The sequence below is a fragment of the Macaca nemestrina genome, chromosome 9, assembly GCF_043159975.1.
Source record: "Macaca nemestrina isolate mMacNem1 chromosome 9, mMacNem.hap1, whole genome shotgun sequence".
NCBI lineage: Eukaryota > Metazoa > Chordata > Mammalia > Primates > Cercopithecidae > Macaca > Macaca nemestrina.
In genome coordinates this window covers 21,805,438-21,877,526 of record NC_092133.1, presented here as the reverse complement: position 1 = coordinate 21,877,526, position 72,089 = coordinate 21,805,438, and the positions used below count along the sequence as shown (strand labels likewise).

Below are 72,089 nucleotides of genomic sequence, written 5' to 3'. Positions count from 1 at the left end.
CTCAGCTAGAAACAAGGAGTATTTAAAAAAAAAAAAAAAAATCTAACCCCAAAACATTTCTACAGAAAGGTTAAGCTACAATCAGATGGCCCAAGTCTGATTTTAGACCCTTTTCTTGGTGTATTTATCAACCCTTTTTACATAGTAAGTCACTGGCATGTCATAAGCCAGCCCCATCTCATAAATCACTAGTCCCGAAAGTAGAGAGGTTGGCTACAGTGAACTACCTAGTTCTCTGGAAAATGGCAACCTCTGGGTCCTACGTCCTTCAAAAGAGACTTCAAAGATGTATTTCCCCTAGGTATTTGCTGAACATACTCTAGGTTTCCTGGGCTTAGAGAACCAAGGACATTTGGCATTAAAATCTGTCTTCTGACTCTCTGCATGGGACTTCCTGGCTGCTCAGCTACTTGTACTGCTCAGCTCCATCCACCTCAGCCATCTGTCTTTCAAGCTGTGGGTAGATTTGGCCCAGTAGACAGGCCTGCCCTATTCTTTAGCCATAAATTCCCTGTCGAGGGAAATCCTGAGTGAAACAAAGACCTGAGTCAGTAGGGAGTGGTTGTCTGAACACTTTACAAAGATAAATACAGCTATCTCATTGTTCTTCACCCTTCAGTCAGGGACTTGGTCACCATAAAAGTCATTAAAGCTGGACACAAGGTCAGGATGGGCTGGCAGCCAGGCAGGTAGGTGCTGAGCTGCTGAGTGCCTCCCAAATATCCCTCCTCAAGAACAGAACTGATCCCTAGTTAGTGGGAAGGCCTGATTTGCAGGGAAGAAAAATCAGAAACAGGAAATCAGGGAGGCAAAGGTGGTCATTACACAGAAAAAAATTCAAAGGAGGGTGTTGGTCAAAAGTACCAAATGATGTAGAAATGGAGGAAGATTCCCAAGTGAGCAAAGGAGGCTCTCTACAAGGGGACAGCTTCTGGGGTGTGCTTCATTCTTCTGGCATTGGCCTCAGAAGTTTGGGATGCATCCAACTTCAACAGAAGTTAGGGAGGTTTCACATCACTGTTTTGGCTGAGCTGTCATTGGTAATTTCCCAGATAAAGGAACTCATGTTAATTGCTTAAGTGGAATGACAAAGCATTCAAGTTTGCTGTCTCCCAAGGAGCCCTTGCTTTTTAACAGGACCTTTGTGGAGACCATGACCCTAACCCTAAAGAACTCATGTAAAGGATGAGTCACATGCCATAGCAGGCTGGCGTATCGATTCATGCTTTGCCCCCACTTACATTAGTTGTGTGACCCTAGGAAAGGCAGAATTCTTCTCTTGGGCCAACTTTCTTCATGGGCAACTTGGTTCTTATCCTTTCCTAATTCAAATCTAATTATTGTTGTATAGGGGATTTTGCAAAAACCAGAAGCTAGCTAGCTTCTCTCTATCAGACAGAGTTCTCTCTGGACTCCAAGTAATCCTACAAAGTCTTCTTGCTCCTGAGTTTAAAGGGCTCTCACTTCAGAGTGGTTCCAGCACCAGCAAGCAGAAAAGAGGACTGGAGTCGGAGGAGCGTACATAATAAATAAACTCAGCTGCTTGCCAAGCAAATAAAGAGACTGTATTTTCTTTTATTTGGCAAGCATCAATAACACAAAATGCTAAGTGGGGGCTCCAAGTGAAATCTGCCTCCTTCATTTATGTGCATTTATAACTGTCTATATCAGCAAAAACAATTTTACTGAATAGAACTATTTATCTGCTAACTTGTTAATGACATGATATACACGGGTCTTTAACCTTTTACCCTTAAAGGCAAGCTTTAGTCAAAAAGCAGCTATTTATCCAGGAGAAATATTGGCAACGATTCTTACTATGGTGATTTGGTGTGATAAAACTCTATTGTCTGGGGACAGCTAGCAGGCAAGAAGTCATTCTGTAGAGCTACAAAACTAATCTTTACTAGATTTGTCACTAACAAAGGATGGAACATTTATGCAAGGAGTCAAGATCCATCCTGGGCTATACGCCACTGTTCCCCCTCCCAACCTGCTGAGAAAATTCAATACAATCAAACTAGTCAGCAAACAAACCAGTACTGAAATTGATTACATCTAAGATGTTTTTATTATGCTTCTTGTGACTTAGCGGCCAGGGCCTCCTAGGGAAAGGGAAGGGGGAAAAATGCTAAACAAATAAAAACCTATTTGGTATTCCAAGTGGATATGCTGATTTCTGCTCCTTGGCTTCTGTGGAGTGCAACAAATTACGACGGACCAACTATTTTATACCCAGGGTCTGGACTGAGCAGTAAAGGAGGTTGTGGGCTCTCTCGGGACTCAGAGATAAACCCAAATAGATATGTCTGAGACTTGGCTGGGTGTGAAGGATCTCTGAGTCGTACATCTTAGGGTGAAGCTGACAAACTGTGAACTCTTTTTATTTCTCTAATTAAGACCCAAGCAACAGATCTGTATCTCTGTTGATGGGTTCAGCCATAGAAAATACACATGCACAAGCACAAACTCACACACACACCCCCACATACACATGCAGATATATAGACACACTCACTTGGAAATTTTCCATTGAACTTAACTAGTGGTTTCAATAAATACACTTTCAAAATTAATTAGGAAGTCCAATCCAAAAATGTTCAACTAGTTGTTGAGTACACACGAACTATCCTCATGAAGGTATTTGGCTGCATCGAGCCTAGGAAACCTCCCCAAAGAGAAAAGCTCTCTCTTTACAAGCTGGTGCTTCTTGGGTACCAACCGTATTTGCTGTCTGGATTTGCCCACCTTTGTTCATTTCCAGTACCTTCTCACCTTCTCATGTTGCCTTGTTTCTATACACGCACACACCTCATCCTCTCAACTTTTTTAATTTTTAATTTTTGTGGGTAATATAGTAGGTGTATATATATATGTATATATGTGTGTATATGTGTGTATATATGTGTGTGTGTGTATATATATATATATGGGGTATATGAGATTTGATACAGGTATGCAAAGTGAAATAAGCACATCATGGACAATGAGGTATCCATCCATCCCCTCAAGCATTTATTCTTTGAGTTACAAACAATCCAATTTTACTCTTTAAGTTATTTTAAAAAGTACAATTAAGTTATTATTGACTATAGCCACTCTGCTGTGCTACCAAATAGTTTCTCCTCTTTTCTGAACATGCGGTTTACTTGCTGCTTCCTAACTGGAGAAAATATTAATAGTTCTTGCCCTTTCTTACCACATTTCAAAACCCTCACATCCCATAATCCAACCACATCTAGTCTAAGATGGCTTTTTAAATGTTCATGAAAACATTGAAAATACTTTTCTCTAAGTGGTGCAATCTTAGGTGATTAATTTTACTTTTTTCTTTGTACTTTATTGTGTACACTTTAACATTACAGTAGCATGCAACATTTTCACAATAAGAATGAATTTTCATTTTAAAAGAGAATAAAACAAAGGCAGTATGCACACAATAGTGTATAATGATTGTAATTTTTGTTTAAAAAAACTATCTGTTCAACAATGAAAGTCTGGATGAGGAATACACTTGAAAAAAATCTGTGTTCACTGGGGCTCTGTTTGTTGTTCCTTTCCGATTATAAAATAACTAGTCAATAGAAAATAAAACCTTCAAAAAAGGTTTTTAGAATCCAACTGAGCCTGTGAGCCTCAAGCAAGAATTGAGAGAAAGGGGGCTGTCTGTTATGGGCACGGACTCAGCATCGCAACTGCAGAGGAAACGCACTTTCCTCTCTTCCAGGGCACTGCTGTCAAAGTCTTCTCTGAGCATGGAACACAATTCATGTCAAGATAATGGCAATGGCTATTAAATTGAGTAAACAGACTTTCTGTACTTCCGTAAGTGTGAACACGATGTTGCTCTGCCCAGTCATCAGGGCATCATTCAAGCCTCGATTATCTTTCATCTTTGGCGTCCTACAAATTGATGTTAATCCTCAATTTGGGATAAAGATACCACAGATGGAATCTGCATTGAAGACTTCAGAAGTGCCAAGCTTTTGAAAGGCAGAGTCTTTCTTGGACCCTATTTTTCTAATCTTTCTCTAAAGCACCAAAGAGCAAGCACATACCCAAGGATTAGCTGTACCTAAATCTCCATCATAGTGAGAAGAGGAATCCTGAAATGGCCAGCTGTTAAAAAGATATTAAAAATTGCATCTCAAAAATGCTTTTATTCAGGGTAGCATTCCTTTTTAACGCATCCAAAAGGGAAGGAGAGACAAAGAAAGAAAAGGAAAGCAAGAAAGAGAAAGGGAAGGAAGGGAAGGGCTTAGAAAGAAAAGGTACTCAGGATTCTGTTAAATTACAATTGTCACTCCTTCAATGAGTTTGCTAAAGCTACCTCATCCTTTATAGACACTCCCTTTTTCATAAATAGTTGCAATGTATAAATTAACGCAAGAGAGAGTCATAAAATTAAATATGTAATCTCGGGTGAGAATTGGGTACTGGGATTCTGTTATTAGTTATAAAAGAGACCCCTAAATATACTGGAAGACACTAGAAGACTGAGGGCAGCAGAGAACAGACCTAATCCCCATGGACTGTTTTCTCAGAACAAGAACGCCTGCAGGCTCACACTTGTAGCCTCAATATGCTGAACATAATATCGAGGAACAAAAATGGTACAAGTATGTTATAGACTGGGGAAGGAATGTTAAATATTGGCACGTTGGGGCTGCTACTGTAATTGCATGATTCTGCACCTTTCAGGAGACTATGTTTCAGATTAAAATTGGGAAGTTACTCTTTCAGGACAAAGACGGTGGAATTCTGGATGCATTTATTCCAACTCTGCAGCAAGCACTGAAGTAAGAAGGTCACCTCTCCTCAAAGCATTCAGTGTGCTCACCAGCAGAGCAGAGAGGCAGAGTTCTCAGTTCCCGTCAACAGAGCAAGAAAGGCCATTCCCACGGTGACAAGTGGGGCGCTTTTGTCAAACATACTATAGGGAACAAAAACCTCTTTGACAATACTACTAAAAAATGTCATGTTCAAACTTTGGGCACATGTCTAAATTAATGGCAAAGAACAATAATAACAACAGTTTCCTTCCCCCAAATTGAGTGTGCTTATTCCTGTGTCACTAAGGTTGATGAATGACACCATAATCCAGTAGACTGGGAGTAACCTTGATACTCACTACAATCAGAATACAAAACATTTCCATCACATCCACAGAACACATTCCCTTTGTAGCCACACACTGCCTACCAACTCCACTCCTAGTATTTAGCCTAGAAATATGAATAGTTATGTTCCCATAAAAACCTACACACAAACCAAGAAACAACCTAGATGACTTTCAGTGGGTAAATGGATAAACATTTTGTGTACAACATACAAGGAATTACTACTCAGCAGTAAAATGGATACAACAACATGAATGAATCTCAAAGTCATTAGTGAGTGAAAGAAGCCAGTGTCAATGATTACATGTTCAATAATTCCATCTGTACAGTATTCTCCAAAAGAGAAAATTATAGGAATGGAGAATCCATCAACTGTCTATGTCTACAGGAAATCCTACTGATATTTTTGTATGTAGAGTCTCCTGATCCACGAACACAACATCTCTCCATGTATTTAGGGCTTGTGTATTTTCTTTGTCAGCATTTTGTAATTTTTCAAGTTACAAATTTAATACATGTTTTTCTGAAGCTATTGTAAATATTTTTTGTTTCCAATGAGTCATTATCAGTATATAGAAATATGATTGACTTTTGTATATTGACACTGTATCCTGTGACATCGTTAAACTGACGTCTTAGTTTTAGGAGGTTTTCTTGTTTGTTTGGTTTTGAGGGTCTCTTTTTTTACATTGACAATCTTGTCCTCCATAGTAACAATTTTATTTCTTCCTGTCCAATCTGTTTGACTTTTATTTCTTATTATTACATTGGCTAGTACTTCTAGCATGCTGCCAGAGGAATGACGAAAATGGACATACTTGCCTTCTTTCTGAATTTAGAGGGAAACTATTTGTTTTTGCCAGTAAGTATGATATTAGCTGTAGGTTTTGTAGCTACCCTTCATCAGATTGAGGACATTCCCTTCTATTCCTAGAGTGCTGGCAGGTTTTGTTTTTAATCATGAATGAATATTGAAATTTGTCAAATTATTTTCTACATTAGTTGATAGGATCATATGGCTCTTTGGCTCTTCTTGTTCGGTCTGTTGATTTAGTGAATTACATCAATTTATCTTCAAATATTGAACCAGGTTTATCTTCCCATGGTGATGATATTGTTTTTGTATATCACAGGATTCAGACTGCTAAAATTTCTTGTGGATTTTTGCATTTATGTTTATGAGGGATGTTGGAATATACTTTTCTTTTTCTTATTCTGTTTTTGTCTTGTCTTAGTATCAGGTGATAGTGGCTTCATGAAATAAGTTGAGAAATGTTTTCTCTTCATTTTCTGGAAAAGACTGTATAATTTATATCATTTTATCTTTACATATTGAGTAGAATTTACAAGTAAAACCATATGAACCTAGGTGTTTCTTTTTTGGGAAGTTTTAAGCTTTTAATTCAAATTTATTAATGCTTATAGGACTATGCAGGCTTTATAGCTCATCTTAAGTTTTTGTAGCTTGTGGTTTTCAAGAAATCAGCCCACTTGATTTAACTTCTCGAATTTATGTGTGTAGAGTTACTTGTGGTGCTCACTTAATATCCTTTCAATGTCTGCAAGATCTCTAATGATCCCTCCTTTTCAATTCCCAACATTGACCATTTGTGTCTTCTTTCTTTTAAGTCTTGCAACAGGCTTGTCAATCTTATTAATCTTTCAAAGATATAGGTTTTAGTTGCAGTGGTTTTTATTGTTTTTCTGTTTTCAGCTGCACTGATATCAGCTCTGTATCAGTTCCTTTTTTTTTTTTTTTTTTTTCCCTGCTTGCTTTGGGTTTATTTTGCTGTATTCATTTATCTTATTTTTTTTTCGGAGACAGGGTCTCACTCTGTCACTCTGGCTGTAGAGCAGTGGCACAATCTCAGCTCACTGCAGCCTCTGTCTCCTGGGTTCAAGTGATTCTCCTGCCTCACCCTCCCGAGTAGCTGGGATTAGAGGTGGCTGCACCATGCCCGATAATTCTTTTTTTTTTTTTTTTTTTCAGTAGAGATGGGATTTTACCATGTTTGCCAGACTGGTCTTGAATTCCTGGCCTCAAGTGATCCACCTGCCTTGGTCTCCCAAAGTGCTCGGATTACAGCATGAGCCACTGCACCCAGCCTCTTATTTCTTAAAATGCAACTTTACAGTATTTCTTGGAGATTCTTTTTCTTTTATAATATAAGGATTTTCATAGTATAAGTTTCCCTCTAGGTATAGTTCTAGCTGCATCCTGTAGCTTTTGATATGTTGTGTTGCCATTTTGGTATTGTATCTCAGACATTTTTAATATTATCTTATGAGTGACTGGGTCTTTTTAAAATTCTATCAAGAATGTTGATATTTTTGTTTTGACCAGGCAATTCACCCGGTTAGCTCCAAGCTGCAAGTTGTAATTATCCTCCTATGAATTCTGCTTTCAATGTAGTCTTTTCAGTGCTATTAACATCTATTCTGCATGTATACCATTGAGCAGACAGTCCAGGACATAGGTGGTAGTCTATCCATTAATATAATTATCAATGTCTTTGATATGCTGTTTAAGATCAGATCCATCCAACTCTGGGTGAGTTCATAATGTCCATAAACAACTTTTATGGCACTGCATTTTCTAAGCTTCTCCCTCCCTGAAACCTCCTGGTACTTTTTAGTTCTCTGGCGCTCTTTTATTCAGTTTGCTAGCCAGAATTATGGGGTTTGTTTACCCCAATCCGCTAGGTACCTTCTGAGATTGTAAGACCAAGTGGCAAAATATACAAAGAGAAAAAAAAGTGTTTTAAAGGTGGTTTGCTCCACCTGTTTTAGACAATAGCTCCTCTGATTAGAAACGAAGGTTCCTCTCCTTAAGGGTTTTATGCATTTATGGGACTCTGCTGACAATAATGTGGTTCCTTCACTGTGACTCTATTGTCTGTAGGTTGAAGAACAAGAGAATAGAGAAAAAAACAAAAGGGAAAAAATGAGGCATTTCCCTGACTTCTGAGTGTGACACACCCCGTTCTTCTTCCTCCAGCTAGATAGAGAACTCTTTCTGTTTCACCATGTCCACTTCCAGGTCTTGGGGTACTTTGTGTCCAGGCTGAGATTACTGGAGGGAAAATGATGATGCACTCATTGCCAGCTCAGTGATACCTCAAATTCTTGACTTCTTCCCCAACTGACCTTTCACTGTTTATTTTTCAGGAGTCCCCAAATACCTCTTCCATGAATTTAGTCTAGATCTTATAGTTGTATTCAAAGGTAGTGACAAGGAGAAGGGTATTTTACCTTACCTGGAACTGGACTCTGATTTTGATCTTTTAAAAACTTATGTCAGAATCTCAAATGGCTATGGATACAGAATACAGGTCTGTGATACAAGCTATTCTGTATCTTGTTTGCCTCTGTATTCAGAGTTTCTAGTACATGTCTGACATCCAGTAGTCACTCAGTACAAGTTTGATAAATAAAATGAATGGATGAATGAAATAATGAGTGGATCAATATCATACTGTAACCTAGATGAGATTAAAAAGTACTGTGGGTCACACAGACAGGAACTCCTGATTGCAGATAATGAACCATTTTGATATGCCAAAAAGCAATGCCTGTTCTATGTTCTAAAACCCCAAGTGAAAAGAAACTAAAACTTTTATCAGAACTCTTTTTCATGATGGTTTTAGTTGTTGCATCTGTAATTCTTGAAAATGGAATGAAAATAATAGTTACAAATATCTGACTTCTTTACCATTCAGTTATGTTAATTCCCAGACCCCATAAAATTCCTTCCAGTTACTCCTGGGTATTTCCACAGTGGTGAATTGCTACCTTGTAATGTCTACTATTTTCTCTTCTCTCCTAAGGTCATGTCTTCTGTGTCTTCCAATATCTTGGTGCTAAAATATGAGCACAAGTTGGACCAGCTTACTCTCTAATAACATTGTCCATTCCTCACTTTTATGTGCCCAGAAGTCCTCTACAGGGTGTGAGTTTCCAAAGGAAAATAAGTAGTTGGTGCATTTTTTGAGCTAGACAGGAGATCCGTTTACCAACACCTCTATCTGCCTCAGAGGAAATAGCACTTGTGACTGAGGAGGCTCCAGCAAACTCTTGGAAATCTCTTTTATTGCAGTCAATTGTGTCGGCTTCTTTGTCATTCTTTGACAGAAAAATAATTAGAAATGGTGTTATCCCCAAAGGACTTGCTCAAATATTTCCAGCTAATTAGGTAATACATTCTCTGCACCATGATTTAAAGACAAAGGAAAGAAAGTTCCTTGCAGGAAGATGTAAAGGGAAATGGTGAACACACGACTACATTCTGAAATGGCATAAGCTAAACGTAAGTGCTAAAGGACTTTATAGAATTGATGAAAACGAAAAGCATCTGAAATTATTGCACTTCTTTGATTGTACTTCTACAAACCATTTGTAAGAGAATGACCTGCATCTAACTGGAAAAGTATGCATGTCATGCTTTTTGTGTATTTTTATTTATGCTTTCAGTATTATACAACTGAATTACACAGAATTCTGCATTTCTTTCTGGGATGTGGGCTAGTGGTCTTAAGAAGAAAAAGTTTTAAACTTGAGCTGGGATACATAGTAAACAAGTCTGAAGGTGTCTGACTGGCTCATAACAACCTCTTCTTTTCTGAAAACTGCTTCAATAAACAGGGAGAAACCCGATTGCCATGTCAGCATTGGGGTGGCCTCCCAATTAACATAGTGATTAAAAGTATGGTCTGTGATCAGACTTTCTGAGTTCAAAAGCTGGCTCTTCTCCATATTGACTGTGACCTTGGCCAGTGGTTTACCTGCTTTATGTCTCACTATTTACCACATAAAATGGGGATTATAATAGTACCTACTCTGGAGTTACTCTCTGGATCAAAAGAGATACATACAAAGCACTCTAAGCAGTCCCTGGCCCATGGTGGACATTCCCTATAGGTGTTAATACATCCTGCCATGGGAGACTGATCCAAGGGAAGACAGCTCACCAAAAGCAGCCCACTCTAAGTCTTTCTACTCAAAATTGCAACCAGAAACAGAGACCAATATCTTGGAGCTATATCACTTTCATGGAAACTTGAGAGATAAGGTCCCTGAATTCTGCTCCTGAGGGACTGTAGTTCCTATTCTTCCCAGTCTCACCTCTTTACCCCTTCTTTTCTGAGAAATGACTCAGTCTGCATCCAATAAAAAGATGAGTAGCTGAAGCCATGTATGATGTCTCGAAAATGGCAGTCACTGCTGTCCTAGCTGGTAACCTGAGAAAAGATGACAGAACAGGGGCAGAAAGTAAAACGAACCCTGAGACAAAGACTGGAAAACCTTTGGGAGACTTCAAGTCCAGTGTATCATGGTATCTTTCTGCCATTCCTCAAGGCTTTTGCATATGTTCTTCTTTGTTCTGCTCACCTAACTACCTCACGCCTACACATCCTTCACATCAACCTGGGTATTATTTTCCAGAAGACGCCTTCTCTATACCAATGCGCTATATCAGTTCCTTTCCCTCAACCACCATGCTAAGTCAGCTGGACTCTCCTTCCATGCACTTATCACAGTTTATAATTATATATTTGCAAGATACTCAATATGTATCTGTTCCACTAGCCTGCCCTTGAGAACAGAAACCATCTGACTTATTCATTGCTGTATTCCCAGCACTGAGTAAAGTGCCTGATATAGTTTGGCTGTGTCCCCATCCAAATCTCATCTTGAATTGCCCTGTGTTGTGGGAGGGACCCGGTGGGAGGTAACTGAATCATGAGGGCAAGTCTTTCCCATGCTGTTCTCATGAGAGTGAATAAGTCTCATGAGATCTGATGGTTTTAAAGAGGAGAATTCCCCGACACAAGTTCTCTCTCTCTCTTTGCCTGCTGCCATCCATGTAAGATGTGACTTGCTCCTCCTTGCCTTCTACCATGATTGTGAGGCCTCCCCAGCCACATGGTACTGTGAGTTTTCCATTAAACCTCTTTTTCTGTATAAATTACCCAGTCTCGGGTATGTCTTTATCAGCAGCATGAAAACGGACTAATATGGTGCCTGAAACAAACTGAGGCTCAAAAGAGATTTGTTGAATGAATAAATGAGTGAACAAATAAATGTCTAGCATAAAATCTTTCCACAACTATTCTGGTTCCCCAGAAGAATGTGCTGTTCCCTCATCCATCCTTCAAGTGCGCTTGGCAGTTACACTGATTGTCCCCTAGTTCAGAGCTTCCAAACTGGACTGTGAGCCCCTCTCATGGCAGAATTTATAAACATCTCATTTTACCTCTGCTGCCACTATGCCCGGCACCTGGCAGTTACTTGATTCAGATTTATTTATTTATTTTTAAATTATTTTTTATTATTATACTTTAAGTTCTAGGGTACATGTGCATAACGTGCAGGTTTGTTACATATGTATACTTGTGCCATGTTGCTGTGCTGCACCCATCAACTCGTCAGCACCCAGATTCAGATTTATTAAAATGAAAGAAATTGAATCATCCGCGCCTCCCCGCCCAAGGCTAGAATAATCAATGGGGTCAATCTATGATGTGTTCCATAGAAAAAAATAAACAAGTTGGTTATTTTTCTGATTTGTCTATTCAATTTGGTCAATGTGATCCATTTGGTGTGCTCTTATAGTGGACTTATATCAGTTTTTGGACGCTATTTAAAGAACCTGCAAGTCTACTAGTTCCTTGAGTACCAATCAAAGCCCTGTGAGAAAGTCGGCAGGTATGTGTCTATCCACACAGCAGAACAGAGGATCAAGGAGTTAAATTTGCCTGAAATCAATACATAGGAAAGAGTAAACTATGGAGTCTTCCAGATCTCTAGACACCTTCTGAGTCAGGGATTCTTACTCCAAAGTCAGGGATATCCAGTACCCTGCTTGTTGATTTTTGTTAGGAAGGAGTATGTCCTAATATTTTTGAAGACTCAAGATTACTGAGTGTGTGTATGTGAAGGAGGAGGGGTGTAGGAAAAGATGACAAAGATATTCCTCAAAGGAGACAAAAGGGTGAGGGGAGTTCAGAATGAGGAATTTAAAGAGGAGGCCTCTGAGGATGGGGTATATGCAACTGAGAAGGGCAGAAAAGGGGGTATCTCCATTCCTTGATACAAATCCTGCCAGCCTCAGGAAGGTGAACCTGGAGGCCTAGGATAGGGGTGAAGAACTTTGACCACAGTCTGTGACCCAAAGATCATCTAGGTAGTTAAAACATTGAGATTGCACTCAATCAGTATTTTTCCAATCTATTTCACCATGGACATGTTTTATATTATACTGCATTGTTGATGGGATACCAATAGGCCTCATGAGATATAATGCATGCTTAGATTAAAGCAGACATCTAAAAATGATCTTGCAAATGAATCGCTGCAAGGCATTATGGAAATTACCTTTGATTTATGTGCAAATTTAAAATTTTATGATTAAACAAAAAATGACAAATTGGAGAAATCAACTGCTTTATATTTTATTACAGACACAAAGAACAGCATCTCACAAATACATGCTGAAATTATAAATCATAAATGAAATATACAAGTATAAACGCATAAAAATTCACATAAATATATAATATATAAGCATACATAAATGCTTGCTGAAATTATAAATTAAGATATGACAAAGACCACTGGTCACCAAATAAATGACACATATCACCTCAGTGGTTCTCGAATTCGGCCTGAGCCTGATGAGCTGATGGTACCATGGCCTCTCCTGTTTCAAGGGATCACACTCAACTTCCTTGGTTTGCTTTACCATTTCTTCATAGCAGATATGGGACATTATCATAGAAGAAGGGTAACAGGTTTATACTTTTTTAAAAGAATCTTTTTCTCAGAAATTCACTTTAAAATTTTTTCTAAGAGGTGACCTTTCAAAATATAATTAAAATGCATATTATATATGTGTATATATGTATGCATGTATACATGTGTATACATTATGTATGTATGTACACACACACACACATTCAAATAGCTCTTATGTTTCTGGAACCCATTCTGGAATGCAGCCTAGATTAGACCCTCTGGAGATCATTGCCACCTATAACATATTCTAATTCCCATCTTTGCAGTGGCTACTGATGCACTGGTTACTGACTGCTCAACTCACTCACTTGGCCTGTCATCATGGAGAATGGGCACAGCATGAAGCTCCAAACTGGAGGTGTCCTGAAGTACAAGGGCAGATGAAGAACTACACAGGGGTAGCCCTTATATCAGACAAGAAGCAGATGGCCTATGCCAAAGGGTTCTGTTGAACTGAATTTTATGAAGAGAGTATTTCCTGAGGTAAGAGCAGGGTTAGGAGAACAAGCAAGAGAAGGTGAGGCTCTCAGAGACTAAGAACCATGGGATCTTTGAAGGGGAGGGAACCAAGCTTCTGGAGCCCCGTGAAAGTTAAGAGTCATGGGAGAGAGGCCTAAAAATAGCTGTTGTCAAAGGAACAGTCATTATCAAAACCCAAAACCACAGCAAAGTACAGCAGAAATAGGAATAAATACGCCAGCCTTTCTAGGATTGCTAGAAAAATACAAAACATACAATTACATTTAAATTTTAGACAAACAACAATTCTATAGTATAAGTATATCCCAAATACTTCATGGGGTATAAAGTGTTTCATAGTTCTTCTAAAATTTAAATTTTCCTGGAATTCTGTATTTTTATTTGCTAAATCTGGCAGCCCTAGACCTCTCTCCTCTCACCCTCCAATCTCTGCCAGTGCCTTTCATTGTCCAAACCCAGCTGAAAGTCAGAAGTAAGGCAATCTGTGTGGTGCAGGCACTGGAGGTCAGCCTTGCCTGGGACATAAGGCAAGGCAGAGAATTCCAGAAGATAAGATGTGGGGGTGGGGGTAGTCAACAGAGAATAGCCAAAAATAATCAGTGACTAGCCTCTGCCATTCTAATCTCAGCCTCTGTGGTAGAGTGGTATTTTCTAAGGAAAGAACAGGCAATGTTTTGTCCTGGCTTTGTGCACTTGTGGGCTATTCTTTAGTCTAGATCAGTGGTTTTCAATCTCCTATTCCAAACAAAATATTCCACAGAATCCCTACACATGAAACAGGTAAAAAGGTAGCTGCTGCAGTAGAAGAGGTGCTAGACCTGAAGCCCTATCTGGCTCCCCTCCTATCCACCCCACATGCCCACATACAAACACAGTTGCAGTGGGACCCGCAGAGCCCTGGGGAGCCTTGGGCCTGACCAAAGCTGGTCTGAGAGCCCCCACTGTAAGCTCCAATAACTATACAATATATAGTGTGCTATCTTTTGTGAATGAAAGAAATAAGAAAAAGACGTATCTCGTGTTTGCAAAAGGAACTATAGAAGAAATATATCAGAAATGATTAAAAGCTGTTACCTCTAGCATATAAGTGGGTATGGATTGGGGAAGATGGAAACAGGAGCAGGAATTCTGCAAGCAGACCTTCCTAGACTTTGGCTTTTGAAACAAGTGAGATAAAAAGTGATGGGGAAAAAAGCAAACTCTGAAATTGAAGACAAACAGAAAAAAATGAAACTGCATTAAATCAATGGCATAAGCACACAAAAACTTAAGTAACTTCTGGATACAACTGTCTGATTACAGTTGGAGGGAGAAATTCAAGACAAAAAGAATGGCAAAGGTGGGAGCCTTTGGTGATGGAATACTTTTTAGAATCTTGATTGTGGTGTTATAGAAATCTAACCTGTGATAAAATTACATAAAACTTCTCACATCCACATCCCACCCCCCCCACACACACACATATCCATACATCCCCCCATCCCACATGAGTGTAGGTAAAACTAGGAAAATCTGAATAAATTCCATGGATTGTATGAACGTTAATTTTCTGGTCTTGATATACTGCACTGTAAGTTAAGCAAGATATAATCAGTGGGATAAATATGGTGAAGGGTACACAGGATCTCCTGGTATATTTCTTCAACTTCCTGTGAATCTATAATTATTTTAAAATAAAACCTTATTTTAAAAAACTGCAGGCAGGGTGCAGTGGCTCACATCTGTAATCCCAGGACTTTGGGAGCTTGAGGCGGGAGGATCAAGAGGTCAAGAAATCAAGACCATCCTGGCCAACACAGTGAAACCCCGTCTCTACTAAAACTAAAAAAATTAGCTGGACTTGATGGCACGTGCCTGTAATCCCAGCTACTTGGGAGGCTAAGGCAGGAGAACTGCTTGAACCTGGGAATAGAAAAATCACTAGTTTTCAACCCCCATTATAATAGTTGGCTCAGGTAAGGGTTATCAGTTTCTGTCAAATTCCTGGGTGAAATATTGGTGAGGATGAGTACATTCACCCAGTTACAAAGTGCCACCCTATAGATTTCTTACTCATTACAAAGGGGAAATGAACAGCAGTAAGATCTGGCAGCCAACATTTTAATTAAAGCATCAAACTGAGCATCACCAATAGAAAGGGGCTTGGCTGAGGGCAGTAGCGTGCTACCATTAAAGCCTGAACATGTTAGTGCCTCAAAGGAACGAGAGGTTAAGTTCATCAAGAGTGAGGACAGGAAAGGCTTCTTGGGGGAGCTGAGTTTGAAATGTTGATCGGAAAGGAGTCTGATGGCTGGGGGAGGTGGTTCAAGCAAAGAGCACAGCAGAAGCAAAGGCCCAGCGGCTTGAAACAGCCTTCTAGACTGAGAGAACCTCAATCAGTTGAGAATGGCTGGGACAAGCAGTATAGAGAGCGGGTTAAAGATGAGCTTGGAGAGTTAGGCAAGGCCCGATCATTACCGATTTCCATTACCAGGCTAAACAGCTTAGACCATATCAGGTAATGGAGAGACCTTGAAGGGTCTCTAAGGTGGGTGGCCATAATTATATAGGAAGAAAGTGACAAGACAGCTGTATTGGAGGTAGAATCTACCAGACTCACAACCAATCAGTGATGTGGATAACGAAACAAGCTAATAGGATGAACCCAAGAATACTTTCACGTTCTCTGCAGGAGGGCTAGTCCTGCAGATGGGCAGGGTTGAGCTGGATGAAAAACACCTAAGGTCACGGTCAGCAGGACACGGTGTGTGAATGATTAGTGATGCCTCCACTAACAGGGAGAAGAAAAGAATATCAGGGTGGATGGTGGTTCTGATAACTGAGATTAAAAGCACAAGAACAGGTATTGGGAAGGAAGGACAAGTGTGTATTTTCAACTGTGCTGAATTAGAAAGATTGCCATTTATTTCAGAATTCCTAGTATCTCATATGGATTCAGTACATATTGTGGATAAGTCTTCTGGAATTCTAATGATAATTTAAGGGCTAATATATAGATTATTTACTCAGTAGACTTTGGGAGCTTCTTCAATACATGCACTGAGGAGCATCTCCTGGATTTAGAGCATGGAGCTTTAATCAGAGCAATCCCATTAGGTTTAACAGGATTTATTTAAACCTGGGAATCCTGGGGATGCTGGAATGAAGAAAACTCTCAGCCTGATGTTGCACTTAATAATAATTAATAATGAGAATACTCTTCCCCATGGTGGCTGAGCATAGGCACAAATGTCTGCTGCAAAGTCAAATTCCTTGCCTTGGATCTCAGTCCCATGACAAGGACAGCACCCCAATTCATCAGTGCTTGAGAGGCTGTCTAGCTTGAGACCCACACTGGGTGACTTATAATTAAAACAATTGCAATTCTTTCTGAAAATTTAATTCCAAATCTAATTTCTCATTTGCCTCACGAGGATACGGTATGCACGGCAGCCTTATCTGTGGGGAAATTAAGGAAAAGCAGGAGGACATGCACCACACAGTGCTTATATTAAAGTAATCATTCATATTTTTCTGGCAACACTTTTTAATAAGTGTCAAATCTTTATTACTTTCTTTGGCGTTTGCATCCACATTAATCACGTTGAATTCAGAAGGTATTTATTTCTGGAGGTTGTAAAAATCAACTCAGAGGCTTCCCCAAGCTCATCAATTAGTCCAAGTCCACTCCTAGGGTTCTCATTTGTGGAAGCTTTGCTGGTTCAGGAAGCAACAAGAAAGCAAACTCAACACTGTGATGGCCACAGGGGACAAGGGAGGAGATACAGTTCCACCCTGAGACACACATCACAGAGTTTTGTCTTGGCCACTGGAATCAGAGTTCTCCAGGGGCAAACTTTCTGAGGCAAGAAACACACACCGCCACTCCTCCATGGCCACAGAATGGCATTAGATAGGTGGGCTGGTAGCTCTCTGAGCTTTTTATTACAGAGTAGAGGAAGTCTAATAACGAGAGCTTGCTGGTTCTTCCAGGGTGGACTTTATAAATTATGGAAAGAATGCACCTAGTAAAAAAGCAAAAGCTGGAAGCACAAAAACGGCCTGGAGCGACAGATAGCATAGGCCTGGGAATGAGGAAACATGAGTTCTAGTCTCAGCTCTTTCAGAAATGACTGTGAAATTTCAGTTTCTTGGCCTCAGTTTCCAGACCTTTAAGATGGGCTTGCCTAGATGGTGTTTCAGGCTTTGCCAGTTCTCAAGCCGATGAGTGACATCTTCAAATATCTTCGACCCCTGGATGAGACTCATAGTAGGGAATTTGGAGGATATGGTGGCTTTGACGTTAAGCTTGACCCGAAGAGGAAGTGACACTTGGGCTGAACTTCATCAATGTCATCCCCATCTTTAGCACTGAACCTGCAATTCTGACACTGTGGAAGCAGCAGGGGCTGAGACATCTGTGATTTCTTTGAGGTTTCACTTATTAAGGAAGAAAGACAAACAACAGGGAAACTAACTATGGTAGGGCTGGGTCACTCTGCATCTTAACTCACCAGTCTGGAGCATCCAGCATTTGGTGAAGAAATGTTATTCACTCCTAGTGCAAAAGATACAGACCAAATTAACTGGTATCTTCCTATTGTACCTACATTTATCCTCAAAATCTCATAGCAAAAAGAACTTGAGGGATAGGTCTGATCTTTGCAAAACGGTCAGGTTGGCAGATTTTGTCTTTCCTTCCTCTGGCTTCCCCTTTCCACATCATTTTCTCCATGGGAGTTCCCCCAGGTCTCTCTCCCAGGTGCCTCAGTGTTCTCTCCTTCTTGTTCTCCTGCATCCTCTGTCCATAGGACATCCTGTCAAGCAACATTCCTTGCCAGTCATTTTTATCTTAGTGTGAATTTGCACAACCACTTCTTTCCTTGAGTAGGGACAGGAGACAGTCTAGGCTTTGGGGAAATAAGTTCATAGGTAGAGACTTCTAGTTGTCACCCCAAATTCATTATTTACTGAGAAATAATGAACCCGTATCAACAGAACCCCAATTACCAGCCAAGGATACGGCTTCCCAGAATTCAGATTCTGCTGAAATCTGAATATCAAATTGATTATCACAGGTAGTTTGGAGTTATAAGACTGATATTTTTTTATTTTTGCTTACAAAGAACACATAAATTGTGTGAGAAACAAAAAGGAAATATTTATATTTAACATATATTTTACCTTTTTCTATAAAAGGACATGTAATTTCTTAAAATGTCCTGCACAGTTATAATTGCTAGCATCTAATCCATCCACTTGATCATTTTTTGAGCCTGGGTATTTGGGTGGGCATGGCTGGGGATAAAAGTGTGTCTGTAGGAAGTTTTCATTAGAAAAATCCACTCACGAATTAGCTTTATTTTGGCCTTTGTCTGCAATTCCCCTCTTCAGGGGACTATACCAAATTTTCCTCTGAGTCCCCTTGCCTAAATACTTTCAGTGACTGTGTTTTGGGTAGAATTGACTCTACTTCTAGTTCTAGAGGTAAGATGTGTGTTTTTGTTTTGTTTTGTTTTTTTGAGACAGGGTTTTGCTCTGTTGCCCATGCTGGGATACAGTAGAACTGTCTCAACTCACTACAGCCTCGATCTCGTGGGCTCAAGCCATCCTTCCACCTCAGTCTCCTGAGTAGCTGGACCTACAGGTTTGTGCCACTACATCCAGTTAATTTTTTATATATACATATTGTTTGTTTTTTGTTGTTGTTGTCGTTTTGTTTTGTTTTTTGTAGAGACAGGGTCTCACTGTGTTGCCCAGGCTGATCTCGAACTCTTGGGCTCAAGCAATCCTCCACCTCAGCCTACCATACTACTGGGATTACGGGCATGAGCCACTGCCAGGCCAGAAAATAAGCCATCAAAATCAGACAGTGTTTTCCCTGGCCTAATGATTGACTTAAGAAATGCTGTGAGGCCAGGCATGGTGGCTCATGTATGTAATCCCAGTACTTTAAGAGGCCAAGAAGGGTGGATCACTTGATGTCAGGAGTTAGAGACTGGCCTGACCAATATGGTGAAACTCCGTTTCTATGAAAAATACAAAAATTAGCTGGGCATGGTGGGGTGCGCCTGTAATCTTGGCTACTCAGAAGCCTGAGGCAGGAGAATCGCTTGAACCCAGGAGGTAGAGGTTGGAGTAAGCCGAAATCGTGCCACTGCACTCCAGCCTGGGCAACAGAGTGAGACTCTGTCTTAAAAGAAAAAGAGAAATGGCATGCAACCCAACAGAGCTGATGAGATTCAAACCACTTTGCTGGGGATGCATGGAAAGATTCTAGCACTTTCTGCTGGGCTTAAGCCTAAAGATATATGAGGCTGGAGCCGCTGCCTCTATCTTTGGCACCATGAAGAGAAAATCTGTCTGGGAATATATCTAACAGAGAAGAAGTAAGACCAAGAGTTGTAGAAAGACATAAGCTCCTGGAGATGCAGTGTGAACCCTTGCGTTGCCTGCCTGAAGCTCCTATCTAAGGTCTACAGGATCCAATAAGATCCTTCTTTTTTTTTTTTTTTTTCATTTAAGCCAGTTTTGGTTCAATTTTCTCTCACTTAGAAAATCTTAACTAAGAAAACAACTAATTTATCTTGTTAAGTTTTCCTTCTCTTTTAAAACAATTTTATCTAGGGATAATTACAAACATAAGCTGCACATACATAAAGTATAAAATTTGATAAGGTTTGACATATATATATACTCACACACACACATATATCTAGGAATCCATCCTCACAATTAATATAATGAACATATCCATCACCATCAAAAGTTTACTCCCACCTATTCATAATCCTTTCCTTCCTTCCCTTCATACCTACCACATCCCCTAGCAACTGCTGATCTGCTGTCATAGTTTGCATTTTCTGGAATTTTCTATGAATATAATCATACAGTATAAACTCCTTTTTGTCTGGCTTCTCTTACTTAGCACAGATTAATCTTTTAAAAAAATTGCTAAAGTATTTGCCAAAATAGTTGTACCATCTTAATTCCCATCAGTCGTCTGTGAGAGTTTCAGTTCCTCCACATACAAACACTTGATATGGTCAATCTTTTTAATTTTGGACAATCTAATACATACGTAGCCATATCACAATATAGTTTTAGTTTGCATTTTTCTTAATGACTAACTCCATTTTCTTTTTATATGCCTATTTTCCATCTTTTCCATCTCCTAAGGCAAAGTGTCTACTCAAATCTTTTGCCTTTTTAAAAAAAATTATTTTCTTATTAAGATTTAAGAATTCTTTATACATTCTGGATATCAGTTCTTTATAACTTTGGGATTTACAAATATTTTCTCTATGTCAAAACAACTTTCAAAGAATATAATTTCCTAATTTTGATAAAGTCCAAATTATGTTTTTCTTTTAAAGATCACTCTTTTGGTGGTTTATCTAGGACACCTTGTCTAACCCAAGATCACCAAAAATTCCTCCTACATTTTCTTCTAGAATGGTTACAGTTTACTTTAGATCTTACATTAAGATCTGTGATCAATTTTGAGTTTACTATTAAAGGCCTTTATGCTTTGTCCTGGGAAGCAGTTACGTTTCTTGGAAGCAGTTTAATCCTCTTGAGTACTGGCTTTAAGCTTTGTTAGTTGGAATCAGAGCAACATGTAATCTAATTTTGCCCACTACTGAGGCAAAACCCTTCTGAATATTCTTCCAGGACTTCGTAAGTTCCAAGGTTTCCTCTCCAGATGATGATGGGAATAGAAACTTTCTGGCTCTGTATGAGCTCTGAGCCTTGTTTTTTCCCTCTAATGTCTTTAAATCATTCCTTTCCTGACCTCAAGTAGTTTCCTCACAATCATATATTGATCAATAATCAGCTGAAGACTCAAGGGTGATTGTTTGCAAATTCTCTAGAGTTCTCTACGTGGGGCTCTCTTCTCTCTCCTTGACTCTGCCTTAAAAACTCTGTCTTATTTGGCCTTCCCGGGTTCCCAGCTCTGTTTCCTCTTCTCATGGAGACGGCTGGACTCCACCTGGATCTCCACCTTGTGCTGTGACCTAGGAACTCTCCAATCAATCAGGTGGGCAGTCACAGAACCCACCTTGTTTGTTTCTATGTTTCTGAGATGGGTGGCTCATTGCCTGGCATCCAGAGTCTTCAAAACCAGTGTTTCATGTATTTCATTTGCGTGTGTGTGTGTGTGTGTGTGTGTTTAGCTGTTTTTTAAGGGAAGTCAAATGCAGCCTCTGCTATTACACATTAGTTGGAAGTAGAAATCTCCCACAGTATAATGTGGGAGACATTCTAAAAGACAGCAGCATTTCCTATTTAAAGTAGACCAACCATTTGAAAACTTACCCTATGTATGGGCAATAACTCAAAAATAATTTGTTTGTTTACGTTTCTATTTTCTTCACATAAGTTGATCTCTAGAAATCACTGCTGTAATCACAGGATGGAAAACACAATCGACCACAGGGTGTTGGTCATAGATTCATTTAACAAATATTTGTTAAACAGCTACAGGCATTGAGGGAAATTACTACTCCAGGTATTGAAGGCAAGGGGTCAGTGGAATATACCACTGAACAAAGAGACAAGATTCTTGACCTTAGAAAAGTGCCTTTTACGCATAACTGCTAGAGATAAGTGTTTTACGTATATTAACTCTAACCCTCATAACAACCCTGCTGCATAAGCAGTAACAATTAGCAAACTCTATTTAAAGATGGGATAACTAAGGTAAAGAGAGTTTGAGTAACTTACCCAGGGTAGCACGAGTAATAAGAGTCAGGGATGGGAGTCAGTCTAGGCAGTTGAGCTCCAGGATCTCATCCCTGGGCCATTACGTGACATTTTATTTATACATGTCAACAAAACAACGCGTTGTAACGTGGCAGGGATTCAAATGCTTTCCGAGGGCAGATAAAGCAGAGTAAGGAGATAATGACAGAATGTGCTGCCTTACAGATTGACCCATGCAAAGCATTTCCTAAGAGGTGGCATTTGAGGCAGAGAGCTGAATAAAGCAAGGGAGAGAGATGTGCAGCCACCCGGGGAACAGCATTTCAAGCAGAGGGCACAGCAAGTGCAAAGGCCCTAAGACAGAAATGCTGGATATGCTCAAGGAGCAGCAAGAAGCCAGTGTGGCCAGAGCACCATGAGAAGGAAAAGGTGGGTGGCTGAGAGAAGAAATTAATATGATTTATGTAAAATGCCTCCCACAATGCCTCACACTTAGTGGATGGAAGCCAGATAAAGGGTGGACATTATTAGTATCATCATTGCAATTAGCACGAGTGCTTTGTGAGAAAAATGACTGGAGAGAAAGGAGGCACCCTCCATGACTTGGGTTAATCAGAGAAGACTTCTTAGAAGAGGGATTTAGGCTGAGCTTCCAAAAATAAGACCTTTCCCCTATTTCCAAGTGACACCATGAAGCCTCTTTCCCCACATTCCCGGGAATGAGGATGGGTGAGTCTTCTGACTTGAAGAAATGACCCAAAGCTGTATACTAAGAGGTCAGTAGACTCACAGAAGAGAAATTAAAAATCATTTACTTTTCCTTCTGAGTTTTCTTTGGCTTCTTGTCTGAGCCTCTCCCTGTTGGCCCTTTGATCTCAGAATCCCATCATTCTCTGGTCCATTTTTAAAGATTTTGAAAGGAAATCTACAATGAAGATTGTTATTAGGGCTTTAAGCCAGATGGAGAAAATTAAATCAGAGTCAAAGAAAACCTGAGTGGCCTTTTCCACTGATAAGGTTCTGTTTGCACCATTTTATCATAGTAGGAGTGGCTCTTCTGAATGTCCAAATGGCATTGAATAAGCAGAGAAGGAGAGAATTAACTCTGATGAAGAACTGTTCCTTGCCCTTAAATGTCAGAGACATCAATTGCTCATCACACAGAGACCAGGGGTTCATCAGGCTGAAAGAACAGGATGGAGACCATGAGCAGAATTTTTTTTAAATGCCACATGGGTTTCCAGAAACAAACGCCTAGTCAACTTTCTTGGGTAACACTAACTCATAATTACCTTGCCGCCTCTTGTTTGTGATATGAGATGGCTGATTCTCCTGGGCTTACCTTTAGCTCCAACCTGTTAAAGGAAGGAAGAAAGCTCTGAGCAACTAGCCCAGAGCCACAGTCAGAGTGTGGGCTCTGGTGGCAGTTATGTCTTTCTACAACCCTTGGCCTTCACCTATATCAAAATTTCCTTGGGGGTTTGAAAAAACGTAAACTCTGGCTCCCTCCCAAGCCTCCTTAGATATTGTGAGGGTAGCACCTCAAGGTCAAGTTTACTAGGTGATTCTTCAACAAGGCAGTTGCACATGAGCCCTCTGAGAATATGCCTGTGCCAGGATCTTTTCTTGAGGCAGCTTCTGGAAAGGTCATCAGGGCTGGGGTGAACTAGGAGTTCTCTACCCTCTCTTGGCACAGAATCACCTGGAGCTTAAAAGATACAGCTGCCTGGGCTTTCAGGCATGAGATTCTGCAGCAATCTTCTGTGGTAAGTCCAGTCTTGTCTTGTCTTTTTTTATTTTTTTTCTAAAGTTCCAAAGATAAATCCAATATGCAGGCAAGGTTGAGAACTAGCAGGTCACAGATCAGGGACAACAACGCCAGAGGCCATAGGGTTAGGCAGGCAATGGGAATGCATGAAACAGGCTGGCTGGGACAGGTGAAATAGAAACCCCAGTTCCATTCCAAGAGGGTGGCCACTATTCAGCAAGCCAACTCCTGGTTATGTGGAAACAAAACCCATTTTTGCCATCCCTTCTGATTTTTCAAGAAAAGTCTGAAATCAAAATTTTAATATGAAACCTGATTTTTGAAAGTCTATAAATGACCAGGCACCGTGGCTCACATCTGTAATCCCAGCACTTTCGGAGGCTGGGGTGGGCAGATCACTTGAAGTCAGGAGTTCCAGACCAGCCTGGCCAACATGGTGAAACCCTGTCTCTACTAAAAACACAAAAATTAGCTGGGTGTGGTCGTGCAGGCCTATAATCCCAGCTACTCTGGGGGCTGAAGCAGGAGAACTGCTTGAACCTAAGAGGTGGAGGTTGCAGTGAGCTGAGATCGTGCCACTGCACTCCAGCCTAGGTTACAGCACAAGACTCTGCCTCAACAAGAAAAAGTCTATAAATCACACAAAACGTATACATTACTGTGTGCACAAAACAGAACACACCTGTGGGTGGCTGTGGCTCAGAGACTGCCCATCGGTAACTTTTGCTTGTGAAGTTTCTCAGCCTGTGGACATGCGAGGAGGCCCCTCTGTGGTGACCTCTCCTTGGGGGCCAGTTCTATAAGTGCTCTTGGTTTGTGTGTAGTCCCATCTGCCTCCCTAGAATTTCTCTTCTTTGATGTGGTTTGCCAAATTTCCTGACTCATTTGAAGCCAAAGAAGTTTTCTCGTAATTAATACTTAAGAAGGAATATTTTATATTTTTACCTTCCGTAGAATCCTTTTATCTGAGACAAGAGATATGCATAAGAATATGATTTTCATAAATAACATCTTAATGTGTTTTGTGTTCTATCAAACTCTATGAGCACTCAAGCTTAGAGTGCTCAGTTTGTTATCAAAACCAGAAGACTCTAGAAAATGAATGTAGCTCAGTTAAAGGGTGTAAACTGGTTCATACAGTCAGCTCACTCTGGCTTCACTTGCACAAATTTGGTTCTGGAGCCAGGAACCCCTACTTATTTTTTTTTAATTTTTTATTTCCACAGGTTTTTGGGGAACAGGTGGCATTTAGTTACGTGAGTAAGTTCTTTAGTTGTGATCTGTGGAATTTTGGTGCACCTATATTCTGAACAGTACACACTGAACTCAATTTGTTGTTTTCTATCCCTCATCCACTCCCCCACTCACCCTTTCTCCCAAGTCCCCAAAGTCCCTTGTGCCTTTGCATCCTCATAGCTTAGCTCCCACTTACGAGTGAGAACATACAATGTTTGGTTTTCCATTCCTGAGTTACGTCACTTAGAATAATAGTCTTCAATTCAATCTGGTTACTTCACTTAGAATAATAGTCTCCAATTCAATCCAGTTGCTAGGAATGCCATTTATTCATTCCTTTTTATGGCTGAGTAGTATTCCAGTGGCTGAATACACACACACACACACACACACACACCCCACAATTTCTTTATCCACTCATTGATTGATGGGCATTTAAACTGGTTTCATATTTTTGTAATCACGAATTGTGCTGCTATAAACGTGTGTGTCCAAGTATCTTTTTCATATAATGACTTTTTTCCCCCCTGTGGGTACTCAATAGTGGGATTGCTAGATCAAATGGTAGTTCTACTTTTAGTTATTTAAGGAATCTCCACATTGTTTCCCATAGGGGTTGTACTAGTTTACATTCCCACCAGCAGTGCAGAAGTGTTCCCTTCTCAATGCATCCACACCAACATCTATAATTTTTCTATTTTTTTTTATTATGGCCATTCTTGTGGAAGTTGGTATCGCATTGTGGTTTTGATTTGCATCTCCCTGATCATCAGTGATGTTGAGCATTTTTTCATATGTTTTTTGGCCATTTGTATATCTTCTTTTGAGAATTGTCTATTCATGTCCTTAGCATACTTTTTGATGGAACTGTTTGTTTCTTTTTTCTTATTAATTTGTTTAAAAGAACCCTTACTTTTAAGAAAGCTCTCCAGATAAACTGGATGCAGGTGGTCTGTGGACTGCACTTTTAAACACTGACATTGTAGCACTTTTAAATGCTGACATTGTAGCAGAAAGGGAAGACAGTAGAAAAATGTCCATTTGGAAGATGGAAACACTGAATCTAGAGAGAGGACTCACTGACACCCAGCTGTGTAATGCTCGCTACATTATAAGATGAGTAGCCAGCCAGCGAGAAAAGACAAAGACAAATACTAATTGCTAATCTCACACTTTTCCTTTCTCCAGATTCCTCACAAAAGTACTTTGTTAGCTCTACTTGATTACATAGTACTTGACTGTCTTCAAGTAAATGCCTAAAGGCAATTGGTAATTAATGAGATGCATATAAGCATTGTGATGAGCAATAAACATATGATGAAAACATGCATTTTTATGAGATACGCTAATGAATCTTAGCACCCCAAACTACAAGCAAAACTCCAGAAGCTTTCTTTTTATTTATGTATTGTAACCAATGACGAAGTGATAGGGAATGAGTTCACTCAGGGCTGGCTTCCCATGCTATGGGCACTGGGGGCGCTGATGGATCCACTGGAAATGCTTCAAAAACCCCTCTGTTTCCAGTGGCAAGGAATTGGCAAGGATTATCTGCATTTTATTTCTGTCAGCCACGATCACATATCTGCACAACACAAATGCATCAAGAAATGGCTTTCTTGTTTATGTTTTTGATTGGCGGACTCTTCTCTAATGAGTTCGAGTCAAAGAATTTCATGGTGTCGAAGACCACTGGGACCTCTGAGGGTAACAAGCATATTCCAATGCCTTTTCTGGACAAGGCAAAATGGAGTTTAGTGTATAGACATGGACTATAGAGTCTGCGCCCTGGGTTTGAATCCTGGCTTTGGCACTTGTCTTACACCTTAACTTCTCTGGGCCTCAGTTTCCCCATTTGTAAATGTGGATGATAACAGTACCTACTTCACAGGGTTTCTGATGACTGATAAATAAGCTAATGCTTGTGATGCACTTAGAAGAGTGCCTGGCACATGGCAAGATCTCTAAATATGGTATTGTGGTTTGAAGAACCTGGCTTCCCTTGCAGCAGAGCCCCCATGTAGGAAGTTGGGTTCAAGGGCCTGTTGGTTGACTTTGTCCTCTCAGTTCTCATATGCAAATCACTTCCCATGTCCCCACTGTGCCAAAAAAAAATGCATTTCAGTTTCTTCATTTCCTCCAGGTCTCCTTAGGACAACATTAACTTTTGGCACAAAGGCTCCCATGAAATTTTTTGTTGGTTGGTTTTAGACAGGAAAGAAAGGACTGCTTGGTTTAAAAGAAAGATTTACCCAGGGAGTTTTGGAGTTCAGCTATGGAGTAAATCAGAAACTGGGGTCCTTCCTGTTCCTAAAAACACACACTGTAGGCAGCTGAGTATGTTGCCTACAACTGTGCCCTGGCCTTTCTGAGGTCTGTGAGCTATCCTTCCCAGGGTGAAGTCTGACCTCTCTCCCTCTCCTGTACCAGATACGGACCACACGCCCCACTCCCTACCTTGCACCCGCATCTTCAGGCGAGATTGAAACTGCGCAAGTTTCTTTTTCTCTCCTCTCCAGACATTCCATGTTTAGAATCATAGGCACCTTTATTTTCAGCTTTGAGCGACTGTTCCAGGCAGAAAATGCCTGCCAAGTGTTCTGGGTTGCATTCAGGCCGTTTGAGCTCATGCTTTGCTGAACAAAAGTCTGTGCTGACATTTCCAGAAAACAGTAACACTTTGGGGCTGCAGTGAGGCATCCCTCTTCTATGTGGAAAGGGTATTCCTGGCAGAGGTTTGGAACTCCAGAGAAATAATTACAGTGCTTTCTACTTCACAGAACTTTATAGTTTACCAAGTTCTTACGCATCCATGATTTCATTTGCATCTTGTAACAACCGTGAGAAGTAGTCATGACAAGGATTAGGACTGTTATTTTACAGATGACAGAGCTGCAGAGAAAAGTAAGGTAAGCATTTGACATTCGTGCAAGAGCTTGGTCTCTTGACTTCCAAACCCATGAGCTTTCCACAAATAACAACATGATAACATCCACACACTGCTTTGATACACAATTTACATAGTACTAACATGAGCACAGTATCATTTTTATCATCATGAACGTCCCATGAGTTAGAAGGGGAAGTGTTTTAGTCAGCAAGAATACTCTATGCTATAGTAACAAATAAGCCCTAATATCATAGAAACTTGCCCAAACAGAGATTGATTTCTTACTTATACCATACCATAATCTGATACAGATCTCTGTAGTGGCTTTTCTCCAAGTGGTAACTCAGATCCAGACCTCTTCATATTATTCTCCTGACATTTAAAAAATATGGCCTTAGAAGTCACTGGGATATGAGAACAGAGTGTCATCCATTTTCTGGAAGGTTTTATGGCCAGGCCTGGAAGAAGAACACATCATTTCTACTCACCTGTGATTGTCCTGAACTCAGTCATAACTTCAATCTAACCACAAAGGAAAGGTAGCCTTCTTGTGTGCCCAGGAAGAATACATGAAATGGGATTTGGCGAATACAAAGCATTCTTTCTGCTACTTTGAATTATACCAGTACTTGTTCTAGGCTGTCGGTAGCATGTTGGAAAATAAAACATCATGGTCAAAAACTTGTGATACTGTGCCAACTATATGGTAGCCACAAAATACCTGCAGGGCAAATTGAACTCTTTCCAACATGAAGCTTCCCACAAGCTGAAGAATGGTGCTGCGTATCACAACAGGTTACCAGGCCAGGGCAAAGGATGGCAGATAATTTTGCATATTACTGGAACTGAAGTGGAAATAGTATTTATCCACTTTTTTTGTATTCCTGTATGCATTTACAAATGATTTGAGTGGATTTCTAATCTTGAAGCATATCCAAAATAACAAAACCACACACACACACAAAAGGTAGTTAAATAGAGCAGAGAACTAGCTATACCAAAAACTTGAAATTGATCAATCATTACAACTAAGCAATAGGTTTGGTTGCATGCTTACTGAAAGCTAAAGTAAAAAGAAGGTAAAGGTAATAACATTTTGAGCACCTCTGATGTCCCAGTTACTATATGAAATGTTTTATATACATCAGCTTATTTGATCCACATATCAGCTTGTGAGGTAGTTAATGACAGTAGCCACCCCATACTGAATTCATAGACTAGGCCAGGTCCAAGGCTAAACACTTTACATGTATAACTATTTAAACCTAACCAATGTACCATTTTATAATGAGAAAAGTAGAGGTTCAATGAAATGACATGAACTGTCCAAAGTATAATTAGTGGCCAAGGCTGGATCCAACTCAGCCCTATCTGATTCCAAAATCTATGCTCTTTTCATAAACTAATAGTATTATTTGTCACATAAAAGGAAACATATAATTAAGGAGACACAGTAAATACAGAAGATGCACATGCTCTATTTTTTTTTAAGTGTATCTTAATGAGCTCCAAATCAAGTCCAGAACTTTTCTTATTATTTCAAATCCCTTGGAAGTCAAGAAAGAGTTCACACTTGAGGATATTCAAGGGGACTGCAACATACCTGAGGCAGAGAGAGGGCTGAAAGCCAAAGGAGGGAAACAGTGCAAGCAAACCGAGGTTGGAATTCTGTAGGAGGCCATCTAGCAACATGGCACCAGAGCTGCCAAGCCTTCTCCCAGCACTCCATTTATTAAACTGAATTATATCAGATCCTGAAGGCTAAAACACTAGAAATGAAGGAATTTTCATTTTTATGAAAGGACTAGAAATAAAGGAGAGAGAAAAAAACATGCAGTCTATGTATTAGTTTATTGCCTTTGGCTGACACACGGGCCATCGCTGGCCTATAGCGGGGCTGCCTCTCACAGCATTGTGTTGTATATCACCTCCCTAATGAGCAGCTGTTTTCAGTCCTTACCTGCTGTAGACTCAAGGCTAAAGGTGCATTCTCTCTTAAAGCCAGGGACAGGCAAACATCCAGGGATGAGCCCTTGGTGAACCTCTGTGCTTTGCCTACTTCATAGCCAGTTGGAAGTGAGGGGCTGGCCTGGGGTATCTCCAATGTCTAGAGCTGAGTGGATATGTCCTGAATTACAATGCGGGTAGCCTTCACTGTACACAATTCTGATACATACGGATTTCATTTACCACTGTTTACTTCAAAAGCAACAGTCCTCCAACAACACAGTTCAATTTCAGTTACCACAGTATATTAACTGTCAGTATTTGAATACAGTACAAACCTCACTGCCAGGGCTTCGGTCCACAAATCACTATGTAAATAAGAGATTCACCCCATGTTCTGAGACCAACTGAGTTATGTCTTTCAAAGCCTGTTGGGGGATTGCTCTCTGCCCATCTCTTATTTATTTCACATACAGCCAGCAAAGCTTGTAGTTGTGTTACCTCCTTGTCTCCTGGTGATAAAACCCACAGGACATGTTATAAAAATGAATAATCAAAAGAAGGAGTTGGCCAAAAAAAGGAGAGTGCCACAAAGAAGTGAAAAATGAAAATGCTGGAAGTGAAATTGAAATCCAATGCAAATGAAGCATTTTAGCTGATTGCGATATTCAAGGGACTCTAGACACCCAGCCAGCGGAACTTAGTGAAGGTAAACTTTAGACATAAATGAGGAAAGTGCTTGTGGCGAAAAGGAGAAAAATTTTCCTAGAGAAATTAGCATCCTCAAAAAACTTCACATTAAAAGAACTCTTGGAGCTGCTTTGTGACATTATAACTATAAAGAATAAAATGCTGGAAGGTAATCCAAACTTAGCAAGCAGTACGGCAAATTTACCAGGGCACAGAAAATATGTTCACATAAACTGTAACTTATACAATGACAAGAAGGCAAGAACTGTTCAAATTATTCTTCATAACTTTTTATAAGAAATAAACTTTTACATTATCAATGTTTCTAATATTCTGAATAACACTGTAGTAACTAAATATTAATGTCACTTTTTTTGCATTTCCCTAAACATTTAAAAGTGACAGTAGGTCACTTTTATAAAGTAAGTCACATATTATAAAAGTGTATAATGAATGCTTCATAATTATAAGATAGTAAGATAGTGTTTAATGTTTTGATGAAAATCTTTAAAGGTCACAGATCATACATTTTCCTATTGATTTTTAAGATCATTTTTTGTGGTTTCAGCTTGCATGGTCATTTTTACTGCCACACAATAACATGCAAAGCAAGAAATCATGTATTTCCCAGCTCCTTCAATGAGAAGTTCTGCTCACATATGGCATAACACAAAAATAATGACCTCTAAAAATGCCCACGACATGCACCAGAGAATGAGATTCATTGCTGTGACACTTATTCATTCAATTAACCTCTTGTGAGGGTTCCTGAAGTCTGGATACAGTCCTAGAAAGAAAGGAGCTTGATAAAAAAGGCATGTGATATTTCCAGAAAAGAGCTTCTGGGATGTCTAAGTGCTATATAACTGGAGGAATATCATTTATCTAAAAGGAAGATGCATATATCTAAGTGGAATAGCCAAGCAAATAGATGGAGTGTCTTATTTGAATCTCTAAAGAAATCTGGGTTAAAGATAAATAATTGGGATTTGCTGCCCTATTAGTCATAGCAAAGGCCATCAGCCACAACTAAGAGTCTGCCTAAGAGATACTGAGGCAGACATTACCAATCTATCCCCACTATCTTCTTTCAGTGATAGAACTTGGATTTTTCTTTATTTTTACACTCTACATGGTTAGGTATTCAGGGTGGGTCTTCTTTCCAGCCATAGGACGTAAGTTCTGTTTAGTCTAAAGTTGTGAAGGTTATTCCATATCCCCTGCAAGGTTTAGACATGGGCCAGGGATGTAGCTCTGCCCACTGAGAAGTACGGGGTAGGGCTTCTGGGACAGTGTCCCTCATGGTTGGAAAGAGGAGAGAGGCACAGCAGTGTCTGTCTCTGTTAGCCGGCTTGTATGATGTGATAGCTGGTCATGATACCTGGAACTCCAGTGGTTCATGATTCCAGGGACTCCATGACACCTGGAACTCCAGTAGTCCCATGACAACTGGGACTTCCTGATGCAACATGAAAACAGAAAAGCAAAATGAAAAGATGAAAGTTATTGATGAAAGCAATAAAAAGAGGATAAGCATAAGAACCAATCCAGGAGAGCAAGACAGGAGAGTGAATCGCCTGAGTTGCTGGATTAACTAGCTTGGAACTGACCCATGTGGGGATTTCTTGTCCCCAAGTCAGATTTGTGAGACAAATATCCTTACATTTTGATCTGTCCCCTACAGCTGAAACATCCCAATGGAACAGAGAGCAATCTGAGAGGTGACAGAGACCAGTGGAGAGCCAGGGACGAAGACCAGAAGAGGAGTCAGGGAGGAGAAAAGAGAACCAGAAAGGTCCAAAGAAGAGGCATAGGACAGAGACTCCTGCCTCCCTTTGAACTCTCTGACCCAAAGGGTTTTAAGCAAACAATCTGCCTTCTCTTCCAAGTATTAATCCATTTCCAAACCTAGATGCAAATCAGTGAGGATTTAAGATTCAAGTAAGTAGAGGGAGAAAAAAAAATCACTGTCACTGCCTTAACCAAAGGGAATTTGATATATGTTTTTTTCTTTAAAAATCTTGGTACATCTTTCAAGGCTCTCAAGCTGTTGACACATACAAAATGAAAATGAACATCGTGGCAGGTGGTAGGAAATGAACAAGCACAGGCAACCAGCAACTACAAAAATGAGATAACCTGGAGCTTTAGTAATGCTGAAATTATCCACAACCCGGGAGGATATTCTTCTTAACAAAAAGCTACCGATAAAGGGCCAAATGGAACTGCTGAAAACTAGCCCAATCTTGTGTCTGCCTTTCAAATTAAACAAGATACAGCATCTGTATTCATGCAAAAAATGTCTGTGGAAATATTTTGTTGTATGTTATTGGACTGGGACGTCAAGACAGCATCCTCTGCTCAACAGTCTTAAAAATTAAATAAGGGGCTCTTGTATAATGAATGCTTCATAATTATAAGAGAGTGCCTAAAGGCCAGGGTGGTGTGAATTACTGCTATGGAGCTGGAACTGGAGTTGCGTCAGGAAAGATACTTTTCTCATCTCCCAGCTATCAGAAATTGAATTAGTTATGTAAAGGCAAGAGCTTGGGCTTTGGAGTCAGACAAACTTGGATAGTAACAGCCCCATTAGTTATTGTAGGTGTGGTCTTCAGCAACTCACAAAGTCTCTGAGCTTCAGTTTCCTCATGTGAAAATAGAGGCCATTATAATATCAGGTTATAATAAACATTTAATGAGATTATACTGTAATAACCTAAGTCAAAATGACAGAAATAACTAATATTTATTAAACATGTATTATGTGGTGACGTTTTAAGAAAGATACCAGAGAGAGACGAGAGATGAATTCATCCACAGTGCCAAGTTAGGGATGAGAAAATGCATGCTTCTGTTGAAAATGTGGGAAATAACGGCTTTTCTTTTAGAATGAGGTGAGTTCGTAGTTTTAATAAGCAAGGCTCATCAATTTCTTAGACAAGGTGTTACCCATATTGAGTAATTTGAGTGACTTTAATAAGACCTGTCCCCCTGAACTTGCTTCCTCATTTGTGTTTGAAGTTCCATTATTAGTCCATCTGTTAAGCTTTGCCCTCTCCCAGCAATATTCTGAAATGCACATTTGTTCCATTAACAGGCCCAACACTTCTTCCCTCGTTCATATCTAACAGTCTCTTGTCTCCTTTGAGTTGCTGCATGTTTCCAACTCCTAGTAGTTCCAGTGGGGCTTTAATCACAATTCCCCAGTATCCTGGCTATAAGGGGAAGAGGGAAGATGGGTGAGAGTACATGATTCAATCCTGGTTGATCATTAAAGATCACTGCTACAATCTGAATGTTTGTGGCCCCTCAAAATTCATACCTTGAAACTCAATCCCCAATGTAACAGTATTAAGAGATGAGCCTTTAGGAGGTGATTAGATCATGAAGGCAGAGCCCTCATGAATGGAAATCGTGCCTATAAAAGAGGCTAAGGGGAGTGTATTTGCCCTTTCCATCACACAAGAATGCAGTGAGGAGCCACCTATGAGGAATGGACCCTCACAGAACACCAAATCTGCTGGTGCCCTGATCTTGGACTTCCCAGCCTCCAAGACTAGGAGCAAGACAGCTTAATAATACCTGTTGTTTATAAGTTACCCAGGCTAAGGTACTTTATTATAGCTGCCTGCTTAGACTAAAACACTCATCACCCTGATCCAGAATGGGCAGGTCACCCTGGGATTTTAAAACTGGATGCTCAAAGACAGAAGCTATCCGTCCTCTGGATTGCAGACTATAAGGATGTGATCCCCAGGGCAGCTATATATTTATTCCAGATAAATATGCATCTGACCTAGCTGCTGGAAGCTAGGTTACAACTACTAGAATAAAATAGATTTGCAGGAAGAGAAAATAAAATCAACAAACAAAGAGATGCATAAGGAAAAGAAAAGCTGAATGGTAGGAACCCCTGAAGGCATTGTTTGGGTCCTCACCTTCAGTCACACCTTAAGCTAGCATCTTCTCTATCCCTCCCAGCCGTGGCTACCAAATACCTTCTCTTTTTGGCTTAAACTACTTTGATTTAGGTTCTGTCACCTTGAATCAAGAGTCCTGATCATCATTGATTTAATCTAAAGCAAATGCAGTATCATTTAACCCAAAGAAAAATACTAAAATTTTGTATTGGAAAAACACGATGGAATGTTGCAGAATGAAAATGCTTAAAGATTACTGGTTTAGAACACAGTTCTACATCCACATATCTTCCAAGTTCCTTCTGAGCTTTCCTGGGGACACTTTACCCTGTGTCTCTCTACCCCCAAGGACTTGTGACTACCTGGAAAGAACTTTCTCCTTACTCCAGTTGGCCCTTAAAAAAATCATTTGCTGGAGTCATAGTGCTGAAAGCCCTCTTGGGTGTTCAGAGAACTTGTGGCTAAAGAGTTCTTGTTGCCAGATTGTTAAAAATGGCTCAAGGAAAAAGGTAAAGGAGGTTTAGGAGGAAGATACCTGAAGCCAGCTAAAGTTGGTGAATCCAGAAGAAACAATCACTCAAACTTAAGAAAGGCACGCTGGAGCACAGAAATAGGAGAAATAAAGGTACCAGAACAGTCTTGGGTCTACCAGTGCCAGGAAAGCTAGTTCCAAAGTGAAATCTGCCTTCAGGCTCTCCAAATATTTATTGAGCACAGTGTTCGATGGCTTTGGAAATTTAAAAACAAATTATCTCTCATCTCAAAGAGTCAGAAACATGGCATAAGCATGCATGTAGGATACATTTCTTTGTTCTCCTAGAGCACAGTCAGCTTAATAAACTGTGTCTATAAAACTTTTTGTTTCTTGGATGTATGTTGCTTTTGTAGGCATATTAACATCTTATGGATCTATTAGGATGATCTTATCTAGACTAATATTAGCTCTCCTTTATTACTTGCTATGTCCTCCGCATACTAAGCACTTAGCATGCCATATCTCATTCCTATTTTACAGATGAGGAAACTAAGCCTCAGAACAGTTAAGTTACTTGCCCTAGGTTAGTGATACTCAAAGTACTCTTCCATGAACTCTGCTATCAGTCAGGGAGTAAGACATTTTTATTAGAATGTAAATCAGTATACCATTTCCTGCATTGAGAAAGTCTTGTTGTGGAAAAAACAATCAGCTGAACTAATAGGATGCTTGGTAATGTAGCTGGTTTACATTCTGGCGCAAGCTCCTTTTCTCCTCCTTGATTCCTTAATGGGTAAGGCATAGCTTGTGGACTAGCAGGGGTTTGTGAACCACACTTTGTGTTGCTTTGCCCCAGGTCACACAGCTGTGTGAAGACAGGAGTTGGGATTCAAATCCAAGCATAGCTGGCTTCAAACCCTCTTCTCGTAAGACCACTATGACCCACTATTTCCTAGCATTCAGTTTTACTGCCACCAACCATTTACTCAGTTTCCAGACTATGCAAGGTGGATTTTTCAAGCCCCTGATTAAATGTACCCCAAGACGATTTATATTCCCTTTCAGGGTGAACAAATACATTAGTCTCAGCAGAATCTGAAGAGTCTTTAAGACAAGTGCATTACGACGTGGCCACAGGCTGGGCAGCTGAGCTGGTGCATCCAAGGAGCAGAGAGCGTCTGAGCCCCATGCTGACTTAAGACTGATCAGGCAGTGGGAGGCTGTCCACAGAGTCCTTCTCTAGACTTGATTCACTGTAGCTTATAATTAGGCATTGTCGCTTTGATAACTGAATGAATTAGTGAGGATGACACGGGGCCCAGCAAAGACTGAAATGGGGAGGCTTTACACAAATAAACAGCCAGAAAAAAATTGATCTGAAACACAAAGTCAGGCTTCTGTGAAGCTGGAGCCAGGAATTATATAAGGCATACTGTGATAATTTAAACAACAAAGGGCTGGGGCTGTTTTTCTCCTCATCTGGGAATCTTGTATTTGTATTATCTATGAAACAGACATTTTCCCTTCTCTGACTCTTGCAGGGTAGTATCTAAGAGTGAAAGCATAGTTCATTTGAGTGCAGCTCATTCATTTATTTATTACTTCCTTCAAACATTTATTGAGTCCCAGTGTGTGTCAGGCACTCTATTAAGCACCAGAAAACAAAAAATAAATAAAAATATGCTGAAGCATCGCCGAATTTGAGATAAAACAACTCTGCTGTCATAGATCTCAGCCAAGGAAATGGAAAAGTAAGGAAAGATCGGATGATCACACAAGCTTGTTATACAGGCCTGTAGCTAGACTGAGGCTGGTTAGAACAGGATAACAGTAAGAGTAGCAGGTAATGTTTAAACCTGTACTGATGTACTAACTACTGTTTTAAGTACTTTGATGTGTTATTGCATTTAATCCTCACAGCAACTCAAAGAGGTAGGTCTTATTATTTAGTTCCCTTTTACAGATGAGAAAACTGAGGCACAGAGAGGTCAAGAAACTTGTCAAATGTTACACAATGAATGTTTTATCATGGCTGCAAAACAGCACGGTCTGGCATACGAGCTTTTGTTTTTAGCTTCAAACCTCTTTGAAATGGCTTGTTAGACGCCCCTTCTGCCAGCTGAAGCCTATTTTCTCTTTCAATTAATTAATCATGAACAAGCAGCTGCTGAATGCAAGCCACGTACCTTTCTGGGCTTGGGGAAGGGGAAAACAACAAGGCCTGAACTGCGATCAGCTCTCTTGGCACTTACATTCCGGCTGGGCCGGCAGGGCAGGACACATGTGCACAAAACCATTTACAAACAAGATGCTCTTTGATACCACAGCATCATCTGATGTTTCACTGCCAAACTTCATAGTTCACCACATATGCAGAGAGATTAGAAAGCGACTAGAGCAATGGTCCCCAAACTTGGCAGTACTTGGTTTTAAGAACATTAAGTGCACCCCGGGTGTATTAGTCCATTCTCGCATTGCTATAAAGACCTACCTGAAACTGGGTATTTAAAAAAAAAAAAAAAAAAAAAAGAGAGGTTTAATTGGCTCACGATTCCACAGGCTGTAAAGAAAGCATAGCTGGGGAGGCCTCAGGAAACTTAAAATCATGGCAAAAGGTGAAGGGGAGGCAGGAACATCTTACATGGCCAGAGAAGGAGGAAGAGGGTGAAGCAGGAGGTGCTACACACTTTTTAAACAACCAGATCTTGCGAGAACTCACTATCAAGAGAACAGCAAGGGGGATGGTCCAGTCACCTCCCATCATCCCCCTTCCCCAACACTGGGGATTACAATTCAACATGATATTTGGGCAGGGACATAAATCCAAACCATATCACTGGAGATCTGGATTTAATTGTCCATTAGAATCCAGCATCAACATCAGAGTCTCAACATCTACCCAGGGGATTTTAATGTGCAGCAAAGTGTGAGAATGACTGATTTATTGGTTATTTTGTGGCAAGTTAGAGTAAAAAACTAGAGAGATCACTGTAGGTAATTCATTTTATACACAGCTGCCATATTACTTCCAATTTGTACACAAATGTGCTTTTCTGTAACTCATTAAACCCTCAGAGTCAATGACTAGCTACTATTACGCCCATTTTACAGAGAGAGAATTGACGTATAGAGAGGAAAACAATTGGCCTAGGATTTAAGTCGTAGAGCCAAGACTTCCACCCCGGACTGTCTAAGAAGGCTGTTCCCTTAACTACTAGTCTATTATGCTTCCCACAAGAAGAAAGAACTCTAGGAAGAGCTAACTCAGAACTGAGCCCTACAAGACAGATGTAAGGCCCAGTAGAGAGGGAGGAGGACACATCAGGGTGGGAGGAGGGTGACGGAGTCATGAAACCTTAGAAACCTCTTAGCATTCAGGACAGCAGGCTGGAAGTGTGAACTGAGTGCTATCTGGGCTTTTCTGCATCAAGACAACTGTAAAACAGTTGCTCTCAAACTTGAGTAAGTATTTAGGCCATCTCGAGAGCTTGCTAAAATACAGACTGCTGGGCCCTGATTCATATACACTTGGAGTTCCTGATTCAGTAAGCCTAACAATTGCTGAGTTTAAGTGCTATGACAGTAATGGAGGCCTCTTTAGTAAAAAAGCAAAAGTAAAAAAGAAGCAAAAAAAAAAAAAAAAAAAAAAAGAGAGAAAAGAAAACTTTAGTCCATCCCATAAAGCCTAATTTTTGATGATTTTTTTGGCTTAAAAAAATTTAAGGATTGAGCTAAAGCTTAGTTCTGGATGAATTCATAATTAGAGTTGATAATACATACAGACAAAGAGGAAGAGAGAGAACACCTTAGGAATAGTTAATAAATATTTTTTTGTTCGAGGGGTTTGGCAAAAATAAAAACCTTATATACATGCAAATATTAGGATAGCTTGAGGTGGGGAGAATTGGGGATAGCAGAACTAATTATACATAGTGAGAGGATTGTGAGTACGTGTCCACAAACATCTTGTTTTTATTATTTCCATGAAGTGTGGATTAATTAATCCCTTATGGTTTTGAGGTGGAAAAAGAACATTCAGGCTTAGCTACCATTTACATAGCCACATCAAGACCCTGACAGCCATGCTGAATCACAGCGTTCCCTCCAAATTAAGAAATAAATAAATAAATAAATAAATACCAAATGCATGATACCACAGTTATGTGTGCTTATGGGCTGATTAGTCCTTAGGCCACTGAGATGTTTTATTTAAGGGGAACAAGTGGGTGACATTCAATTTGTGGCCCTGAAGTAAAAACCAGATGCCTGTTATAGTTTCCGGCCTGGAACCCCCCTCCCCACGCACGTTACAGACCCGGTTATGGTTTCCTGCCTGGAACCCCGCTCCCCACACACGTTACAGACCCGGTTACGGTTTCCTGCCTGGAACCCCGCTCCCCACACACGTTACAGACCCGGTTACGGTTTCCTGCCTGGAACCCCGCTCCCCACACACGTTACAGACCCGGTTACGGTTTCCTGCCTGGAACCCCGCTCCCCACACACGTTACAGACCCGGTTACGGTTTCCTGCCTGGAACCCCGCTCCCCACACACGTTACAGACCCGGTTACGGTTTCCTGCCTGGAACCCCGCTCCCCACACACGTTACAGACCCGGTTATGGTTTCCTGCCTGGAACCCCACTCCCCACGCACGTTACAGACCCGGTTATGGTTTTCTGCCTGGAACCCTGCTCCCCACACACATTACAGACCCGGAGTGAGAACAGCCACATGTCCTAAGAGGGTTTCTGATTTCTGGAAGCTTAATAGTAAGTAAATTCTACTGAAGGTAATGTGCATGTTGTTGAGACTTTAACTGAATGCACTATGAATGACTGCTAAGTGTGCCTGAGAATTTTCTTTTCTAACAAATTCCCAGGTGCTGCTGATGTTACTGGTCCAGAAAGAACACTTTAAGAACCACTGCTATAAAATGTCCCTAATAGGACAAACTTCTGTTTTACAGTTTCCAGCAATTGCCTGTCTGTAACTGAAAATAGAGCCTAGATCTTAAAATTATTGAACCTGGAACAAATATTCTGGGTGTCACAAGCAGTTTCTGCACTTTTGGATGAAAGATGGAATTTCTTTCTTCTTGGGGCAGAGCCTCTCCTCCGTCCCTCACAGAGGAGCCAGTTTGGTGGTTTTATTTGTGTGTCTATCCATTTTTTTCCCCCCAGGAAGTAATCCAAATGAGGATGCTTCAACGATTTAAAGAATTTCAGTCAACAGTGTAACAGGCCATTTTTACTGTGGGCAAAGCACATCTCGGGTCTAACACTTTTTAGGAGTGATGAATTCCCAATGGTGGCAGAGTCAGAACTAAAAGGAAAATAGAAAAATAGGGACCCCAGGAGCACTGGACTCCAGGAACGGCAACATTTCAAATCTGGTGACGAGTTTGCCTGGCTGTCACTGTAGCTGCCACTTTTATGGCCCTTATATGTGTCAAGAAATTCTCTAACTTCTTTACAGCTACTGATTCATTTAAACCTCTTAGCAGCTGTATAAAGCAAATTCTATTGTTACCCCCATCTTATAGATGAGGATCTGAGGTGAAAGGAGGTTAAGTATAATAACTTGCCCAATATCACGGTTATTAAGTAGCAGAGCCAGGATTTGAGCGCAACAATCTGGCTCCAGAGTCTCTGCTCTTAACCAGTACCTCTCGATAATGACAATAGCAACTCTTCCTATGTACTTTCTCTGTGGTAGCCTGATATTTCACAGGCACTATTCATGTACTCCCAGTAATTACTGTGTACAAGGCTCTTGTCATCCCACTCACTGCATAGAAAAGGAAAAGCTATGAAACACCTCAACCTGGCAGTACCTGTGCTTTGGGAGAATTAAGGCAGGGGCTGAAAGGAGAGCACAGTGGACGTTGTCATTGTGAGACGCTTAAAGCAGCACCTTGAACGAGAGAGGATGCAATTAGACTGAGTTTGTGGGAACCAGCAGCACTCACTGGGGACCCTTGGGAGGGCCTGAGGAGGGTGCCACTCCTGGAAGTCATGATGAACTGGGACTAGACTCTGTTCACCGTGTATTACACGTAGATAATATATCCATCTGGTGTCTGGAGAACTTGGATTCATTCATGCAACACATTTTAAAAAATCTTTTCTACGGCCTAGGCACTGTTCTAGGAACTTGGGGTTTCTTGTGAACTAAAGAGACAAAGGACATGCACCCTAGAGAACCACATGTGCTTTTACTGAGCAGCTTCTTGGCACCAAAGCCCAGATGAAACAACCCTACCACTAGGGATGCTGAATGAAAGGTCAAGAGGCCTTTCTAATGTTTCCTACCTAGAAGACTGGTATTATCCACACTCTTGGCCTCAGTTTTTCCTTCTGTAAACTGGAGATTATTCCTATTTTGCCTATGTAGTGGCAATAAGGAAGAAAACAAATAGACAATCAAAAGCTAGGCATACTATGCCCACGAGCAGCAAGCTCTCCCTCTGCTTTAAACCTACTTTCCTGGAAACTTTTATGTAATTGCCAATAACGCATTTCAGGAGAGCGGATGAGGACACGCTGTCTGTTATTCTTCATTTGAGCTCCCGGACTCCTGCTCTCCGGAGGGGCTTGGCAGATGATTAACAAGTCATCTGATGAATATGCAACATGATTCAGGCTTAATAAGTCCCGCAGCTGTTGGGAACTTTACAAGAAAAACAAAGCTACAGAAATATGCGATGCCTGCCAACCTCATAGAGTCCCCCAAATGGGGTCTCCCAGCCGCAAATGAGCCAGGGCTGTTTCTGAGATGCAAAACGTGCTGCTGATGGGACATACTGACTCAGTTGGGGTAGACCACTCTGGAAGCATCCTCTTTCCCCTTTATAATTTGCCTTCTTATCCATCCACCTCCAGTTCTTTTTGTTTTTTTGTTTTGTTTTGTTTTGTTTTTTTTGAGACATAGTCTCATTCTGTTACCCAGGCTGGAGTGCAGTGGTGTGATCTCAACTCAGTGCAACCTTCGCCTCCCAGGTTCAAGCAATTCTCCTGCCGCAGCCTCCCAAGTAGCTGGGACTATAGGCATGCACCCAATTTTTAACAGAAATATACATACATTCACATTCTGCTATATGACCCAATCCAAGCCAAAGATATGCAATCCCCGGATATTACTAGAAACTGTTAGAAAAAGGAGGTATGGTCTGGACTTAAACTCAACAAAATATAAACATAGCATCAAGTCAGAAATAAGAAATGCTTCCTTAGGGACAAACAGAATGGAAAGAGCTAGGATCCTAAGATAGACCTGAATTTAAATCCTGGTTTCCTCTCTTGCTAGCTATGCATTTTTGGCAATTCATTTACATTTCAAACATCCAGTTCACCATTAGTACGATGGGCATAACAACCCCTAACTTATGGTGTTGTGACAAGGCATGTTAGTAGAGGACCTGGAATACAGTTGGTGCATAAACTGTAATCATGTTGTTAATATAGTCATCATCATGTTATCATTTTACACAGGAAGAGATCAAAGCCTTCTTCCAAGTTTTTGGGGACATTTGATTTTCTTGTCCCAGTTGAATTTCCCCTTTTTCTGGTGGTAACCCCCTAGTTATCCTTTTCCCCAAAATATAGTGTGGATGGAATAACTCTATTGCCAGCTCCATGCATGGATACAAAATCCATTTCTGAAGCTATTCAGGGTATTCCAAATGCCCGGATGCAACAATCAGTTCTTAGAAAGGCATGTGACCCAATCCAAGCCAAAGATATGCAATCCTCTGACGTTACTGGAAACTGTTAGAAAAAGGAGGTATGGTCTGGACTTAAACTCAAGAAAATATAAACATAGCATTGTGTGGGGGCACTAGAAACAGGACGGCTGAGACCAACAAAAAACACAGAGCTGAGAAACAGAAAGACACTATTCTGACAACAGTGCCTGAGCCCCTGTATCCACCTATCTCTAAAGCCCTAGAACTTTCGGTGTCACAAGGCAACACAATTTGGGTGCTTAAGCTACTTTATCTTAAAGCTTTGGCAGGTTTGGTCACGTGCAAACTAAACAGGCCTGACTTTGTATTTTATTGTATGTAAATTATAACCATGAAAAACATTTTTAAAGTCAATTTTTTTTTCTGAGTTCCATATAGCTCAACATATCTTCCCAGGAACAATTCTCATTGCCACTTCTACAAAGACATTTCCATGTAACTAATTTTTGGCACATAAATGTAGACCAAGTGCTAAAAGCAGCAGGTTCACACCACCTCCTACACAGTATCTGTGATTTGACACAGTCTTGCATATTCAATAGCAATGTTAATGATGCATTTTGCTCTAACAAAGCTAGGTGGTTTTTAATGTTTAAAGATACGTACATTACAATTCACAGCACTTGTAGACACTCATGTTTGGTTTCTGTTTTTAAGATTGTTATTTTAAAATGTGGGGATCTTCCAAGAAATATTAAGGTCTTGTTTACATGCAAACTACAGTTTAATTCTGCAAATCAAAGAAGTTTTATGGAACTCTTTGAGGGGAATGTACATATTAACCACAGTCAGCCTCTTCCCTTTAAGCTTGCTAACATATGGTAAAATTCGCCTCCTTGTTATTCTTCAATAAAGTGCTATTTGTGCTTTGCATTTCTCATTAACAGTTCGATTTATTTCAGCTTATTGAAGCCTGGATAAAATCAATGGAAAGTGCATATTGTTCATGTAGTTTATTGTGCCTGGAAATGTTGCAGGTGAGTGTGGACAGAGAAGAATCAGAAAGATTGACAGAGCACATTGGGGCGTCTCCCACATCTATAGCCCAGCTTGGAGTGGGAGAAATTTCTGGGAGCACTGTGCTTTCTACCCTCCCACTTTTGGGTTCCTATAACTGAAACCATCCTTACAAGGTTAACAAGAATCACATGCAGGGCTCTGGGCAGAAATACAGTTACAATTAAATATTAATCAGGCTGCACTTTGGCTTACTTCCATGTAATCAAAATTTTGTCACTTAGCACTAGCCGCTGACCATTTGCGTACCCATTGTTCCTATAGATAGGATCACTGACATTAGAATCCTAAGGTTTTTGCTTAAGAATTGCTTGGGATATTCTTCAGATGTAAATTCCAGTGGAAAGAATGACACCAACCAGTTTGAAGACTCCCAAAGAGTAACCAAATCAGCATGTGAGAATGCAGGTTCTCCACATCCCCATCCCGACTTCACCCTGCACTCTTCACCCAACCAGTGATCTCCACACCTTCATGCACCCCCAAATCCTTAAAACTTCTAGCTCCAAAGTTTTCGGGGAGGTGGATTTGAGGTTTCCTTCCATCTCTTTGTTTAGAGGCTTTATTAATAAATCTCTCTGCAGCAACCCTCAATGGCTTGCTGCATCTCTGACAACTACCATGTTACCATCACATGGCAGCCAAATTATTCTCAGCACATAGTGACTAATCTCCATTATAGCTACTTAATGTCTTTACATTCTATTCTATATTATAGCTGCTTATGTTTTTATTTCTTCATAAGGAGAGAAGTGCGTTGCAGTTTGGATGTGCACATGCCTTTGAGTTGGACAGAACTGAACTCAAATCCCGGCTATAGCCCCCGCCAAAAAACAAGGTCATTCACCTGGCAATTAACAAATAACCTCCATGAGAATTCAGATTTTGATCAACAGGAGTTTTATTTAGTTGGCACAAGGAAAACGGAGTATTCTCTGAAGCAATGTCTCCCTGAGGGAAAGTGACAGAAGCATTTTACGGGGTGACGGAGAGGAGACAGGGTGCATCATTACATGTAGAGGAGGAGTCCCATTGCACAGATACACTGAATCACTATCCCAGCACATGGGTCACATATTATGGCAATAAAATTATAGCTTCTCCCAGGGTGGAGAGCATGGTAATGAGGAAAGTTCACCCAGGTTCATCTGTAAGCTGCCAAGGCCTATCAAAAACGGGTGCCAACCAACATGGTGACCACATTCAACACAGGGTTTGGGAAAAATAGGCTGCAGGGTAGGAAGCTGTAAAACAGGCTGGTTGCTCAAGTTGATTGAATTCCTATAGTCCCTGGAGACCCTTCCTGTCTGCTTATATAACCTAAAATCTGAGCCTTGATTTTCTCATCTTTAAATCGGGGCCAATTATATCTACCTTCCGCGGCAGTTAAGATTCAATGGCCTAACACCTGTGAGGCCCTGGTCCAGGTTCTAATCCATAGAGGATGCTCTGCAGATGCTCATGTCCAGGCTCTTCTGCTCCTCAAATGTTCCTCAAGGGCAGAGTCCATGAGATTTTCCCCTTTGTGTGCCACCAGCTCTCAGAGTACATCCTAAATGTTTTTGGAATGAATGTATGGATAAGAATGAGTTTTCATTCATTAGCGCAATTATTTGAATAATGTTTGTCTCTCTGCCACTAGACTGGACTATAACAAACTCTAGGAGTTGGGTGTGTGTTTGCCTTTGCTTATTATTCTCTCATTTCCAGCACAGTCGTGGCACATAGAAGGTATTAAATAGATCTTCGCTGAATAGATGAACACATCATTGGAGGCAACACTAAGAAATAAAGCTATCTGGGCATGAGTGGTGTGAGTGTGCACACGTGTGTGTCCATTTACATTTCATAATCAGAAAAGACCACTGTATTATTACTCTAATACAATTCCATTCCATTCCAATGTATTAATGTTCCATTGTATTAGGATTCTGAGGTAGAGAAAGAGGCAACACTGAACAAAGGGATATGGAGGTGGGATGAAAATCTCTTTGGGAAAAGCTGGAGAAGGAATGAAAGAGGAGAATCAAAGTCTGGTTTAGAGTTTACTCCACAAAATCCATCTTAAGAGACTAAAACAATTTGGCCTCAGAACTCAAAATCTTAATGTTACTGACCACAGGTTCTTGGGCCCTCAATACAATAGAAATTGACAAAAAGCCAAGAGTTTTTCCAAACAGGGCTTTCTTGGCACTTATGCACAGGCATAAGGTAGGCAACCCAAGAGACAGAATTCTCAGTCTGGCTCCCCAAAGAGAGTCAGGAGAGTAACTTTAAAGGGGCTAAAGCAGGAAGAACATGAGGTTTAAGCATGCAGAGCTGCAGAGCTTCTGGCATCTGCACAGTTTGATAACATAATTCTTCGTGAGTCACATGTGTCATTAGCATATTAAATCTCTACCCTGGGCATGGTTTTTAGTATTATAATGAAGCTAAGGTGAAGGATTGGTCATCCTTCTGGTCTTATGTGCATGCAGGAGATGGGGCTAACTCCCTTGAGTAACATTTAAGATGGGAGCTGATTATTTCAGGCTCCTCAAGGTCCCACAATCAGTGGGCATGGCACCTTGAGAAAGATTTATGGTGCACAATCTGGACGGTCTGATTGGAGCTCTTCCTGGCTACACCCCGCTCACCAGCTTGCAGTAGAGGTCACTGGTGAGGCATGGGAGGGAGCCAAGTCCTATCTCTACTCTGTCTCATTTAACAAGCTAATAAAAGTAGATATCGTTTTATAAACAACACTCAATACTATCTTCAGATTGCAAGCTCCAAATTTATAATTTAATTGTGACCCTGTTTCCAGGATGTGATTTATTCATTGCCTTGCCAAGACCAAGGCATCTTGGCATGAACCAGTTTGGCCACTGTTTTGGTCCAGACTGCCTTGATTGCTGTCCTGCCATCCACCAGCCAAGCTGGAGAGGGATCTATAACTCAGCGATTCTACCACCTGTCAGACCCTGTGTGTTGCCCTTGAAATTTACTGGCTTCTGGGTCCTGAGTCCTGGCTCCTGCTTCCCCCATGTGGTTGTGGAATCCATATCTCTGTCTCCCTGCTCAGCTTACCCATATAATATAATCTATATTATGATTCTCTTCTGGTTATAAAATGTAAAAATTTGGGGAAAAAAATAAGCACAACTATAGATAAGAAAATTAAAATCACCAGTAAACTCAATACCCAGAAATAACAACTTTACAAGTACACACACACACACACACACACACACACACACACCACATACCCTTTTATCACCCATAAAATTGAAATTTTGCTCTTCATATGTTTGTAACATTTCTGATTTGGTTTTCTTTTTGCTAAGAGTACACTGGGAACATACTTACTCCAACATATTCTTTAAGTTTCGGTTTTTAGAAACTATAAAATATTCACAATATGATATACCATATATTTTAAAGAAATTTCATTTGTTGTTAACAGTGCAGTTTTCTACCTTTCACAATTATAAACCATAATGTCTTTATAAGAAATTCCTAGACCAAAGGCTATGTATATTTTAGGATTTTTAACATATACTGACAAGTTGTCTTGCAGAAACATCAGACTCATGTCCGCTGTACACAACCTCAACCCTGAGTACTACACATTTTTTCATGCTTTTTGTGATGTAAAAAATCTAATACTATTTCCTAATAGGATTTGTCTTTTCTATTATATCTGAGTACGAGTTACTCACAAAGTAAACTTAGTCTTTTTTGTTCATGTATAAAAATATGCAGCTTTTTCCCTGTATTTTGTTTTCTTTTGATTATACATATAAAATTTACTGATACACAGAAGACATATGAACTTCAGTAACCATTGAAACACTTCAAACACACGTCTGCGTTTGTGGTTGTTATTTTTTTATATTTAACTTTTAAAACACTGTTTTCTTAGTATATAAAACAGGTAACTGATATACAGTGATGTGTCATCTAACATCAGGGATGTGTTCTGAGAAATGTGTCATTAGGTGGTTTCATCATTGTGTGAACATCACAGGGTGTCCTTACACAAACTGGGATGGTATAGCATCCTACACACCTAAGCAACATGACACAGTCCATTGCTCCTGGGCCATACACCTGTACAGCATATTACCCTACTTAATTCTGTGGGCAATTGGAATCCAGTGGTAAATATCTGTGTATCTAAACATCTCTAAACATAAAAAAGGTAAAGTACAGTATAAAAGGTTAAAATTGGTATACCTGTATAGGGCACTTACCATGAATGGATCTTACAGGACTGGAAGTTGCTCTGGGTGAGTGGGTGAGTGGGTGAGTCAGTGATGAGTGAATCTGAAGGCCTAGGATGTTACCAAACACTACTATAAACTTCATAAGCACTGTGTACTTAGACTATACTACATTTATTTAAAAGCTTTTTTTCTGTCAATAATAAATTAACCTCAGCTTATAACTTTTTACTTTATATATTTTTAAATTTTTAGCTTTTGGACTCTTTTGTAATAACAATTAGTTTAAAACACATTGTACAGCTGTGCAAAAATATTTTTTCTTTATATTTTTATTCTATACTTTTTCTATTTTAAAATTTTTGATGTATTTTTTACTTTTAAAATTGTTTGTTAAAAACTAAGACAGAAACACATACACTAGTCTCACAGGGTCAGAATCACCAGTATTACTATCTTCCATCTCCATGACTTGCCGCACCGCAAGGTCTTCAGGGGCGATAAAACACATGGAGCTGTCATCTCCTATGACAACAGCACCTTCTTCTGGAATACCTCCTGAAGGACCTGCCTGAGGCTGTTTCACAGTTAACTTATTTTTACACAAGTAGGAATACAATCTTTTTTTTTTTTTTTTTTTTTTGAGATGGAGTCTCGCTCTGTCACCCAGGCTGGAGTGCAGTGGTGCAATCTCGGCTCACTGCAAGCTCCGCCTCCCAAGTTCACACCATTCTCCTGCCTCAGCCTCCCGAGTAGCTGGGACTACAGGAGCCCACCACCACACCTGGCTAATTTTTTGTATTTTTAGTAGAGACGGGCTTTCACCATGTTAGCCAGGATGGTCTCAATCTCCTGACCTCGTGATCCACCCATCTCAGCCTCCCAAAGTGCTGGGATTACAGGCGTGAGCCACTGCGCCCGGCCTGTACAATCTAAACTAACAATAAAGAGTATAGTATAGCAGATACCTAAACCAGTAACATAAGTTGTTTATTATTGTTATCGGGTATTTTATACCGTACATAATTATATATACTCAACTTTCAGCTGACTAGCAGCTCAGCAGTTTTGTAACCATGAGTATCACCACCAACATGGAGTAACGTGTTACACTGCAACATTACAACCTCACTAAGCAATAGAATTTTTCAGCTTCATTATATTCTTATGAGACCACCATCCTACATGTGGTCTTTTATTGACCAAAACTGTTATAAAAGGTACTGTGTGTGTGTATACACATATATATTACAGAAAATGTATATGTGTGTGTATACACATATTACATAATATGTATATATGTATGTATATGTATACACATGTGTGTATATGTGTATATATACATTTATAGGTATATTTGTGTGTATATATACACTTTCCCAAATGGTTAACCAGCTGTATGGACATCATTGAGTGAACAGTCCATTTTGACAATTTGCAATGCCACGTATATCATGTACTAAATACCTTTTTAACCTTGGGTCTGTTTCTAGAATTTCCACTCTATTTCATTACTTACCCACTGCTATTCTCATTTCATGCTATTTTGTTTATTGTTACTTGAAAAACCTTATTTAATGTCTTGTAGAGCAAGGAATCTCTTGGCCTATCACATTATCTTTTTTACAAAATGTGCTTAGCTATACCCATCTTTTTTTTTCTAGATGAATTTGATTATCCATTTTTCATTTTTAAAAGTGCCTTATTCAAATTTTGATATTAACTGAATTTAAAGTTTGTAGAATAGTAATTTTCAAAATCTTGAAACTTTTCATCCAGTAAATGATGCTTTATTCACTTTTTTGAAATATGTTTATAAGTGTTTTAAAAGTTTTTAAGATATTTTTATAGATTCTATATATAGAATCTACATATATGTTTTATGAGATTTGTAATTTTTTTATTTTTAGTAATCATTGTGCATGAAATCTTTAATTTGGCATTTTCTTTCTAGTTTTTACTAGTATAAAGTGACTTCTCTATATCTACTTTGTAACCAATCAATTTTCTGTACTCATTAGTTTCAATTTTTTTTCTTTCAGTTTGGTTCTTTTGGGTTTTCTGGAAAGACCACCGTTACTAACAAAAAGGAATCCCTTTTTGAATCCCTTTTATAATATGTCAACTTTTTAATTCTTTTAATCGCATTAGTAAAATTTTAGGATCACTTTTGTTTTTGTTTTAAAATTAATAGACTTTATTTTTAGAGCAGTTTTAGATTCACAAACTGAGTTGGGGGCCAGGCAGGGTGGCTCACACCTGTAATCCCAGCGTTTTGGGAGGCCGAGATGGGTGGATCACCTGAGGTCAGGAGTTTGAGACCAGCCTGACCAACATGGAGAAACCCCATATCTACTAAAAACAAGATATAAAATTAGCCAGGCATAGTGGCGCATGCCTGTAATCCCTGCTACTTGGGAGGCTGAGGTGGGAGAATCGCCTGAACCTGGAAGGTGGAGGTTGCAGTGAGCCAAGACTGAGCCATTGCACTCCAGCCTGGGCAACAAGAGCAAAACTCCATGTCAAAAAAAAAAAAAAAAAAAAAACTGAGTTGAAAGTGAAAAGAATTCCCACATATCTTCATCCCCACCCCCAGACACACAAACACTCCCCACTATCAACATCCTCCATCAGTGGAGTACATTTGTTGTAATCAATGAACTAACATTGACATATCTATGTTATCCAAAGTCCATAGTTTACATTAAGGTTCACTGTGTTTAAACTCTATGGGTTTCGATAAATGTATGATGTCATATAACCACAATACAAATGTATGCAGAAGGTAAAGGGAGGCAGTATGTGACATGGAGAGAGAGAGCACAGGAGAGAGGAGAAGGCGGTGCCAGGTTTTTTAAAATATTCAGGTCTTGCATGAACTAACAGAATGAGAATTCACTCATTATCATGAGGACAGAACCAGGCCATTTATGAGACATCTGCCTCTGTGACCCAAACACCTCCCACTAGGCCCACCTCTAATATTGGAGGTCACATTTTAATATGAGATTTTGAAGGAACAAAACCTACAAACCATATAATGTGTGTATTAGTTAAGGTTTTCCAGTGAAAAAGATAGAAAGATGATAAGAAAGATAAGAAATATAGAAAAGAAAAGGAAAGAAAGAGAGAGAGAGAAAGAAATAAGGAAAAGAAAAAATAAAAGAAAAGAAAAGAAAGAAAATTTATTATGGTAATTGGCTTCATCATGATAGAAGCTGGGAAGTCCCATGATATACTGCCTGCCAGCTGGAGACTCAAGAAATCCAGTGGTTTAATTCACTCTGAGTCTGAAGGCCTGAGAACTAGAGGAGCCAATGGTGTGACTCTCAGTCCAAAGTAATACAAATCTGAGATCTGTTACTCTAAGTCCCAGAGTCCAAAGGAGCCCTGATGCCTGAAGGCAGGAGGATATGGGCGTCCCAGATCCGGAAGAGAGAGCAAATTCACCTTTCTCTAACACTTTTCTTCTATTCAGACTGTCAATGGATTGGATAAAACCCTGTTATATTGGTGAGAGTGGGTCTTCTTTACTCAGTCTACTGATTCAAATGCTAATCTCTTCCAGAAACACCTTCACAGACACTCCCCAAAATAATGATTGACCAGCTTGCTGGTATCCCTGAATGCAATCAAGTTGACATATTAACCATCATGATTTCATTTTTATTTATTCTTACTATTAAACTATTTTCCAAATCACAAATATACTATTATGATTGATATGCCCACTCTCAGGTTTTAATTTCAGGTTTAAGCCAATAAAATAAACTGTCTTTCTCTATTTTCTGTAACAACTCATGTAGTATTAAATTTATCACTTACCTTGAAGTTTAAAAAAAAATTTCCTGTAAAAAATTTATTTCTGTTTTATCTACATTAATTTCTATCTCCTGTTTCCTATTGTTTTTCTTATCTAATTCCTTACTTATGGTATTTAGCTTATTTTTCTTTTTATAAGAATAAAAGTGTTTAAGGATAATAGTTTACTTTTGAGTTTAGCTTTAGATATACATTTCCATACTTATCATTATTAATTTTTAAATTCTATATAATTTGTTTTTGCCTTTATTTTTGACCAAGATTTATTTAGTGTATTTACATTTTCCAAATGATATGGTTTGGTTGTGTCCCTACCCAAATCTTATCTTGAATTAGTTCCCATAATCCCCACACATTGTGAAAGGGACCCAGTGGGAGGTAACTGAATCATGGGGGCAGTTACCCCAGTGCTGCTGTTCTCATGATAGTGCGTGAGTTCTCATGAGACCTAATGGTCTCATAAGGGCCTTTTCCCTTTTTGCTCAGCACTTCTCCTTCCTGCCATCATGTGAAGAAGGACATGGTTGCTCCCTCTTCTGCCACAATTGTAAGTTTCCTGAGACCTCCCCAGCCATGTGGAACTGTGAGTCAATTAAACTTCTTTCCTTTATAAATTACCCATTTATGGGCAGTTCTTTATAGCAGCATGAGAGTGAACTAATACAGCAAATTGGTACTGTAGAGAGCGGGGTGCTGCTATAGAGAAACCCAAAAATGTGAAAGTGACTTTGGAACTGGGTAACAGGCAGGGGTTGGAACAGTCTGGAGGGCTTAGAAGATAGGAAAATGTGGGAATGTTTGGAACTTCCTAGAGACTTAGAGGGCTCAGAAGACAGGAAGATGTGGATACATTTGGAACTCCCTAGAGACTTATTAAATGGCTTTGACTAAAATGCTGATAGTGATAGTGATACAGACAATGAAGCCAAAGCTGAGGTCTCAGATGGAGATGAGAAACTTGTTGAGAACTGGAATAAAGGTGACTCTTGCTGTTTTACCGAAGAGACTGGTGACATTTTGCCACTGCCCTAGAAATCTGTGGAACTTCGAACTTGAGAGCGATGATGTTAGGTTATCTGGTGGAAGAAATTTCTAAACAGCAAAGCATTCAAGATGTGACTCGGGTGCCGTTAAAAGCATTAAGTTTTATGTATTCACAAAGATATCGTTTGGAATTGGAACTTATGTTTAAAGGGGAAGCACAGCACAAAAGTTCAAAATTTGCAGCCTGACAATGTGATAGAAAAGAAAAACCCATTTTCTGAGAAATCCAAACCAGCTGCATAAATTTGCTTAAGTAATGAGGAGCCAAATGTTAATAACCAAGACAATCGGGAAGATGCCTCCAGAGCATGTCAGAAGTCTTCACAGCAGCCCTTCCAATTACAGGTCTAAAGGCCTCAAAGGAAAAACATGATTTTGTGGGCTGGTCCAGGGCCTTGCTGCTTTGTGCAGTCACAGGACTTGGTGCCCTGTGTCCAGCTATGGCTAAAATGGGCCAACGTACAGCTCAGGCTGTTGCTTCAGAAGTTGCAATCCCCAAGCCTTGGTAGCTTACATGTGGTGTTTGGCCTGAGGGTGCACAGGAGTCAAGAACTGAGGTTTGGGAACCACCGCCTAGACTTCAGAGGATCTATGGAAATGCCTGGCTGTCCAGGCAGAAGTTTGCTGCAGGGGTGGATCCCTCATGCAGTACCTCCACTAGCGCAGTGTAAAAGGGAAATGTGGGGTGGGAGCCCCCACACAGAGTCCCCACTGGGGCACTGCCTAGTGGAGCTGTGAGAAGAGGACTATAGTCCTCCAGACCTCAGAATGGTAGATCCTTCAGCAGCTTGCATCATGCACCTGGAGAAGCTGCAGACACTCAATGCCAACCCATGAAAGCAGCTGGGAGGGGGCTGTACCCTGAAAAGCCACAAGGGTAGAGCTGCTTAAGGCCATGGAAGCCCACATCAGCATGACCTGGATGTGAGACATGGAGTCAAAGCAGGTCATTTTGGAGCTTTAAGATCTGACTGCACCACTGAATTGTGGACTTGCATGGGGCTTATGGCCTCTTCATTTTAGCCAATTTCTCCCATTTGGAATGGGTGTAACTACCCAATGTCTATACCCCCCATTGTATCAAGGAAATAATTAACTTGCTTTTGATTTTATAGGCTCATAGGCAGAAGGGACTTGCCTTGTCTCAGATGAAACTTTGGACTTGGTCTCTTGGGTTAATGCTGGAATGAGTTAAGACTTTGGGGGACTGATGAGAAGGTATTATTGTGTTTTGAAATGTGAGATTTGGGAGGGGCCAGAGGTGAGATGATATGGTTTGGCTGATCTGTTTGTCTTATAAGGTGCTTTTCCCTCTTTGCTTGACACTTCTCCTTCTTGCTATCATGTTATTGCCTTTTGGGTAGAAAAGTATTGCTTTAAAGGTAGAGAATATGATCTACTCAATTTGTGATTTTTTAAAATAATTTGGAACTTTATTGCTTAATATATGTGCTATTTTTATACATGTTTTGTTTGAGCTAGAATAAGAAAGGTACATTATAGGGTATAAAATTTGGGATGTATTTATTAAATTAACCTTCAAATGTTATTTTTCAGAATCTCTAATTGCCTATTTAATCTCTTTGGTCTGTCAAACGCAAAGAAATGTGCAAAACTTGCCAACTTTTTGTTTATCTGTCATTTTCTTGTGTTTTTTAGCCTTTGCTTTATGTATGTTGATGTCATAATATTTAATAATTGCATTCTTTTTCCTTTTTGTGTTTAAAAAGACATTCTTTTCTATGCCAGAGAATTTATTCTGTGGCAAATATTTGATTTTTCCCAGGTATAAAATCAGTCCTTTGGTATTTGTAATACTGATTAAAATTCTTCCATTGCAATTATAGTTTCAGTTTTAATCTATTTAAATTCATCTGGTTTCCTTTTAAGTCTACCTACATCCTGCCTAAATGAGAAAATACATGTAAAATGTTTTGAATGGTACCTGGCACATAGTGAGCACTCAGTAAGTGTTAGCTATTTTCATTGCTAATGCCATCTAATTTTTATAGGGAACATCTTTTAAAGCTTATGAAACACCATTGTGTCAAAAATTGAATCTGTGTCATTCAAAACCGAACTCTTCCTAAGCTCCTCAAAAGCAATGCTCTTCTTTTTTGTCATAGGTTCTATGGAGCTCTGCAGCTTTCTGTTTTCACATCTTGAGTTGCTTCTCCAAACTTGGTATTTGTCCTGAAGCTAGTTGTGTTCCCCTTGGTCCTGTTTATACTGAATCACTATTTGCTTTGAGAATCCTCCACTGAAATCTTAACTTGGAGGCCTAGATGATATAAATTGCATTATCAGTTCAGCAATCCAGTAGCCTGGATGGGAAAGGATGGGAAGGCACTGGAGTCCTAGATTGGCTACTGTTGGGAAGACACTAAGATATTTCTTCTTTATTGTTTAGTGAGTCCTTTGTACATGGGATCACTCTTCCCAGCCAGCTCCCTCTTTAGCCTAGTCCTTTTGGCAGTGACAAGCTGCTGCTTCCCAGATTCCTACTCAGTTCTATTGCCTATTGCCATCTTTTCTTCTCATCTGATGCTATGGAAACGTTGCAATCTCCAGTGGTACGGACTGTGAAGGCTGCTGACCCTACAGGTCAAAAAGCAGATGAAATCCCACATTTTATGCTACACAGCCTCCCTTTATTCTTAAAAATTAGGTGCTGCTTGCAGAAAGTTTTTTGTTTATTCTTACTAGGGGGCGGTATCAATGCGTTCACTTGTGTCTAACTCTATGCCATACATCCTGGTTTGCCCAGGAGAGTCCCAGTTTATACCTGCTATGGATCAGCTAATGCCTACTAATCATTTTACTATTCCCTTTCACTCTCAAAAAGTGTTCTGGCTTAAGATATGAATTATATAATTTCCATATGAATAATCGGTTTATAGCTGCTTTCGTAGCAAGTGGCTCGGTAAAGAAAGGGCTGATTCCCTCTAAAGGGGATATAGGTCTGAAACCATAAAGCATAAATCTTTCAATAGGGGGTGAGAGTCTGCATTAGCCATTCTTGCATTGCTATAAAGGAATACCATCTAGGTATTAGGTAAAATACCTGAGATCAGGTAATTTAAAATAGGTTTAATAGGCTCAAGGTTCTACAGACTGTACAAGCATGGTGCTGGCATCTGCTCAGCTTCTGGGAGGCCTCAGGGAGATTTTACTCGAGGCAGAAGGTGAAGCAGGAGCAGGCACTTTACATGGCAAAAGAAGGAACAAGAGAGAAAGTGGGGGGTAAGTGCCACACGCTTTTAAGCAACCAGATCTTGCAATAACTCACTCACTATCATGACGATAGCACCAAGGAGATGGTGCCCAACCATTCATGAGAAATCTGCCCTCAGGATGCAAACACCTCCCACAAAGTCCCACCTTCACTACTGGGGACTTCATTTCAACATGAGATTTGGTGGGGACACAGATCCCAAATCATATCAGAGTCCAATGAGGTTGCATATGTGAGTGTATGGCAAGCACTGTATTTGTGTAAAATAATTCTCTTTGTTTCATTTGTTTCGAACTTTTTTCTCAGAATCAACCCACCTCCTTGGGACACCACATCACAGCACACACTAGTAAACCAACATTTCTAACACATCCAGCTTCATAATCAGAGGTCATCTCTCTGCTCAGCCTCACTCATCTCTTGCTTATTACTAATCCCTTTAGTTCTGGAAGGCCACAGCTGACACATGTCTTTAGGTGACAGAAAAGGCGAACACATGCATAATAAGTTGTCAGCCAGTTCAATCCTGAGCAGTGGGAGGCAACAACAATAATTAGGTTTTGAATAAGTGTAAAAACGGAGGGTAATGAAGTCTTCCAGGTTCCATTTGGTTACCAGGCAGTCAGGGCTACTGTAGCATCTCCCTGTGTGGCCCATTCTTAAGCCAGGCTGACAAATCAGGTGTGGGAGTCATTCTGCTCACCAAATAATGATCAGGCATATTTGGCAATGGATTGGTTCTGTTACTCCCCTGATAGATTCCCCCCTCTGATTGATCCCCAAAGCTCTAATAGAGAGGCAGGCCGGACCCTTGAAGTAGACCCTGCCTAAACCCCAACATCTGGAGACCTCATTAGGCAGCCAAAGTTGAGGGAAGAAAGGAGGGTTAGGCTTTGTGGGATTCAAGTGCTGGGAGAGGGCTGGGGCCCAGGGCTTTCCTGTTCCACTGGCTCTCCCACCTTCAAATTTGTCAGTGAAGACGATAGCTGTCATGCATTTTTTGCTTTCCGCCAGCAAGATGAGGAAAGAGTGAGTACTGACTTCAGCTTTACCCTTCCCCAGCAGGAGATCTTGCCCTCTCTACTCCTTATAAGAGCAGTGCTCAAGAACATGAGGTATGAATCTAGACAGATATATGTTCAAATTCTTGCTCTGACATTTACTAATTATACGACCTTAAAAAAGTACCTGCTTCTTTCTCTGTGCCTCGGTTTTCTCACCTGTAAGCTGAGGATAGTAATACTTTCTCATAGCGTTACCACAAGATGGCATTTACAAATTTCTCAGCTTGGGTTTGGCCCATGACATTCACAGTGCCTAGGACAGCACCTGGCAATCCGGACGCTCAACACCTATTTAACAAACCAAACCAAGAAGCAAAACTGCTCTATCTGAGTGGCTGTTGAGAGAATGAACAAACAATGACCACACCAACTTCACGTGTTCTCATTTTGAGAACTTTTCCAACGTGTTACTGAATGTTGACACAGCCTCATCCCTGGCCAGTCATGGAAATCCTCCAGAGGTGATGATCAGATCCAGGTTTCATTCCGTATTTATTGAGGACCTACTACATGCCAGACACTTTGGCCTAGGGAAAATCTATTCCTCAGACTTGACATTCTCCTGAGGCAGTAGATGCTGGTTTCTATATTATGCATCCCAAATGCCAAATTTCCAGACGCATGAGAGCAGGCTGCTTTATTTAGACAGCAAACAAAACTTTTTGGTTAGAGGTTTTGAAAATAATGCCATTTATTTTTCCTTTCTCCTAGCTATTTTCCATTCTTATGTAATGTGTGTTCTACAAAGCTCTAGCCAAGCCAGGAAGCAGAAAGCAGCAGCCAGCACACATCTAATGTACTTGGAACCAAGGGGCCAAGACTCTATACCAGGTGGCTCTGGACTTGCTGGATGGCTTCGCTCAATCCGTTTTCAGCAAAATAAAGAGGGCAGGTGAGTTCAAAACCCACCAAATACAGTGACAAACAGTCTGAGTTTAGGTGGAGGCCTAAGTAAGGGACAGTGCTGATAATTTGGAGAATGGGCTTAATTGGTTAATGTTTCCTAGGAGAGGGGAAATTTGAGTCTAGAAGATCTGCTCTCAACCAGGAATCTTTCATTCTGGTCCATTTTCCTGGCTTTCTCCTTTGGTATGTTATTTTCCCTTTGGATTAAGTGTCTGCAGGTGGCTTTCTAACCAACAGGATGATAGATCTCTTCTGGAAGAATAAATAGGATACTACTAGAAATCCAACAGGCTTCTTCCTTGACCAGACAGAAGTGCTTCTACCTACTAGGGAAAGGGAAGGCAGAACAAGCTAGAATTTTTCCACTTTTTCTCTACTCCCTTACTCAAGTTCACATAACATTCAGTGTGCTACAGCTGTCAGATTTAATGCATCCCTCCTAACTGGTAGTACTTCTGCTTTTACTCTCAAGTTTTGCAGACAGATATTGATTCCTATGTTTAATTGAATAATACATTTTAATAATTGTTCTTTTCTGAGCAGGAGCCGTGAAACACCCAGTTCAATAGTTTTTAATTCAGTATAAAGTGTCTCCTGATACTTTTATGAATCTTTCAATACAAATGAGAGGCTACAATTAGCATAAATGGCTGGAGAATACACAGTAAGCTTCATCTTTACAGAGCACCAACTTGAATATTAATCACTTCAGCTGAAGTGAGAAGGGATAAATGGCATTCTGTGATGCTGAGGTGCATTTTGAAACAAAATCACTTTTTTTTCTTTGTTTTATTTACAAATAATTAGAAAACTTGGCCTAAACTTGTCCTCTAAGAAGAAAAAGTGGAGAAGTGAATATTCTCAGGTATGGATCCTCTAGAAGCACTGGAACTTTCAGGGGTGCCTCCTGCAAACCGACGATAAAAGCAGAAGAGAACTCTTAATGTCCATCTATACAACAGGCATCAGGATAAGCAGTGAAGAGGGGAATGAGTAAAAGTTTGCTTAACAAATAGTCAAACAAAGGCAGTACAAAGGCTAAACATTACTGTTCCATGCTGCCTCTCTCCCTTAAAGATGTCTTGGTACCCACTGGCCAACTATCTTCTGAAGTACTAGTTGCCTAAAGGGGTCTATCACATGTCTGGAGGCCCCAGTAGAAAACAAGACATTGTGAAATGGGCTGCAATACCCAACTGCAATTGTCAACCCCTCTTCTTTTATTTCTCCATTGCCAGTCTCCAGGTAGCATCAGTATTTCTTTTTAAGGCTTCTGCTGCCAGTCCATCTGAACACCCACTTCTGTACAAGCTCTCAGTGTCCTTACATATCCCGCTGTAATACCTTGTCTTCCAGTCCTCCAGTCTCACACCAATCACACATCATTGTCTAATTCACTACTTAGTACACAAGAGCTTGGCTAAACCAATAAGTCTGGGAATTGGAAAGATCTAGATTGGAACCTGGAGGCCCTTCCACTGTCCAGCTGTGTGAACTTAGACAAATCACCCCACTTCTTGGAACTCCTGCCTACTCACCTGCAACATTAGCATAATGATGAGTAACTCTTCCTGGGTGGCTATGAGAATTAAACAGAATAACATATGTGAAACCCAGCCAAATACCCGAATGGCTAGCTGCTCATGCTAGCCATTGTCATCCAGAATGTCCAAAACAGTCTTTCACTTAAGGTGTGAGTTTTATTTTTCAGTCTTTGTGAAGTCTTAAAAATAAAAAGTAGGGCTGGCCGGGCATGGTGGCTCACGCCTGTAATCCCAGCACTTTAGGAGGCTGAGGCGGGCGGATCATGAGGTCAGGAGATTGAGACCATCCTGGCTAACATGGTGAAACCCAGTCTCTACAAAAAAAAAAAAAAAGAAAACAAACAAAAAAAAAAATTAGCCGGGCGTGGTGGCAGGTGTCTGTAGTCCCAGCTACTCGGGAGGCTGAGGCAGGAAAATTGCGTGAACCCGGGAGACAGAGCTGGCAGTGAGCCTAGATTGCGCCACTGTACTCCAGCCTAGGCAACAGAGCAAGACTCCGTCTCAAAAAAAAAAAAAAAAAAGTAGGGCCTTGGGAGTAGTTGTTCTTTATTCTACTCATCACTAGCTCCCTACCAAGTCTTGGACTTCCGCTGCAGCTTTCATGGCCATTTTACATGGCTACTCCCTTACAGATGCTGAAGAGCATCAACCCTCTTGGAACTTGCCTTAATTTCCTCCCTTCTCTCCAGGGCTCCTATGTCCCTTTAGTTTTTCTGCTACCCTCTCCTTCAATCCATAGGCCCTCACTTAAGTAGTGAGTGGATGTGAGGGAAATACTGGGGGTTAGGGCGTCCCTTAAAATATAGAAGGAAAAACATCTCATGATATGCAGCCATTTTGCACAGTTGAGACAAGTCTTCTCTTAGTACATTTCCTGTGTGTTATTAAGCTAAAGGTCTCTGTATTTGTTTTCCATTGCTGTAATAAATCCACATAGTGGTTCCAAAAAAAACCACACATTTATGATCATACAGTTCTGTTGATTAGAAGTTCGACATGGGTCTCACTGGACTAAAATTAAGGTATTGGGAGGGATATATTCCCCTCTAGAGGCTCTTAGGGAGACCCTGTTTCTCTTCTACCTTAGTTGGTATTTCCAAATACCCTCTTTTTACATCTAATTTCAATAAATTCCATACTCCATTAAAAGAGATTAATGTATGAGGTCTTAGGGAAAGGGGTAGGGGTTAAATATCTCTACATATATCTGAAGAACTTAGTACAGTGGCTTACACAAAGAAGTTCAAGAAATGTTAGTCTCCTCCATTCTCAGTAGAAAAGCAACATCCTATTTACTACTAGAAATGGGCTTACTTTCCTGGTCCAGCATTCACAGTACTCTACTGTCTGCTTCCATCTGCTTATACCCATCATGACTTCCTGGCATACTCATAGCCCCCAAATGTCATTCAAGCCAACGAAATACTTTCAGAATCCATTCTCTGTGTTTGGCGTGGTGCTAAATGCAGATGAGGTATATTTAGCCTAGCCTTCTCAAAGGTCTTATATTTGAGTAGAGCAGTTTTTTGAGTGGAGCCAGTTTGCCATCTTTTTCTATCCAGCACTCCACAATTCCACTGTTGGCTCCCTGGCATCTTCTCAAGTCATTTCCTTCTCCTGATGCACTGATCCATCTTAACTCTTTTGTGAAGCTTACCTGTCAAGAAGCCACCCCTTCCCAGCCTGAAGGGAACTCTCCCCTCTGATAATTCAGAATATACATTAAGCCATACTCATCATTGGATACAATTTTTTTTTTAACCAGCCCTGGGATGTCTCCTGAGTCACTGCATGATTATCTCATTTTTCACAACCAAAGTGTAGATTCCCCAAGGGCAGCAACTATGTCTTTAACCTTTTTGTATTTCTCACAATCAGAGAGTGGGTGACAAATTGTGGAAGTGGGGTGATGACTTTTTGTTTTCAACAAGAACTGCAGAATTGCATTGAAAAAGCAATAAAATAGTTTGCTGGTCACCAATATGTCTGGTTCTCCTTCTTCTGGGAATATGAGGAATTGCATTTCCCAGCCCCCTGGAAATTAGGTGTGACCTTGTCATTCATTTTCCCAAATGAAATGTGAGCAGAAATGACATAATCACTTTCTAGAAAGCTTTGTTAGTGAATAATATACCCATTTTGTCTGCCTTCCATGGTGACTACAGTTAGATGTCAAGGTTCCAGGAGCCAGTGTGCTGGAGTGAGGGAGCGGGAGTGAGCCCCAACTAAACTGAGGTGTACATGGAGCAGAAGTGAAAATTAAAACATTGCTGTACGACATTAAGATTCAAGTTTTCTTTTAATAGACTTCATTTTTAGAACAGATTTACAGAAAAATTGAGAACATAGTACGGAGTTCCCATATACCACCCAGCACACAGTTTCCCCTATTATTAACATCTCACAATAGTGTGGTACATTTGTTGCAGTTACTGAACAAATATTGATAATACTGATACACTATTAACCAAAGTTCATAATTTACTCATATTTTCTTAGTTTTTACTTAATATCCTTTTTCTGTTTCATAATCCCATCCAGGATATAATACATTTAGTTGTCATGTCTCCTTTAGGCTCCTCTTGGCTGTGACAATTTCTCAGTTTCCTTATTTTTGATGACTTCAACAATTTTGAGTATTGGCCAGATATGCTACTGGATGCCCCTGTATTGAAATTTACCTGATGTTTTTCTTATGATTATGCTGGAGTTGTATATTTTAGGGAGGAATAGCGAAAGTACTATTTTCATTATGTCAAGGATATATGTAACCCACACGATGTCACTACTGATGTTGACCTTGACCACCAGACTGAAGTAGTATGTTTCAGGTTTCTCCACTGTAATGTTACTCTTCACTTAGTCCTTTTTCCATATTGTACTCTTCGGAAAGAAGTCACTGTGCATAGCCCACGCTTACAGAGTGGGGACTTATGTTCCTTCTCCATAGGGTACACTATCTACAAAAATTATTTGGAATTATTCTGCCATGAGCAATTTGTCTCCTCTTCTCCATTTGTTTTTTTTTTTTTTTCCTTCAACTTTTAACTTCTGGGGTACATGTGCAGGATGTGCAGGTTTATTACATAGGTAAACCTATACTATGGTGGTTTGCTGCACAGATCAACCCATCACCTAGGTATTAAGCCCAGCATCCATTAGCTATTCTTCCTGATTCTTTCCCTCCCCCTGCAGCCAGAACAGGCCTCAGTGTGTGTTGTTCCCCCACATGTGTCCATGTGTTCTCATTGTTCAGCTCTCACTGAACATGTGGTATTTGGTTTTCCATTCCTGCACTAGTTTGCTGAGGATAACAGCTTCTAGCACCATCCATGTCCCTGAAAAGGATATAATCTCATTCCCCTTTGTGGCTGCATAGTATTCCATGGTGTATATGGAATTTTCTTTATCCAGTCTATCATTGGTGGGCATTTGGGTTGATTCTGTATCTTTGCTCTTGTGAATAGTGCTACAACGAACATATGCATGCATGTATCTTTAAACAGAATGATTTATATTCCTTTTGGCATATACCTTGTAATTGGATTGCTGGGTCAAATGCTATTTCTGCCTCTAGGTCTTTGAGAAATCACCACACTGTCTTCCACAATGGTTGAACTAATTTACACTCCCCAAAACAGTGCAAAAATGTTCCTTTTTCTCTGCAACCTCACCAGCATCTGTTATTTCCTGACTTTTTAATAATTGCCATTCTGACTGGCATGAGATGGTATCTCACTGCGGTTTGGGTTTGCATTTCTCTAATGATCAGTGATGTCGAAATCTTTTCCATGTTTGTTGGCCACATGAATGTCTTCTTTTGAGAAGTGTCTGCTCATCCTCCATTTAGTAATTTAGTTAATTATATCAGACTGGACTCATGAATATTTATTATATATTTCAGGTTATAATCCAATATTATTTATTTTGTTGCTCAAATTTATTCTGCTTTGTGAATTGCATGCTCTTTCAGTTGGCTCTTGTGCTTCTTTGACAATTCCCTATTATTTTGTTTTTCTGAGCACTTTCTTACTTTCTGAAACTATAAGATGTTATAGGATTAGCTTGCATATTTCTTGTCCCAGTCCTAGAGACATCTATTTCTCCAAAAAGCCCTAGTTCCTTTTATTGGAGATTGGTATCAGAAACCAAAATCTGGGTGTATGTTCTTTGCTACTGGGGGGTCATTGGTTTTAGGTTCTCCCATTGGACACAACCAAGAAATGTATGTGTATATACTCATCCATGTACATACATGTATCTAAAAAATATTTCTCTGTTCAACTATCTGTATTTATATCGATCTAAACATGAGTTCTTATTGATCTAACTGCAATCCATTACCAAATGGATCACTCTAGTCTCTGCCCTTGCTTATTTGTAAATTCCCACTCCAAGTATGGAGTATGGAACCTGGCTCCCACCATCTGCCATTCATTTACTTAATTTTTCAAGTAAGTATGTCAAGCAGTATCAGAATTCGTAACCCATACTCCCATGGGAAATAACTATCAACTAGAGTACAGTGCTTACATGCAGTTGCTTTTACCTTTAGTTTTATAGATGCCACTAATTTCCAAAGTTACTTGGTCAGCCACCCACCCCTTTCACTGAAGTTCTTTCATATGTTTGTAATACACTTAAATCTCTTGTTACAGTCCGCATTCCTTCCGGGCATCTTGGAGTTGTTTTTAACTATAGTGATACAACATTCTAGCTCTCCTTTTTATTTGCCAGCTCGTGACAGTGGTTACTGTATATATCCATTTTTTTAAAATAGACTTCAGAGTTTGGTTAAAAGGCATACTTTTCCTGCCTCACCTGTCACTCTTAGATCACAGGAAAATTCAAGTTTACCCTAGGAATGTTCTCTCAATTCTATATCAAATCTTATTCCTCAAAAACATAAAGAAACACATGGACTTTGAGCATTAATATCCATCACATCTAGATCACATGGCCCTTTTAAGGCCAGGGAACAGATAAAATTCTGCCCTGATTATTTTTCCTTTCACAAATCATTTTCCAAGATCACAGAAAAACTGGGTCTTGACCATATCCCTGAGGTTTCGGGATTAGCAAATTTTAACTCACTGAGGTAGTAAAGAGGTCAACAAGAGCCACTGACTGCCATATTGCTAGTCCTCCACTGTGTCTGTATTCTAACCTAGGCTGTTCGTCAGCTGCCAAGCCCTACCTTATGACCATGCTCTTAGGAAGTACAACTGCATTTTCAATCTTGTTTTTTCAGAAGAGAATCTTAATAGGATTCTGGCTGTGACCTTGGAAAATCCAAAATTTAAGGGGAGGGAGCCACAGAAAACTGGCTTCTCACATACTCAAGAGAGATCTTAATTATATAAAAAATGAGTTTGAATGATCACCAGGTTGTAGAAGTCTAGGTTATGCTGACAAATTTCAGAAGCATAACTTCAAGAACATGATGTTGTATCCTGGCCTCAGCTCCTCAGAGCTAAACTTGACTTTCATTGTATTTGGATGCTGCATTCAGGTATGGTGGTCTTGCCTGCTAGAGCTAATATGAATGGCACACACACAGGGAAACTTCTGGCCTGCTTGTTAAATGGTGATACAGAATTATGTCTCTAAGTAGCAGCAAATCCCTTGTCAAAAAAAAAATTGCTTTAAAACCCCAGGGAATTGTTAGCACTGAGTAATTAATAACAAGAAAATGTTCGCAGATTAACAGGAATACTAAGATTGCCTAACAAAACAGGTAGAAGCACACACACAAAGGATCTGCACACTATAAAGAAGTAAGAACGCTTTCTCAAGGTACCTCTTCTTTCTTAGAAGCTACACATTTAGGAATATTTTTAAATTATTAGAAATAGTTTTTATTATACTCAGTGCTCATAAACACTCACAGTTAGGAAGCTTCAGTAAATAAAAGCTGGTACTAAAATGGTCTATTTGGATTTGCTAGGGGATTTTTTGCTTATTTTTCAAACTTTGATTACTAAAAAATCACCACATGCCTGCATCTTCCAGTTAAGGAAAGTGTTACCCAGATCTCCAACCCATGAGAGAAGTGTATGCTACCAACAGCCACACATTGGGAGGCTTCTAGTCTTAGGAGGAGAATACCAGTGTGTACACGTCAAAGCACTGAGCTACATTGCAAGCAGGAGACAATACATCAAATACAATTTTGAAAATGTAATGTGTCAATTTAAAACTGCCATTCACAGAGTGGGTAGAAAACCAGTTTTCAGAGGAGCGGGTCAGAAGTGGTAAACAAATTCCCACAGCTAAGAAGTTGCCGATGTAAATTGCCTGAAATGAAAGATTTTTATTCATGAGCACAGAGGGCTCAAAAAAATTAATTTAGGGAAGTTTTTTTTTCACCTTCCCTAGAGTATGCAATTCTTAAATAAATGATCAATAGCTGACTTGAGCCAAACAGAAGGACTTGTCCAGGATCAGGCAGGTAATTACTTACAGTGATGTGCTGAAGAAGTTAGGCAGCCAGGGACACAGTGGCATTAATCATGGCTTTAAACCATTTCTCCCTTTCTGTTTGCATCATTTGAAAAATCACTGAACAGCTTTGTCTACCAGGAAATTCATGGATCAGGGTATATGTTTCAGGTGCCTCCATTTTCAGAACCACCCCCAGAGCAGGTGGAAAGAATGACTAACGGGAAGCAATATCATTTTATGCCTTTAAGAGACACTGGAGCTACTGGTTAGCTGGGAGAGCCTGAGTGAATGGGGGGTTGGGGGAGGTGAATGAGACATGAGCAATTTGGGCCTGAAAATATCTGTTTAGCTCCCTAGTGGGAACTGAGCATAGAACATTTGCTTCATTTAGTCCTCAGAACAAAATGCCCACAGCTGGTGCTAAAACTTTCTGCCTCTACAAGCCTGGCCAAGATGAAAAGGCTAGTGTGGAATAAGTCTGGGACTTCAGCCCTGGAAGTCCCTTTTCCCCAAGGATGATTGACTCACAGGCCTATGAAAGAAAATGGCAGTGTGGTACCACAAAGGAATGCTGACATGCAGACATTGGCTCCACAAAATCCACTTTTAGAAATCTAGGAATCAGTGCTCAAATATGTAAGCATAGCCATAGTTAAAACAGTAAGCAATCTTATGTCCATCACCAGGGAGACAGTCTAAATAAAAACCAAATATTTTACAGCCATGAAAAACAAAACAGTAGATGTATGTGTGTTATATGGAATAATTTGCAAGATAAATTATTAAGTGAAAAAAAGCTAGAAAACAGCACATGATGCGTAGTTTGTTTCCACTTGTGGGAAAGATTATGTATTTGTAAATATTTTATGTATTGCAATTATATAGACATACAATTTCTGAAAAGCAACTATTTACTTGGAGAAGTGGGGATAGGAGTCATAAAAATGGGGAGAGAGATTTACATTTTCTTTGTGTTAAATTTTTCTTTTACCACAAGCATGTATTTGTTAAAAAAATTAAAAATTCACTTAATAAAAGGCCCCCCTTTTTTTTTTTCTTTTCGAGACGGAGTCTCACGCTGTTGCCCAGGCTGGAGTGCAGTGGCGCGATCTCGGCTCACTGCAAGCTCCGCCTCCTGGGTTCACGCCATTCTCCTGCCTCAGCCTCCTGAGTAGCTAGGACTACAGGCGCCCGCCACCACGCCCGGCTAATTTTTTGTATTTTTAGTAGAGACGGGGTTTCACTGTGGTCTCGATCTCCTGACCTTGTGATCCGCCCGCCTCGGCCTCCCAAAGTGCTGGGATTACAGGCTTGAGCCACCGCGCCCAGCCAAGGCCCCCCTTTTATAAAAGGAGGACTTTAAAATCTCAGGGAGTCATTAGCACTGAGTAATTAGTAGAATGTAGCCCCTAGTTCTAATTCCTCCGTCATTGATGACCAATGAGAAATTTCTAAAATGGTCTCAACGGGTCAGATGTGGGCTTTACTAGTTACTAGTCATGTGGCCTTGGGGAAGCCCCTTCTGGACTTTTCTGTCAATGAAGAGGTTGGACTAGACTTGGGATATGCAAAGGAGATGTTGCATCTGCTGCCTTGGCTAAGGGTGTGGAAGAATAGTGAAGAAGCAGAGGAATTCAGATATCTCTGCTTCAAGAGTGGATTCAACCTTTCCTAGTCTACATATATGAGGCATCCATGTAAGTTACACTCAATAGAAGGGTCCTGAGGTTAAAATATACTGAAAAATTTAATATCCTGTGTATATCATGAATGCACATCCAACACTGGTTACCACTGAGTGCTTATGATGTGTCAAGCACTGAACCAGCAACTTTATATGCAGCCTTTTATGAATTCTTAGAATAATTCCATGAAGTAGGTACTATTATCATTCGCATTTTATAGTTAAAGAGACATTAGTAGCCTTTCTTGCCCTGACCTATATCCCACGGCAGGAAAGTTTTAAAGTGAAGATGGAGAACAAACTCAAGAGCTTCTGACACTCAAGTCTGTATATTTGATGACTATTAGACAACTGTCTGGCACTGAAGAATAGAAGGTATGTTCCCATCTACTCAGTCTTGTGTAACTCATTAGACGGCTCACTGGCTGGTAAGGATGGAAAGGTAGATGCTTGGCCAGTGCTACTTATAGAGTGGTCTAGGGATGAGCAGCATCACCTAGGAGCTTGGGAGAAATTCAAAGTCAGAGGCCCTACCCCAAATCAACTTAATCAGCATCTCTTGGGGTGAGCTCAGTTCTAGACTAGTGGCCCTCACCACTGCTGGAAAGTTCTTTAAAACTAGTGGTGCTTGGGGCCGGGCGTGGTGGCTCATGCCTGTAATCACAGTACTTTGGGAGGCCAAGGTGGGCAGATCACGAGGTCAGGAGATCGAGACCATCCTGGCTAACACGGTAAAACCCCATCTCTACTAAAAATACAAAAAATTAGCCAGGCATGGTGGCGGGCGCCTGTAGTCCCAGCTACTCGGGAGGCTGAGGCAGGAGAATGGCGTGAACCCAGGATGTGGGGCTTGCAGTGAGCCGAGATTGTGCCACTGCACTCCAGCCTGGGCGACAGAGCAAGACTCTGTCTCAAAAAAAAAAAAAAAAAAAAAAAAACAAAAAACTAATGGTGCTCAAGTCCCACCAAAGAACAGTTAACTTATAGGTGGAGCCTGGGAGTGTATATTTGCAATAGCTGCCTAGATTATTCCAACGTGCAAAGTTGATAACCATTTTCCTAGACTGAAAACTTCAAAAACCAGTGAAACTCAACCTTTAGTTGGACATTTAGATCAGCTGGGGAACATTAAAAAATACTGAGGCATGGACCCCCCAGAGATTTTGTTTTAATTGCTCTGGGGAGTGGCATGAACTCCAGGACCTTTTTTCACATTCCCCAAGCAACTCAAACACACAACCAGTGAAGAACTACTGTAAGAGATATGGAAGGAGTTTCTGATTCTACCTGGCCCATCCCCAGCTGGAAGCAGTAGATGTCTAAGGCTAATGGCAAACTCATTCCAATGGATACCCCAGCAGCACCTCGGCACCCTGAGCAAACTCCCCGGCCTTAGCACTCTAAGACACTTACTTATCAACATGTTTACCACAGTGTAAACATTCTGGTGCAGCTTTGCTTCCTGTTGCCACCCTCAAGCCCTCCCAATGGTAAAAATGAGTTACAGATACTGCAGTATAGGAGCTTGACACTTATTTAGCTGTAAACTCAGACATCTGAATAATCGTTCCCAGGGAACAGCTAAAATTGCGGCCTGTTGAGGACAAGCCTGAAGGAAATAAACTCAGACCCCAAGTACTCCTGAGAAAATTACTCCTTTTGGGAGAAAAACAATGCATCATACCTTTTAATGAACAGGATATATAGTCACTTGGGTCTCATGTTAATTTACAGCTCACGCTAATCCCAGCTGAGAAGTCAAAATTTGCATTTATATAAAGGCTGAATACTCTTATCAAAAGGCATCTGTTCTGAAAATTTATTTTTCTATAGGAAATGTATTAAAGTCAGATGTCATCACTGAGCAAGGGTGCTACACAAAGCATGTGCTTCTAAATCAGATAGATTCGAGTTTGAGTCTGACCTCTACTTTTTACTAGTTAGGTAAATTATTCCATCTCTCTAAGGCACAACTTGCTCATCAGTAAAATGGGGATAATATTTTTTTGCAGGTTGATTGGTAATAATCAAATAAAGTCCATAAATCCCTTAACACAGTGATTCAAATGCTGTAGGCACCAAATTAATGTTTGCTTCCATCTCTTTTCTTGCCTTGTTTTTTCAAACAGAGAATGAAATTGCTATATTACTATTTATTAAAATCCATTCTGGTGCCAGAATGGGCAGCTGTCGGATACCACCTAGACCAACGAAAGCCAACATTCTATTTCTTGGGAACCTCGTAAATTCTCTAGGCTCTTTATTAAGCAGAGACTACCATGACTTACACTGGGGAGAATAACCATCAGAAATTAAAAAGCAATGAGATATTGAAAGCCATCTGAGAAGAAAGAAAGAAGACTAAGGAATCAGAAGTAAAATATGAAATAGAATTAGAATCACTTATCCATGAGCTTGACTAACCCAGGCATTCAGAAAAATATGCAGTTCAATGTTTCTTTCTCAGTCCCAGGTTCCCAGTCTTGACCACGCACTCTCTAATCTTTCCTGCCCCCACTTCCTTTCTTACGTTTTACTTTGTCAGAATATTCTCTCCCTAAGAAACTTACTTTTAGAAGTAACTGAAACCTCATATATAGTATTAGACACGTGTTTGCTAATACTATAGTACTTTCCACTCCTTAGTTTCAATTGTGCCCCAAATGAACCCTGCCAACTTCTAGCCTTCTTCTGGATAAGATACAAAAATGGCCATGGTTTCTGGGGAAACGGTTCAGGTAATTTAGTGTCCATAACTTTTCAACCAAACCTTTCTCTTTGGATCAAAACCCAAAGTATGAGTTGAAAGCCTTTGCAAAGCAGAATAAAAGTGTTTGGCTACAAGCAGAGGAGGACTGAGATTGAGTAGATGAAGGAGAAACAAAACCAGTCCCATTAAGAAGGTTTCCATTGATCCAGAGCCATGAATTCACCAACACCACCGTGTCATTCAATCCTCTGCAGATCCTCACCTAACACCTTTGTCTACTCCCTTCTGCTCTAAAGGGATTTCTCCCTTGGCTGCTCTGATAGCACACATTCCTTGACCCCCTCCTGAACATCTGGCACTTCTTTCCCAGTCTTTATCTCATGTTCTTCTTCCTCCTGGCCATCCCTTATATGCTATGTTCTCTCAGAAAAAAAGAAGACAGCTAAAGGCATAAACTTAGACTCTCGTCCTCACCCATAATTTCAGGGACAGTATTTATAGGAGACTACTCTCAAAGCCAGTCTCCATTCCATGATCCTCTCCTGAGCTCCATGTCTCAACATCCAAATGCCTGCCTGCTAGAGATACCTTGGTTTCCCACTGAAATCTGAATTCAACACGTCTAAAACTGAACCAGCATTTTCCCCAAAGTTTGTTTTATCCTATAGTTTACATCTCAAGATACCTCCAGTAATATAGTCACATAAGTCAGAAACTATCCTTGACACTTTATTTTTTCCCATAGTAATCATCAATACATCCTGATGACTTGACTTTGTTTTCATTCATTGGATAGCTCCAAAATCTGTCTGCTTCCTGTTGGAGAGGCCAGATATCTAATATGGAAAATTACTATTAATAAAATGCAGTTTTCATTTATTTGTTCAATAAATATTTGTTGAAGTTTCATTTCTCGGTAGATATTGCCCTATTTTCCAATAGAGAAGAAAACTAAACAGAAACTCTGCCTTTGGGAAGCTCATAGACTAAAGAGGGAGAGAAGAAGAAATTCATACATCAACAACTCAACTTCGAAGTTGACTACGATAACTATAATACTTGCTAAAATAAAGTCAATCTTAAACATTTTTAGGCCAGGCACGGTGGCTCACGCCTGTACTCCCAGCACTTTGGGAGGCTGAGGTGGGTGGATCACCTGAGGTCAGGAGTTTGACACCAGCTTGACCAACATAGAGAAGCCCCATCTCTACTAAAAATACAAAATTGGCCTGGCATGGTGGCACTTGCCTATAGTCTCAGCTACTCGGGAGGCTGAGGCAGGAGAATCGCTTGAACCTGGGAGGCAGAGGTTGCAGTAAGCCAATATTGTGCCACTGCACTCCAGATCGGGAAACAAGAGTGAAACTCCGTCTTTAAAAATATATATATTTAGACCTTATGGGGAGATGGAGTTTGAGCAGGAAATATAAGGATTAAAAAGTTTATCAAGAAGACACTACTTCCAACATTACTATGATTACTGGCTAATATTTGTTATTAAATACCTTACCACATACAAGGCTCTGTGTTGTGTTCCACAGACTAGACACATCGTCTTCTTCAGTCCTCATAAATGCCTATGATGGAGGCTGCAGTAAAAAGATTTCCATTTTGCACAGATGGAGAGACTGAAGTTTATAGAGGCTGATTCGAGGCCACAGT

General features: G+C 40.2%; 2 long non-coding RNA genes across 5 annotated transcripts; one reads left to right on the top strand and one right to left on the bottom strand.

Moving 5' to 3' along the window:
- Nucleotides 1-26,459: 26,459 nt before the first annotated feature.
- On the bottom strand, nucleotides 26,460-39,296 carry LOC105466766 (uncharacterized). 2 transcript variants are annotated; one of them, XR_978444.2, is made up of 4 exons: nucleotides 39,146-39,296; nucleotides 28,270-28,431; nucleotides 27,541-27,975; nucleotides 26,460-26,668 (listed from the first exon to the last, which is right to left on the bottom strand). It is a non-coding gene; the product is annotated as an uncharacterized lncRNA (long non-coding RNA). The 2 variants fall into 2 exon arrangements; XR_011607645.1 differs by lacking the exon at nucleotides 39,146-39,296 and adding an exon at nucleotides 29,577-29,737.
- A 266-nt stretch (nucleotides 39,297-39,562) lies between these two features.
- On the top strand, nucleotides 39,563-69,963 carry LOC139356191 (uncharacterized). Of its 3 annotated transcripts, XR_011607643.1 has the most exons (5): nucleotides 39,563-39,777; nucleotides 43,655-43,729; nucleotides 57,851-58,031; nucleotides 67,989-68,092; nucleotides 69,847-69,963. It is a non-coding gene; the product is annotated as an uncharacterized lncRNA (long non-coding RNA). The 3 variants fall into 3 exon arrangements; XR_011607642.1 differs by lacking the exons at nucleotides 67,989-68,092; nucleotides 69,847-69,963 and adding an exon at nucleotides 58,853-59,420 and having other exon boundaries at nucleotides 39,623-39,777; XR_011607644.1 differs by lacking the exons at nucleotides 43,655-43,729; nucleotides 67,989-68,092; nucleotides 69,847-69,963 and adding an exon at nucleotides 58,853-59,420 and having other exon boundaries at nucleotides 39,645-39,777.
- Nucleotides 69,964-72,089: the final 2,126 nt, after the last annotated feature.